General features: G+C 45.1%; 1 protein-coding gene across 3 annotated transcripts; it reads right to left on the bottom strand.

The window, feature by feature from the left end:
• Positions 1-12,355: 12,355 nt before the first annotated feature.
• Positions 12,356-49,321, bottom strand: LOC146058377 (cytochrome P450 3A24-like). Of its 3 annotated transcripts, XM_083170664.1 has the most exons (13): positions 49,105-49,321; positions 38,244-38,337; positions 35,876-35,928; positions 33,876-33,975; positions 27,846-27,959; positions 27,140-27,228; positions 24,810-24,958; positions 24,558-24,685; positions 22,345-22,432; positions 21,677-21,837; positions 19,277-19,503; positions 17,409-17,571; positions 12,356-12,755 (listed from the first exon to the last, which is right to left on the bottom strand). In XM_083170664.1, exons 1-13 carry the CDS (start codon positions 49,173-49,175, stop codon positions 12,660-12,662), a joined length of 1,533 nt encoding a protein of 510 aa, XP_083026790.1. In that variant the 5' UTR covers positions 49,176-49,321; the 3' UTR covers positions 12,356-12,659. The 3 variants fall into 3 exon arrangements, with proteins under 3 accessions (XP_083026790.1, XP_083026797.1, XP_083026794.1); XM_083170671.1 differs by lacking the exon at positions 35,876-35,928 and having other exon boundaries at positions 49,105-49,299; XM_083170668.1 differs by lacking the exons at positions 33,876-33,975; positions 35,876-35,928.
• Positions 49,322-72,089: the final 22,768 nt, after the last annotated feature.

The raw sequence follows: 72,089 nt of genomic DNA, 5'->3' as shown, positions 1-72,089 counted from the left end.
ATCTCTCAGAGACAGGACATAAAGTATCAAAGGATAAGCTACAATTATGTCAGACCAGGGTTAAGTATCTGGGCCACTGCCTTACCCAAGTGCTGAGACACCTCACTGATATCCGAATCCAAGCGATTCAAAACACCAGATCCGTACGTTCCTAGGCATGTGTGGATACTGTCGCAATTGGATCCCAGGATTCTCTATTCTGGCATTACCACTACAAGATATGGTTTCCTCAACTAAGCCAGACCGGGTCTCTCATACTGAGGAATCTGAGCTGGCTTTCGAGGAATTAAAGGTGAGCCTAACAAAGGCCCCAGCACTGGGAATGCCAGATTACGGGAAACCCTTTGAACTGTACGGAACAGAATCAGCTGGGTGTGCGGCAGGAGTACTTGTCCAAAAACATGGTGATGCCAACCGACCAGTAGCGTACTACAGTGGCCAGCTGGACACAGTAGCACGCTCACTCCCAACTTGCTTACGAAGTGTAGCTGCGATAGCACAACTAGTAAACAAGAGTGAGGATGTGGTGTTAGGACACGATTTAACTGTTCATGCTCCCCATGCTGTCTCTGCCCTCCTAAATTCTGCCCAAACACGACATGTGTCCTCAGCACGGTTCACCAAGTGGGAACTGGCGCTGATGGCCCCAGTAAATATTACCATCAAAAGATGCAACACTCTAAACCCAGCCACATTCCTACCTCATGTGCCCTCCAAGGCACAAAGGGTGGAGGGTGATGGGAATGTTGCTGAATATGGTAAGGCAGAGTTTAGTGAAGGTGAGGACAAACATGATTGCATGACCTACCTGAATCAGACCTTTACAGCACGTCCTGACATAAGCGACAGCCCATTAAGTGAGGTAGACATAACCTTATTCACTGATGGCAGCTGCCATAGACAAACGGAGACGGGAGAGCTGTGCACAGGCTACGCGGTAGTAGATGGAGAAGGTATTGTGGAAACTGAACCCTTGGGACCACCTCACTCAGCACAAGTAGCGGAACTGGTGGCACTGACCAGAGCATGTGAACTGGCCAAAGGAAAATCAGTTAACATATATACCGACTCCAGATATGCTTTCAGAGTAGTACATGATTTTGGAGCCCTATGGCGCCTCAGAAATTTCATGACGGCGGCTGGCACACCAGTGGCGCATGCGACATATATCAGGAAACTTCTGGGAGCAATCCAGCTTCCAGACAGAGTGGCTGTTATTAAGTGCAAAGCTCACACATCAGAGAAGGACCCGGTGTCCCTTGGTAACAGCCGCGCTGATGAGGCAGCGAAAAGGGCCGCATGCCCTGTAAATATTTCCACCCATCCTTCAAACCTCTGGTATCCACATCCAAACTGATAGACATGCAGAATTTGTGTTCCCCACAGGAGAGAGCAGTATGGAAGTCGAAGGGATGTGGCCAAGAGTCCACCGGACTTTGGAGAGATGGACACGGGAAACCAGTGGCCCCCAGGGCATACCTTCCTAGTCTAGCCGAGGCGGCCCATGGGCTGACACATCTTGGGAAGGAAGGTATGTGCAAACTGGTAAAGGCCTACTGGTGTGCACCAGGGTTCGCTTCTCAAGCAGGTAGAGTGGCAATGTCATGCCTCACCTGTTTGAGGAAGAACATTGGAAAAGCCATCCCAACAGAGCCATCCCACATCCCTCCTACAGAAGGCCCTTTCCAGGTAATACAAATCGACTTCATACAGTTACCACCCTGTAGAAATTTGAAGTATGTATAAGTATGTGTTGACATGTTTTCCAGCTGGGTGGAGGCTTTCCCCGCTGCCTCCAACACTGCTACCTTTACAGCAAAGAAAATATGTCAAGAGTTTGTCTGTAGATATGGTATCCCAAAGGTCATCGAGAGTGACAGAGGCACTCATTTCACAGGAGAGGTCTTCCAAATCATGTGTAAACTCCTGGGAATTAATAGTAAACTTCATACTCCATATTGACCCCAGGCGAGCGCCAAAGTTGAGAGAATGAATGGTACTATTAAGAACAAATTGGGTAAAGTTATGGCTGAAACAGGGGTGTTATGGCCAGAGGCACTGCCTATTGTGCTGTATAGCATTAGGACCACTCCCAGAGCTCCGCTCAACTTGTCCCCCTTCGAGATATTGTTTGGTCGGCAGCCACACGTCATGATAGACCCACAGGATGATCTCAAGTGTAACAATGAGCTAACTGTGGAGTATATCCTAAATCTAAACAAACAGCTGAGGAAACAACAAAAGGAGCTGAATTTATTGACACCTGACATGCCTATTGAGAACTGTCATAATCTTAAACCAGGAGAATTTGTTATGATCCGAAATTTTTTACGCTCAGGTTGTTTGATAGACCGTTGGGAAGGACCGTACCAAGTTTTGTTGACCAGCACTACATCAATTAAAGTCGCAGAGAGAGAGACTTGGATACATTCGTCCCACTGCAAGAAAGCCAGTAACCCAGAGTTCCCGTGTGCAGAGAGCGAAAGAGAAGAAGTATCGCTAGAAGCATTGTTCCGGGAAGACTGAAAGGCAGCCAAGGTCAAGCAACCTGAACGAGCAAAAGTCAAAGAGCAGAGCAAATAAAAGTCCCCTGGTAGAGATGATGGAAGGACTCCAAGCAACAGGTTCACAGTTATATATCTATTTCTTTGTTTTCTTCCTGTTTCCTCTTCTTCATTCAAGGATACTCAGTGGCTGCCACACTCTAGATCGATCGGAGCGGAGTTCTGTACTAATGGACCCAGATATGGGTGAAGTAGAATCCCTTAACAAGCTTGATACTTTACCCATAACAGGAGAGGGTAAGAGGTATGAGGAAAACGTAGTTCAAGGGCAATGTGATGAGTTATTGTCTGGTGAGTACTGTGTCTGTAGATATTGTCAGCCAAAAATGGAAGAAGAATGCATCCAGCGATGTCAGTCGATGGGTAAGGCAACTACGAGCCGACATCCCTTGAGTGATTACCACTCACTAGTGGGTAAGGTCTTAAACCAAACAGAATGCTGAGTGTGTTCACAAGTACTACATAAAAGAAGTAGTGTAGGCCTAGTCCCATACCCGCTAAATATCTCTGAGATAAGCGTCTTAAATAAAGGGAGGCCACTGGATAAGAGATACCTGTATACCAGGTCCCCTAGTCTTAGATTACACCCATACCAAGTGGATAAGTCCCTGGTATGTATGAACTTCTCTAGTTCCAGAAAGATTGGTACTTGGGAAGTGACATGGCACAACCAGACAATAACTTACTCCCAGCGTCCAGGTGGAGAGCCTATTGATAAGGAATTATTGTTAAAGATCCGCACCAGTGGGAGACACTATAAATATGTCTACACTGTGAAGAAAAATAAAATGATGGTCGGCAGAGTATCCGCCGGTTATTGTAATATGACCCTACAGCCAGAAATCTGTGAGGAACAAGTCAGGGAGCAGGGGACGGGAATGTTCTTATGGATAGTGTGTGACAAGATCATGAAATACTCTGTCCCTTATTTTCTCCCTGACGATGTTTATTATATTTGTGGTAGAAGGGCGTACAAATGGCTCTCCATGAACTACGTTGGAATTTGTTATTTAGGTAGAGTGTTACCCGAAGTAATGACCCTTACGCATGATGAAATGATAAGCATACCTCCTCCTTACACTCATACCCATTATGACCAAATTCATAAAAGGGATTTAACAATCAAGAAGGAACCCCTAGCTTCTGAATTGATACACAAATCATTCGGTATCCAACTCCTCATTGCATTAGATATCACCCATACCGCCAGGGGAGTCATAAATTTTAAGTATATCCAAGCCTTAGCAAGCTTGGTAGATAACATCACTGAGATTTATGATGACACCTTTAGATACACTGGGAGAGAGTTACAAGCATATAAAAGAGAGCTAGTTCAACATCGGATGGTGTTGAATTATATGACAGCCATGACAGGAGGATATTGTGTAACCCTCTCCACACAGTTTGGGGTGAAATGCTGTACATACATCACCAACAATACTGAAGACCCAGAAGAAATCATCGATCATCGGATGGATGAGATTCTTCAGCTTAAATAGGATTTAGAATTTAGAAGGGAACACAATATCAGCCTGGCAGAAATAGGTAATAAGGTCAGCGAATGGACCTCCTGGTTGAACCCAATGCACTGGTTCTCTGGTTTAGGAGAATGGGCGCAAGGAATCATAGCTAACATCGGAAAACTCCTTCTCTGTATCGGTGGTGCCATCATAGTCTTTGTGTTATTGTTTAAATGTATAAAAATGGTGACCTGGGGAAAGACAAAACGTACTGAAATCATGAGTGTAAGAACGAGAGATGCAGAGGAAGACCAGGGTTTGGTATATGACCCTAGAATTGAAACCACCACCCACTAGAAGATACCATATTTGTGAAAGCGTATATGTTGTAACCTCCCTTGTTTTTATTTTTATCCCAAAAAATTGTACATTATCCTTCGTCACCCTGAGTAGATTGTTCGATAAATGCGGCCCATCTTTTATCCATGATCCTGGATCGGCCAAAGAGCAGATGGTTTACTCCCCTTATATGTTTAATTCACTGATCCCAATTTCTCTGTTAGGATTATGAATTTCTGTATTGTTATGAAAAATGTTTGTACTGTGACAGTTTTATATTTACTGTCAAAGGGTGGACTGTTAAAGTCGAGTTGCACACACGCCATTTTAGGATAGTATGGCCGCCATTTTGGTTCGTAGAGTTGCGCAAATAAAGTATCCATACCTGAGTCTGTGTGACAAAGTGGACCAGAAGCGCAGCCATACTATTACACATAAATTCATAATACCATATTCACACTAAATAAAATATAGTTAAAGGTTTAGAGCACTACACATAGTTTATTCAGCAATACATACTTCCGTCTGTATAATGTTTAGTACCGTTACATTCCGTTTCTCATGCGCAGTATTCCGGTCATTGCGAATAAGTCGCAAGTCATACGGTCCGATAATTATGGACAAAATCCATAATTCAAGGACTATTTCTGTTTAAATGTGTGTGACAAAAGAATCCAGTTATAACCGGTTCTTACTGCTATTTACGACCCCTGATGACGATGCCAACAAACAAAGGACTCCAAAGTTCACTCCCCCCCTGCACCTTTGCAAACCAGTTGTATTACTTTGCCCCAATCACTGAAGACTGGACATTCGAACCCTGACCAATAGGAACGGCCTTTGACCTCCCCCTTCTGACCCTATAAGTTAGGTGACCCAGGGCGGCCTCGGTCACTTCGACACAGCTTCTTTTCCCTGACCATTGACCGGGCTATAGTTCAACCTGAATATAGCGAGCTCTGACCGGACTGCGCTGCGCTATTTTCCCTGACGGTAAACATTTGTATTCCCATTATTTGTAATGTGGCTGATTATGATTGTATCTGTTTCTGCATCTTTGTAAGTGTTTTTAAGGTACTTATTATTGTTAGAGAATTGCATCACGTGTTACCCTGTGTTTTTCCTATTTCTGTAACCCCCTTTTGTCCATTAGGGACTAAATACACTATTTACGGAGTTCCTATCTCCTCACCCTTATACTGTGGTCTTGTATCCATATTCCCAAGACTGTTTCTGTTAAAATGTGTATTACAAAAGAATCTAGTTATAACAGGTTCTTACTGCTATTTACGACCCCTGACAACGATGCCAACAGACAAAGGACTCCACAGTTCACTCCCCCTGCACCTATCCAAACCAGGTGCATTATTTTGCCCCAATCACAGAGGACTTGACATATGAACCCTGACCAATAGGAATGGCCTTTGACCTCCCCCTTCTGACCCTATAAGATAGGTGACCCAGGGCGGCCTCGGTCACTTCGGCACAGCTTCTTTTCCCTGACCATTGACCGGGCTATAGTTCAACCTGAACATAGCGAGCTCCGACCGGACTGCGCTGCGCATATTTGATGAGACGGTAAACGGTTGCATTCACTGTACTTACTTTTATTGTATTGTTGGCTGATTGTATCCTGTGTCTGTTTTCTTTCCCCTAGTAGAGCTTGATTATTGTACTCATTGTTAGACGATTGCATTATGTGTTATACTTGTGTTTTCCTATTACTGTAATCCCCTTTTGTCCATTAGGGACTAAATACATTATTTACAGAGTTTCTATCTCCTCACCTTTATACTGTGGTCTCGTCTGTTATTCGCATATAGCGATAAGGTATATCACGGACATTGTCCTTAAAGGTGTATTCGCAGATTAGAGACAAAGTACTGCGAAGGGATCTCTTATTAATGCATTGGTTCTACCGTGTATAATACACGACAAAGGTACGCTACGCTGTGCTACGTTTGTTCGCACATAGCTAGGAATAAAAGGTACGCAGGTTACGGACATAATACGTAACCTACGCTTTTCACTTGTTGTTCTTTGATCATATTAAATCGACATTGATAGCTTGATGGTAATGCCGCTTGGTTCCTGGGAGAGGATTGATTCTGGAGACTGGTCCGGTTTCAGGATGATGAGAATGTGAGGCATCTGTAAAGTAGGGGTGTCCCCCCTCCCCTTCCCCTTCACGTAGGTTAGAGTTAGGCTGCGGGCCGGGCCGGGTTAGTTAGGTTAAGGCACTAGCACGGGGTTAGGGTCAGGCTGCAGGAAGGGAGGGTTAGTGGGGTGCAGTGGAAGGGTAAGAATACTCATCTGACCCCTGTCAGTATTCCCTCATTCGGAATGCTGGCGTCGGTATTCTGACCGCTTATTATGGCATCTATCCTCTCTAGTGGTACATACATCTTAATGCACTCATAGGCCCCTCGTATTTTACATTGTATTCAATCATATTAATTACAGGTTGGTTTTACACACAATGACTAAACTGTGACAATTACGGCCAGCATGACGCGGAAGGCAAATACACTTTCAGGGATTATTGGCTTTAACAGATGAATCAGCAGCCATTTACTGTATTAGGCAATATCCAGCTGGATCTTTATTTATTTTAATTAATGAATTCATTATATAAAAAAGTTTTCCAATTTTTTGCCCTTCACTTTCCATTGAGAAATCCCTTACCGCTACTTGCCCAGTCATTTTGTTTTCTTTTAAATGACTATGCACCCCCCCCCCCCCCCCCTGTGGATGCATAATGCAGTCTGTATCTGGTTCATACTTGCTATTTTTGAAAACTAGTTTCAGGGAGATTATAGTTGGTAATATAATTTTGCAAAGGGCCCCGTGAGGGAGCGTGTCATGCTCCTCCCAATGGGCGTATCTAGTTCCATATATGGAGAGATTGTGAAAAGAAATTGTGAATGTGGCACCTAGAAGCGTGGCTGTGTACTGCTACATCTGAGAGGAATATTTTAAAATGACTTATATACAAATGTAGATGACCCCAAAGTAGTTAGTAAGAGATACCATACTTGGTAAAGAGCTAAGAAATGGCGCTGGTGATTCAATGTAAATGTATCTGTCTCGCTTTCCTTTTTTCCCAAAAAATGTAACAGTTTAATGTGGGCTGGGTGAAATTAGGGAGATTGCTAGACTAATGAGGAGAGAGGGAGATTGCTGCTATATCAGGGAGTCTCCTGCAGAATGCAGGAGGGTAGGCAACTATCATCTGGTTGATAGATCTAGTGTCTAGATAGTCGGTAGGTCGACAGCAAAAGGTTGACATGCAATAGGTCGACAGGGTCAAAAGGTTGATTTTTAAAAGTTTGACATGCAATATACTAGGATACTGCCAGGACACGTGGTGCACTCACGTGACCGGCTTTTCTCCCAGGCAGGGACGCCAGCAGCCAGCAGCGAGCGCACACAACTCAGCACAGCAGCACACTTCACTCCGGTACTCAGATACCACATCGGTGGGGTATCTCCAGGTAAACCACTGGGATTAACCAGTGGATCTTTTTCCCTTTTTTCTCTCTTCTACTATTGCTTATTTTCACTGCCTGCTGTACCGCTCATACCTATGATACATGCTCTTACTAGTAAGCATATTAGTAGTCATAAGACCACACTACACACTGCTGTATATGCTGCGAGACAAAAAACCTGGTTCAGGAAAAATCCTATGATTTAACACCTTCCCCACTTCAAACAGACCATAACCTGGTGCTAATTAGGGGATTAATGAGGATTTCAGTCGTCCTGAGCCTGACCAGGGTCTCTACATGATTCTAATATTTTTGCTACGCTTTTTTATATGATAATTTTTCTCCTGTACAGGGATCCATATATTTTAAAGCATACCTAATAAAAGCTATATTTTATTGTTGAACTAAACTTCTCTGATCTGTAATACCAGGGTGCCCCCACCCAGAGTTTTCTTTTTTCCTCCTCCTCCCTTGGCATTGTTTCATTACAATCATTACTCCGGGGTGCACCACTGACTGTCCCGCATAGAGGCACCACATGACTCACACTGTCTGAGTGCTCTGGGACCTATTGTTCCTTCCCAATAGGAACTTAGTCAGTTTATATTACAGATCTCCCATCACCCTCCTCATTAACTCCTAATAAATACCAGTGCGGATCTACTCCAATTCTCCTCCCCCTCCCCACTCCCCCGCCCCCCTCCCCCACATAATATCTCCATGCAATATATGTCGACAGGGTCAACATGTTGACAATCAAATGGTCGACAGGGCCAAAAATGTTTCGACTTTTTCATACTTCACCATCCATGTCAGCATTGAGGAAAATATAATAGTGTTCGGGCGTAGCACACCTGTAAGTACCATAAAAATGTATTGAAATATATATGACAAGTGACTTGAATGAGGTGAAACCCTTACATAAATGCTAATCTGAAGCAGCATAAAGGGCCCAATTCAGAGCTTGCCCTATTCTGCAAGTGGATGTGTACGCTTACACATCTGCTGGCACTAATGATTTTCCCCCTAATCGTTATGAACAGTAAGCCAGGACTTTCTGGACACTTTTGGCCGAATTGTCAGTGGACGCTGATGTCATGTGACATCATCCTTCTGGCCAGAGCAGGCAGGGCCTCTTCTCATTGCTGCTGGCCAGTATCGCCGGTGGGGATGAGGATCGCTGTGATGTCACAGATCTTGTCAATCTGCAGTGATAGATGATATATTGCAGGGAAAGGCGAACTTTTCATTTGCTGCACATTCGGAAATAGTTCACCTAATTACAAAAGTTTACACTTTAATGGGATACAACAGGGCACATCATATACACAACATTTATGAATATTTAATGAATACAGACAGACACAAAGCTGCCACAAACTGTAATGCCCATTCATAGAAGCAGGTGCCTACTACACGAATGACCTGAAAACAAATCAGTGCCTCTTCCATAAAGCAGTGCATGGCATGCAACATAACGTGCTGTGTGATTTCTCCTATATAACATGCACAATGTAGGCACTGCAGACAGAGGGCACTATTGTATCTGCTTATAATAAATACACTATAACAGCAGCACTATAAATACAGTGATTGGGCAGCGCTATCGTACAGAACGAGGCCTTAATGCCAGTCCTGACCCCGCCCCCTGTGTGTAGGATGCTGGGAAGTAATTCATTCGCATACTCCTCCTGAAGGCGGGGTTAAAGTATACATTTTAATAAATTAGCATACGCTTTCTGGCTGACATAACATGCCTCATTTATTGCAATCGCATGCGTTTGGGTCAGTGAGAGCGCACTACAGTACATAGCGCGGCACAATTCCAGCAGAAGAATTTCCAGTGACAGGTCGCCATTACCTAAAAGTACGCATATTTACCGAGACATAAAAGAAGGCGAGCTGGGACGTGATTGGTAGGCATTCTGAAGACCTGACGTCTAGGCCACTCACGGAGGACATTAGCCTAGGGGAAAGTCCCCGGACCTCGGGTAGAAAGTGCCGCGCGCTCTCGCAGTGCGCAATACTCCGGCCCCACCACCCGTATTACGTCCGCCGAGAAGCTCTCAGAGCCGAGCGGCCCGGGTGAGGGCGGGACCCTTTGTCAGTACCCACAGATACGCAGGTAGCGCGGCGCCGGCCACGCCAACACAACGGGGCTCATTCTCAGAATGCTCATTTTATTGTGTACAGCGGGCATTTCCGGGGTTTGCGTTTCACCTGACAGGCGGAAGTAATTTTGAGGGAGGAAGTGAGGTTGGTGGAAAACGGAGAGGGGCAGCTGGATCTAGGGATTCAAACTCGCAGGGAAGGAGAGGTGCTCCCAACTGTACACACCCCCCCCCCCATTTGCCTCCCGGCCCGGGCTTCCATATAACACCACCACTCTCATACATACATGCATGCATACACTGTTCCCATTCATCCCACCCCTCCCTCAGGCTACTACACACAAGGTAATCCTGTATTAAAACATACATCGCTCTCATACATACGTACATACACTGCCACTCTCATACATACACCAATCTCATACATATAACACTGTCTTACATACAACACCGCCACTCTCATACATGCATGCATTCACTGTTCCCGTTCATCCCACCCCTCCCTCAGGCTACTGCACACACCGTAATCCTGTATTAAAACATACATCGCTCTCATACACACTCCACCACTCTCATACATACATACATACACAGTTCTAATACATACACCGCCACTCTCATAAATACACCGATCTCATACATACACCAGTGTCTTACATACAACACCGCCACTCATACATACATACATGCATGCATACGCATATGTTCCCATTCATCCCACTACTCCCTCACGCTAGTGCACACACCAGACATCCACTTCTATGGACACCCAAAACCCTGACAATTATTATGTATCTTACTGCTGGCCCAGGGTTACGCTGCTGCTGATCCATGGTGCTCCTGGTAAGTAGGCGGTGGAGGAGGAGTGAGGAGCACTGCTGGAGGTGACACCGTCTCCCTGCTTAAGGAGCCGCTGGCAGTGGGGTGGATAGACGCAGGTGCTGGTGGCAGAGGAAATTGCTTCCTGTGAAAGCTGTAGGTCAGCTCCGCACTGTTGCTGGTGGGAGGGAGGGGCACATAATGCTGCTGCGCTGCTTGACCCATGGCCCACTGTCTTTGGCTTCTTTTGTGAACATTAGCTAGGCATCTTCTAGCAGCAAGAAGAAGACAGGCAGTTGCTGCACTGCCTTTCCACGCCATGAAAGCTGCCATGGGGGACCCATCTGCCAATGTTTGTGATTTGAACAGGGGTCTCTGGCATTGAGTCCACTGTGTCAAGGTTATTCCAGACATCAGTGTATGCAGCATGCATCGCGGTACTCCAGCCACGCCACTGACAGAACCGACCAGCAAGCAGTGGGTCGGTTCTCCCCCTAGGCTCCCAGCAGCCCGTTGCTTCAGAGAAGTCCAGCGACATGCTGAGTGATTGCACATTTCTTTGTGTGCCTAACATTTTAGCTCTGCTAATATATCGTTCATAAGGTTAAGTATGGTATTGCTTTCTCCCTCTGTCCCCTCTCCAGCCTTCCTGGTAAATAGCCTCTTATATTCTCATACCTCCCAACATTTGGTTGGCTGTTGGACCTCTGGGCGCTGTAGGTGTGTGGCCAGAATTTGGGGGCATGGCCTGGCGGTAAGGTGGCATGACCTACAGATCATGACGCTCCCTCTAGGTCATTGTTTCCCAACCCTGGTCCTCAACTACCCCCAACAGTGCACGTTTTCCAGGTCTCCACACAGGATCACAGGTGATGTAATTAGCTCCACCTGTGGATCTTTTAAAATGTGTCTGAATAAAATGCGCCTCTCCTGCCCTCACCCCAGTTTGATATCCCCCTGCTGTCTGTCTCTGCCGCCGCTTTTGAGGGGAGCGCTCAGTGCATCATAGGTATCTCCTTCCCCTCAATGTGTCCACTGTCCCTGGGCCGTGAGTCACTCAAACCTCTTGGGCTGGCCCCTGATTGGCTCGCAGGCCGGCAGCCAATCAAGAGCCAGCACGCAAGCTCTGATTGGCTGAAAGTCCAGTCACAGGGACAAGTTGAGGGGAAGGAGAGATGCGCTCTTCTCCCCTCTGAAGGGAAGCGGCGGCAGGGGGAGCTGGCGCCCTGGTAGTTTTAACAGTGGCAGACAAGCCGTGCAGCACCCCCCGTGGCTGCACGGCTTGTCTGCCTCTAGAAACGTCCCTGTGTCTGTGTTTCTCTGTCTCTCTCCTTCTTCTTTGGTTCCTTCAGCTCTCCTTGGACATGGTTTCCTAAGACTGGCTTGGGGAGGGGTATAGAGGGTGAGGAGCCGACACACTACTTAAAATTTTAAGTGCCAGCTCCCAGTTACTACACATTCTACATCTACAGTAAGGTCTATTTGTGTGTCCCATGTGGTATCCTGTTTTTTCTTACTTTTTACTGGCATTATGTAAAATTATTACCCAACATATGAGACAGGTAAAGCAATTGAATTAACCACATTTATTATCTCAGGAATATCAATAGTAATTCATTTGAAACACTGACATTTTATTTTTTAAAATTCTTTATAATCCAAAAATAGCTTTTTCATAGGATTATTTGACACTTACAAAGTAGTTTTTCAGGTTTAAATAACAACTGCTACTATTACTTTTGGATCATAAATTATATCATCAACTGCAATGTATGTGGTTTCCCTAAGGATTCAAAAATAATCCTAATTCTATTCCATACTGCAGATATCAGAGATGCTTCTGCACATGATGTCCGGCCACTGGTGACTTCCCCCCTACTCATCTGTCTTCTGGGTCTCTCTAGGCACTAGATTGAGTATGACAGGTTTTGTTGTCTTTGGGAAACCTGTTGAGTCAACTTCCAGTGGGATCTGTAAAATAAGAAGTAATATTTCACATAAATTGTGTTCAACCACTAAAATCAAACAGTCAGTTTGTGTGTTGGGTTTTAAAGCTTTGTTTAAATAGATTCTTCACCATAACCATTTTTCAATCTGTAGAAAAGTTCTCCCAGACGTCTAAGTTATTATTTTATTATTATGCCCTGTTCTGAGAGCACTGATAATTGATTGTTTCTAGTTTTACAAAGGTGACTAAAGCATATAGTACCACAGCATTCTTACAGGGTGGTAATGTATTTCCTACAGTCCTTTTCAAGTTGTCCGGATTATGTCCCTCCCTCTCTACCAATACTAATATCCAACAGTTATATTCAGTGCCGCATTATCTATAACTTATTAGAAGCTCTAGGGCTTTGGGGTTTTTTATTTACATTTTCACCCCACCCCAGTTCTCTGTATTTTGAGAAAATAACATTTAGGAAAAAAAGCAGAAAAGGGAATTCTGAGCGCAGATTGTGGGATTATGCACTGCAGCTGTCTCAATTTAAGGGGAATACCAAACCCCTTAGAGGTTAATGAAGACAGACAAAAAAGGAATAGAGGCAGCGCTGTGCAAAATCACTTTTACTTATTTATTAAAAAAGATTATAATAACACTTTAAAAATATTTTTGTAACTGTATGTCAACAATATTTGACAGCCATAAACAATCCTACAAGCATAATAAACACATATCACCCTTGGCTGATTAGTAAGACATAGGGTTAGCTGCATGCATGCAAGAATTTAAAAGAGGTTCTTTTCTCTTCTGTGATCACTTCATTATAATTGAATGGGTTAGTAGATTAGTATTAGCTCAGTCCAGTCCCACCTATGTGCACATGGTTTAGAATTTTATACTTATAGTTTTCCAGCTGCTGGGTGAGGGAAGTGGCTTCCAGACCCCGGTGTCACACTCCGACCACTGGTGCTTTCCAAATAATTGCGGTCATATCAAAGGTTCTCCACCGGCTCTATAGAAATGGCTGCCAAACAAATATCCCCGCTCTCCTCTACGCGTTTCTCCGCCTAAACGAATCTCAGCAGCTTCCTCAGGAGGTGTACACTTTATACAAATTTTATACTTATAGTTTTCCAGCTGCTGGGTTTAGGGAAGTGGCTTCCAGACCCTGGTGTCACACTCCGACCACTGGTGCTTTCCAAATAATTGCGGTCATATCAAAGGTTCTCCACCGGCTCTGTAGAAATGGCTGCCAAACAAATATTCCCGTTCTCCTCTACGCGTTTCTCTGCCTAAACGAATCTCAGAGGCTTCTTCAGGAGGTGTACACTTTATACAAATTTTATACTTATAGTTTTCCAGCTGCTGGGTGAGGGAAGTGGCTTCCAGACCCCGGTGTCACACTCCGACCACTGGTGCTTTCCAAATAATTGCGGTCATATCAAAGGTTCTCCACTGGCTCTGTAGAACACCTCCTGAGGAAGCCGCTGAGATTCGTTTAGGTGGAGAAACGCGTAGAGGAGAACGGGAATATTTGTTTGGCAGCCATTTCTACAGAGCCGGTGGAGAACCTTTGATATGACCGCAATTATTTGGAAAGCACCAGTGGTCGGAGTGTGACACCGGGGTCTGGAAGCCACTTCCCTCACCCAGCAGCTGGAAAACTATAAGTATAAAATTCTAAACCATGTGCACATAGGTGGGACAGGACTGAGCTAATACTAATCTACTAACCCATTCAATTATAATGAAGTCATCACAGAAGAGAAAAGAACCTCTTTTAAATTCTTGCATGCATGCAGCTAACCCTATGTCTTACTAATCAGCCAAGGGGGATATGTGTTTATTATGCTTGTAGGATTGTTTAAGGCTGTCAAATATTGTTGACATACAGTTACAAAAATATTTTTAAAGTGTTATTATAATCTTTTTTAATAAATAAGTAAAAGTGATTTTGCACAGCGCTGCCTCTATTCCTTTTTTGTCTGTCAACATTTATGAAAAGTGTGAGATACATCACTTACATAATGAAACACATAATGAAACAAAAACTATCAGGCGCGAAGGTATAGACTTTGTTCCAACAAAATAAAAGTAAATTACACTATAAAATAATATAATATAGGGCTGCTCCCAAATGCAATCCTGGAAATTGCTTTATAAAGAACTAGTAAATATTTTACAGTTACAGAGCAATTTAATCAAGTGTACATATATAGAGAGAGAGAGCTATGTAGTTGTAAAAGAGAGCACCACACAACTGGAAGAATTATAGTTAAAAAAATATATATATATTTATTTACTTGATGCAATCAATAGAAAATATGATTTATAAAACATCACTGTATACAGACTTAAACATGCATACATAACATAACAAATAAAAAACAAATAAAAAAAGCTCTTCAATATCTACTTTGAAAAAACAGATGATGTTAATCTGTTATAACCAGCTCCGGAGTGGTATTTAATAGAAATGAAAACTCATTGGGCGATAGAGTCTCTCCAGAAAGGGAGGGATTGGTATTGAAATGTGTTGGTTAACAAATTGGCAGTTCTCAAAGCCTTGGTTTGTTTAAACAGGATGGCGGAATTGGCCATTAGCGGTTCTAGATATGCCCACTTGAATATAATCAAAGGGTGGTTTATTGTAAACCCATATGCCGACAATACCTCAATACAAGAGTAGTTGTCTCCTTGCCACAGTCACACAATGATGGTATCAGGGATGCGGCTCAAGCTACTCCCGCTAACGTGGTCGGCAAAAGCCGGCTGGCCGCTGTGATGATTCGGCAGGGAGCGAGCCACAAACACAGGTGCTTAGGGTGTGGACTTACAGATTCCAGGCAATGATGGGCTGAGGCGTGTTTACCAATCTCCGATGGGAGGTATGAAGCGCCGGATGCTGCTGTGATAGCGGTGAGCAATAACGGGCTGGTATCGGGAGATGTTTGTAGAATCCAAATTTATTATCCTTCACGCGTTTCTCCGCTTTGCATAGGTTGCGGTTTCATCAGAAGGAAGTAAAAGGAACTTACATAGTAGGGATGGGCATTGATGATACCAAATCTTTGATAGTTTATTGCTGAGGGAGAATACTTTTTTCAGTGATGGGGAGAACCAAATAATTTCCCACCATTGATGGTACAAAACACCCAGTGGTTCATATTTGTTTTTCTTCAACATGGTGCTGGGATACAGACATAGCTCTGTCCCCTAACACCAATGAAGTCATGCCCCGAGGTGCTGACTGGACCTCGGGCCAGTCAGTGAAAGAACATGGGTGACCATCAGTTGCTGAAACCATTGCTTGTCATCCATCACTTAGTGTGCAACCATCGATGGTCAATTGACATCTTACAATGTATTGTAAACACATCGATGGCCGTACCCATTGCATAGAAGCAACTCCTTCCTGCTGCTGTATGGTCAGAGGAGCTTGTGCTGAACCTTGATTGGAGAAGCCCAGCACAGGCTTCTATGACTTGCAGGTGAGTGGGACCACACTGTCTTATTCAGTCCATGCTGTATGGAGGAGGAGGGAGCTGCTGCTGGAGGCTAAACATCAAGGTGCTGGGGTGAGACTACAGCAACACTTTTTTGCTTGCCCCACTCTGTATTTGTCTATATGTAACCCTCCCTCTATGTGTGTGTAATTCTGCCACCCTCCCTGAATATCTGCAGTGCCTTGGGGGTGTCACCGATTGCACCTTCTCCCCAATCTACCCTCCCTGACAACCACAGCTGCTCGGACCGTTCCTGAGTCTGAATGGAGGTTGTTCTTGCTGCGTGCTCTGTCTCTGCTGCAACTGTAATTACAATATGCTGGTGGCTCCTATGCAGCTATGGCAGGCAATAACTATAGTGGGCAATCAGGGTAGAATGGGTAATGGGGGAAAAAAAGGGAAATGACTGCGCTAGTATACTGTAAAAGAAATAAACATTGCCAGTACCTATTAAGGATCATTTAATATTGTTAATATATATTAAAAAGAAACACATGTAAACTCCACATTAATAAAGGCCAATAATGTGGCCACTAAAAATACCTTCAAAATAGGGAAAAGGGGGAAGGTAAAAATTTGTGTTGGTGGCTGAGAAAGTCCATACGGTACCGTATTGAGTGAACCAGCTGGTTTTTGAAGTTTTGGAGTGAAAAAAGGTTTGTCTCTTGTTGACCTCACTGATAGTGGTGCTGTAGTGACAAAGGCAGAGTACCCCAATGGCAGCTTTTTATGGAGGATGCATAGCCCCCTGCAGTGTTGTAGCCAAATGGATATTAAGGGCTACCTCTTAAGTCCAAGGAACAGAGTCCAGCACAGGTGATCATCAGAGGTTCAAATAGTTGTCCTGTAGTATGAAGGGTAACCGGATGGAGTTTGTTAAGTCAGCCACTGACTGTACAAAAAAGGTGGTTTACCAGTGGCTGACTGTACAAACTCCATCCGGTTACCCTTCATACTACAGGACAACTATTTGAACCTCTGAAGAAAACCTGTGCTGGACTCTATTCCTGGGACTTCCTTCTGCCCAGAGGTAGCCCTTAATATCCATTTGGCTACAACACTGCAGGGGGCTCTACATCCTCCATAAAAAGCTGCCATTGGGGTACTCTGCCATTGTCACTACAGCACCACTACTTTTCTGGTAAATGCAGAAAATGAGCTGCTGTGATTTCTTACCGGAGTGTCCTTACAAGTGCGGAAAGAGAAGTTCTGCAGTATTAGTGCGATGGCTGATTTCATGTTGATCAAGGCAAATCTCATCCCTATGCAGTTCCGTGGTCCAACTCCAAAAGGAAGGAAGGTATAGGAGTCTTGTACATCTCCATGCTCCTTACTGAATCTGTGTGCACAAGAGAAAACAATGAACCTTTCCTAATTCAACTAATAACTTGTCAACTCTGAGAACAGTGTTTTGCATAGTCATGGAGAGTGGTATCCGGATGCAGTACTGTAATATCTGGAAGTGAGCAATCATCTGGAACCTTGCATATAATTGAATCTGCTCCTTACCTGGCCCCAGTGAGTCTATGCTATATGCTGCACTTACAGCACCTCTGTACTTACAGATATTTGTTCATTAATCCGACAGTTGTAGCAGGAACCCCGGAGACAGTACACAGCCAGCGGCCAGACAAAGATGTACCCGAATCCCGAAGACCACACACTACTCCTTATTATAAGGACATGCATACCGCTCACTTCCACTCCTAAGTACTGTGGATATTTCAAACTGAGAGGGGGTACTCATAAATGAAAAGCCTAATCAAGGGGTACGGGAGAGAAAAAAGGTTGGGCACCGCTGTTCTAGAGCTTTGACAATCTGTCACACTTGTAATATTAACATTGTTATTACCAGACAGATGCAGTGTGGGTAAGCCATACTGTAGATCTGTTCAATTGGTTTTTTTGCTCACGATTTTCTGCTGAGTTATTTTTATACTGCATGTAAGAAACTTTAAGATTTATACACTTAAGCTGTGGACACACGGCTGCGATAGGGGCTGAAATTGCTGGGAATATGACCATATTGCCAGTGATGGGAGTGTGCCCCGGCGATAATCGCCAGGTGCGCGCTCCCGTTTTCAGCCCCGTTCTAATCACTGGTCGCAGGAGCTTGCTCCTATGACCAGCTGATTACCTCTGCGGCACCGCCGGCAGAGGTTCCCTTTAATCAGCGCCCATCTCTGGTCGCTGATGAAAAGTAGAAACTGAGCAATATATCTCCCCCGTGTGTACGCACCTTAATGAGGATAACATCTCACAAATGACCAGCAGAAGCCTAGGCAGGGCACTCTCTTAAGACCTATAAACGAGCAACTAAGCAATCTCTTTTGATCGTTTAGAAGTCAAGCTCACATCAACTTGTGGGTGTGCCCCATTGCAATGCACGGTCCCGTGTGTCACCATCGCCCGTTCAGATATTAAGCACTTGCAGTCATGATCTAGATCAGGGGTAGCCAACTCCAGTCCTCAAGAGCTACCAACAGTTCATGTTTTCCAGACCACCTAGCAGGTGCACAGGTGCACTCGTTACTGACTGACACATTACGAAAGCTCCACAGGTGGAGCTAATTACTTCACTTGTGATTCTGTGAGGAGACCTGGAAAATGTTAACTGTTGGTAGCTCTCGAGAACTGGAGTTGGCTACCCCTGATCTAGATACTGTAGATCTCCTGCATGTGCATAAAGAATAAATCAGAGCACAGATCGCTCATATTCACATCACTATGTGTATGGGCGGTCTAGCCAGCGATATGTGCTGAGCGATCTGTGCTAACTACCTTAGATTTCTCCGCAGCACAAGTTGCCCCCTGTGTACGGGGCTTTACTTCAACTATTTGTAGATATGTAGTTAGAGGTTTAAAAATAATATATTGCTTGGCATTCCTACTCAACAGGTAATATACACAGACTTAAGATCAATCTATCAGTTCTTGCATTAATATGGTGCTTTTCTGCATTTATACAGCTAATTACAGCTAACCTACAGTATTATCTTAAAGTCAGTACTCCTCTGAAATAAATGTCCTTCCAACTGTGATACCTTTCAGGCCTGAATTCGTCTGGATCTGGCCATATCTCCGGATCACGGTGCAGCACAAATATTGGGATCACTATCACTACCCCTGCTGGGATCGTTACTCCATTGATCTCATTTGTTTCCTTACAAACCCGCTCAACTCTCCCAGCTGCAGGGTAGAGGCGCAGGGTTTCAGATATCACCATATCAAGGTATTCCATCTGCATCAGAGCCTCGTAAGTTGGAGAAGCCTGTGGACAAAGAGCACAATTTCAGGTACATAGAACATGTTAAGCTGGCCATACAATTGGAGATTTATTGCGCAATCTGGCTGGTTGGAACAAAAATCTGGTAATTTATGGGAGCAAATGAGAGTTGACCATTTGCTTTGAAATGCTGGAAAACTGACAAAAACTGTCATTCAAATATTAACAGATTTTTGTTCCAACCAGCCAGATTGCGCAATAAATCTCCAAGTGTATGCCCAGTTTTACACACACTGGTAAATTTTCCATTAGGCACATGAGGCACGTGCCTGGGGGTGACACTTGGATGCTTGTGTTGGTACTGGAGTCCGAAATGTGCAAGTAACTGCAAGATATTTCCTATGTGTCTTGAATGGAGTGTAAATATGTAGGATGTGCACTGCACCTACTGCCACCGTATACTGTCTTAAGGGCCCCATACATCAGCAATTAATTGTGACAATTTTCAGATATGGAGATGACTGTCACAATTAATTTTAGATGTGTGGGCTCCCCCTTTTGGCAATCCCATTTCAAAATCGCCAATCGATTGCTTAATCAGGTTTTTAAACATGTTTAATAATCTGGTATTATCTGCAGATCTTTTTTATATGTGTGGGCATTCCCAATTCGTCTTCTTCATCTATTTACATTATGAACAGCTGAAATGACAATCGATTGGGCAATTTCCAGATATGGAGATGCAATCTTTAGATGGAAAAATCTGCCGATCACTGAAATAAATCTGTAATGTGTGGGCAAAGTCAGATAGATTGTAAAATCCATTTATCTGGCCAAAAAATCCCTGTATCTGGAAATCCATACATTGTGATTGCTGATGTATGGGGCCCATTACTTCGCAAATTTGTATACATAATTAAAAATAAGGTACTTATGTAATATCTGGACTCCCGTTTTTCTTATTAGGCCGTGTCCCCTCGCGGGGCTCGCTGCGCTCGCCACGCTTTGGGCACGGTGGCTCGCTGCGCTCGCCACACTATATAAAATCAACTCCATGCGTACTTGGATAGTAGGGGTATGAAAAAATGGGGTGCATTTAACATGGGAGTCCAGATAATACATAAGTACCAAAAATAATAATGAAAAAAAAAATGTCATTTATAGTGGTTTTTAATTTACTAAATTGGCTATCATCAAATGAGGGTTATAACCAATCGATAGGGGGTGCCTGTTACTGTTGTGACTAGGGCCGCCCCGGTTAATTATGTTCAATATGTGATGTATGGTACACAGTACTGGTATTTTTGTAAAAAAAAAAATCCTTAATGATTCACAGAAAATGTTCTGAACACTACTGATTTAAACTGTTCATCCTTCCCCTCATGAAATATAATTTGTCAGAATATTGAGATAAGACCCATACACACTAGGCCCAGCGGGGGTTTCTGTTATCGGCAAATGCATATACACTTGTAAATGTTGGCTCCGAGGTGAGCGAAGGCGGGGGGAGGGAGGGTCGGAAGTGATGGCCGCGCTGCCACAGCAGCATGACTGTCGTTAACGCGGACCTCCCTCCTCCAGACATGCTGGATGAGAGAGGGGTTGTTAACGATGCTTGGGGGCGTGCATCGTTAATGACATTACACACTAGAAGATAAAGTAAAATATATCTTTTAGAACGGGCTTCCTGAAAGATATCTTTCACTTTATGTTCTAGTGTTTATGGGGCCAAGCTATTGCTTGTTTTACAGTTTATTTTCCCACAAGAAATGAAGATCCTGTTATGTCCTTTGTTATGAGCTCAGCAGGCGAGAAGGCAGGAGCCAACACCCTTACTATAGGCAGCAAGTTTTAAGGTGCCCGCGCATGGCGAGTATTATCGCGTGTGATTTCAACTTTTTTAGTTTAAATCGCATCACATCTAGTTTTAAATCACACCGTGTTTATTTTGCCATGCGATGCGCGCTCCTGTGTAGTCCATATTGCAAGACAATAAAATATGCGCAGGCAGGTATTTTTAAACTAGATCGCATGTACCCTCTAATTGACTATTGTAGTGTATTCAAAAATCGAGCGTAGTTCAAATCACATGTATTATAAATCACACCCAGTGTGAGGTCCAAATTGTATGGCTCAAATTGCACCTAGCACACATCTCGCCGTGTGTGGGCACCATTACAGTAGAAGAGACCTACATAATAGGACATATTCTATTTACCTTGTTTGGGAGAACGGTATCAATTTCCTCCTGCAGTTTAGTTTGTACATCAGGGTGAGTGGCCAGAAGATAAGACAGGAACATCAGTGTAGAGCTGGTTGTGTCGTAGCCAGCCATGATGAAGATAAGTCCCTGAGCCATAATCTCCGTGTCTGTCAGCGCTGTGAAACAGAGCAAATATCTCCCTATTTGTATGTGATTTAAAGTAACATGAATGCTTTGGTTTTTTTTTTTAAATGGCATTGCAAAGACATCAATATGCCAGCATTTGTAATGTATAGTAATATAGGGATCAGACCAAGGGGCACAATGGCAAATAAGTAAAAACTAGGTTGTACATTGAAACTCTTTTTAGTCAAAGAAGGTTCAAGGACAAACAAGTCATAGCCAATGTATTGGAGAAACAGTTTCTTTGTTTAATCACTTTATTTTATTCTTTAACTACACAATAATGAATATTATTACAGTCATCGTTTTGGAATATTAGCTTCACGGCGGATCCTCAGGTGAAAGTAAGGGCCAGACCTCGCCGGGTAATAAATGTGAAAGCAGGTTACAAAGCTTATGCTGTGTTTCTAGTTACTTTCCCTAAAGATTGTTTTATACGTGTGTACAATAGCTGGAATACCCCTATTGCCCTGAACAGAATGTAGAATCAACCTTTATACCTTTATAGTTATGAGTCTCCTCCCCTGATGATGGATCTTGGTCTTTGGTTTGAGAATCCACCATAAGTTGTAGGAAATCTACCCGGTCCTAAAGTGGCAAATTGGTGAGGTGAGCAGAGATACAGTATACAGAAAGACTGTGGTGTTACTTCGGAAGGCCAACAAGTACTGTGGCCACAGTGGATGCAAGAAACCTTCACAACTTACCAGTCTAAAGACTGAAAAACCTAATGAAGCCTACACACGTAGCGATGTCAGGCCATATCCTGAGCGATGTTACTTAATTCAACTACATCGCTCAGAAAATGCCCCTACATCACTCCGGTGATTAATATCCAGCATGCTGGATATTAATCTCTAATCGCCGGGCAGGGCCAGTGTTCTCAGCGGAGGCCCCGACAGATCGCTCAGCACACTATGTATTGTCGCTGTGGGGATTATTCTGATTCACTCGGAAAGGCACAATCACTCTAATGGACAAAACCATATGCACTGCAGGTGGGGCTAATGTAACATGTGCAAAGAGAGTAAGATTTGGGTGGGGGGTGTACTTCAAACTGATATGTATATTGCAGTGTAAAAATAAAGCAACCAGTATTTACCCTGCACAGAAACAATAAAGCACCCAAATCTTATGCCCCTTTCCCACTGCAGCCTTAAAACGGTATTTTGCCGATTTTTTAGGGCAAAATACCGTTTAAGGCTGCAGTGGGAAAGCGCCAGAGTTGAAATACCGTTTAAAGTTAAACGGTATTTCAACCCGTTTTCAGAGCAGGGTTTTAGCCGGTAATCTACCGTTTAAGAGGCAATGGGAATGCCTCTTAAACGGTTTTACCAGCAGATGCAGCGAGGATGGCTCATATTTGAGCCATCATCGCTGAATCTGTATACAGCAGCCGGGCTGAAAGATGCGCGGCTTTCAGTCCAGCTGTCTGCTCCCTCCCTTGCCACCCCCCCTCCCCGCCCGCAGCGTCATATACTCACCGCTGCTCACCGGCGCCGTCCCGCTGTCGCTCACCGGCGCCGCCCCGCTGTCGCTCACCGGCGCCGTCCCGCTGTCAATCACCGCCCGGCAGTCCTGCTCCCCCGCCCGGCCACACAAGCTCGGCGCTCCGCCCCTCCCGGCCTGCTCGCCACACCCCCCGCCACGGAGACCTGCTCGCCCCGCCCCCCCCGCTGAACACGGAGCAACTGAGTAACGGAGTATCAGCCAGTAATATATACATTGCTGGCACAGGCCAGCAATGTATATATTATTGGTGCCACTGCACACCAATGATTATTTATCAGCCAGTAATATATACATTGCTGGCACAGGCCAGCAATGTATATATTATTGGTGCCACTGCACACCAATGATTATTTATCAGCCAGTAATATATACATTGCTGGCACAGGCCAGCAATGTATATATTATTGGTACCACTGCACACCAATGATTATTTATCAGCCAGTAATATATACATTGCTGGCACAGGCCAGCAATGTATATATTACTAGCACCACTGCACACCAATGATTATTTATCAGCCAGTAATATATACATTGCTGGCACAGGCCAGCAATGTATATATTACTAGCACCACTGCACACCAATGCTGTAAAAACGTTTTGAAGAGCTAAAACGTTTTACCTGCAATGGGAATGGGACTTAAATGGCATTTCAAACTGTAATCTGCTGCAGTGGGAATGCTAAATACCGTTTAAGATTACCTGTAACTTAAAACGGTTCTGCAGTGGGAAAGCAGCATAACTCTCTGCACGTTACATCAGCCCCACCTGCAGTGCACATGGTTTTGTCCATTAGAGAGTGATTGTGCCTTTCCGAGTGAATCAGAATAACCCCCTGTGTGTGTAGGCCCCTTAGGCGCCTGAGGTAATTTATTTGCTTCATAATTAAAATATATGATAAAAGTGTATTTTACACCAATGGCAGATAGCCAGATGTGTTTCCCCTATATACTGTAGTAAATATGGTAATTTAGGTCTCAGCATTTCAAGATTGCTGTGATGGACATAGGTTGTATAGTCCTATACATTTGTTTGAGTATAAGTGTCTCTAGTTTCAGCTCTTAAGCTTTTGTATTGTATCCATTTTTTTAAATTGTTGTAGGATGGGGCTGACAAAGTATTGCAGCATTGGGGACCTTGCATGTCTCGTTCCACCACCAGCCATCTTCAAACCAAATATTTCCCAATAAGCGGTCACTTACTGTGTGAATTCCTTTCCGCCGGCTTTCCTTAATGCGTTTTATGGCATCTTGGAAAAAGTTGAGAACACTCGCAGAAAAAAAACTAAAATTCAGTCTGTCCAGGAGGGGAATAAGGAACGGACACAGGACTGCAAGAGAAACATTCAGAATTGTAGTGAACAAGTAAAAAATCATCTTCTACAGTGAAATTGTAAACTCCGAATGCAGATCCCAGTAGAGAAACATGTGTGAGTAGCTCAGTCAGTAACCTACGTGTCAATAAGAACAGAGGATTGAAATAAGAGAAATTGAAAAGGTTCCTGGCATTGGTCACAAATGGATCGTTAGGATTGTTCAGTGAATCCACATTTACACTGAACGAAGTGCTCAGAACAATGTCCATGCTGTAGCTGCCAAAGATGCTGAGAAGATAAAATTAAAAAATAGCAATAAATAAATTGAAACATCCAAAACGGCTCATTGAAAATCACTGATCATTTTCAACATCCTCTCCATCAAAATTGGCTTCGGTTTATAGTGGTGATGTCATACAAATTCCCTCAGCCAATCAAAAGCTCAATTTAATGGAATCTTGCAGATACAGTGCATACTGGATTCAGTATTGAATCCCGGCGGTCGGGATCCCGGCGTTCAGAATCCCGACGCCGAAATCCCGACCGCCGAAATGCCGACAAGGGGGGGACGTGGATCGCCACGCAGCGGGCCCGGTGCCTCGCTACGCTCGGCACACTAATTTATTCTCCCTCCAGGGGTGTCGTGGACACCCACGGAGGGAGAAAGTGTCGGCATTTAGGCGGTCGGGATCCCGACCGCCGGGATTGTAACTGCATCCCGTGCGTACTATGATTACTAACAACCCAGTTTCCCAAATATACATAATTTAGTGTGAATATTAAAGAAACTATTTGTTTATTCATCCATAAGGATGTTCAAAACACAGTCTACTATGGGTGCAGAGCGATTGTGCACTCGGATTGCATAAGAATAGCGCACGGGTGACATATATTTTTTCAGATTTATTTAAAATTATTTTTTAGACCTTTATAATTCCATAGAAATGCTAATACATTTGTGTATACGTTAATAGTGATAATCTCATTCACAAACTCACACCCGCTATCCTGTGCCCTAAGGAACATCAGATCTGTTTGAAACAAACTAGTCCCCACCCATGGCCATTTCATCTCCAAGTCCCTGCACCTCCTAGCCATTACTGAAACCTAGGTTACCCCCCTCTGACATCACTTCTCCTGCTGCTCTCTCTGATGGTGGCCTCACATTCTCACACTCACCCTGACCGGATAGACGGCATAGGGGTGGTTTGGGGGTCCTTTTACCCCCTAGCTACTTCTATCAATTCATGCCCCAAAATCATCCCTCACATTCTCTACTGAGGTCCATGCTATACACTTCATTCAACCTGTTCATCCTCCTCCACTACCACTCTCCTCCACTACCTCTCTCCTCCACTACCTCTCTCCTCCTGCCTGTTTCCTCATTCCCTCCCTCTCATCAGACATTGGGGCAGATGTATTAAGTCTTAACTAGAAATAAATGCAAGGGTGATAAGGAAAGATAAACATTCAGCCAATCAGCTCTTTACTGACTTTTTTCAAACACAGCCTGTAACATGGCAGTTAGCAGGTGATTGGCTGGATGTTTATCTCTCCTTATCACCCTCGCGTTTATCTCTTGTTAAATCTGCCCAAAGTCTCCTCTGTGTTCAAGCATGCACTCAGATCCCCTATAGGTCTACACATATGAAGTTGGCCACCAGTTTTGCAATTTCCGTTGCTTTCAGCTCAAAAGCCGCCCAGTGTGTACGGCCGGCGATGAGCAGTGAGCGCTGATGCATGCTCCCGCATCATCGCCAGGCGCCGCCGTTCATCTACTGGTATTACCAGCAGATGAGTGAAGAAGTGGATGGGGTTCCATAGTATCCTGCTATGAAAATCATCACTGCATGCATGATGTATATATGCACCTTAAGCATAGCTGTGATCATGTTTATTTACATTCAGGGGAGATTCTGATTTGCGAACTCCCTTGGATGGAGAGTTCGGTGTTGAAGATTTGCGCATGCACATAAGCGACTATAAGCATGTGCTGGTCTGGACCCGTCGAGTGTGTGTGTGTGGGGGGGGGGGGGGCGCAGTGGTGGAGTAGGCTTCCAGGTGGCTTTCACATGCAAATGTCATCATTTCCAAAAACGCTGGGCGTCCCCATGCAAATGAGGCCTTTCATGTTCTCGGTGGAGGATGTCGCTAATCTAAGTCACCACAGACTGACTTAGGTTAGCGAGTGCTACAGAAATCATTTACTGGTGGGTGACCATCGAATGATTTCAGGCCCGCACGCAGGCCTGCGTATGGATGTTTATGCAAAACATCCATTCGCAGTGCCGCAGGGACATTCAGCGTTTAGCAGGGGCGGACATTTACAACGCCTGGTGGGTGGCGTTACATGGCTCACAAAGCAGCGAACTACCACTGCTTTGCAAACCAATCAGAAATAAGCCCCAGTGTAACTACACTACAATCTGAATAAGGTCAATAGAAAATGTGTATAGGCCGCATACTTACTGCTTCATGTCTATAGACTCTTTGTTACCCACTTTCTTAAACAGATTCTTCACTAAAAGTTGTCCATAATTTTGTATTATTGGGAACATCTGTAAGAATAAGTACATTAAATGACGAGGTCCTAAAGGTGCACATACACTAGTAAGATTTATCTTCAGATCTGGATGGTTGGAACAAAAACATGGTTATGGATGAGTGACAGTTTGTCAGTTTTCCAGCATTTCCCAGCAAATGGTCAACTGTCATTTGCGCTCATCCATAACCAGGTTTTTGTTCCAACCAGACAGATCTGAAGATAAATCTGCGTGTGTATGGCCACCTTAAGTCTTTGCGAGAGCAGCAAGCCACCAAGCCCGAAGTGTGGCAAGCACAGTGAGCCCCGCGAGGGGACGCATCCCCTCGCTGGGCTCGCTGTGCTCCCCACGCTTCAGGCTTGGTGGCTCGCTGCGCTCGCCACACTTTATAAAATCGACTCCACGCCGATGTGGATACTGGGGGTATGATGTGGATAGTGGGGATATTAAGCATTATGTATTTTCAGGGCTCCAGAGCCACTTACGTAAATTACCTAGCCAGCATAGTGTTAATGTGCTGGCTACGTAATTTACGTATTTATGTTTTACAGTTTTCTTACAACGCCTGTCCCACATATATGTGAGATATATTATATATATATATATATATATATACAGTATATATATATTACCTGCTTTAATTTTCCACTGGTGAATGTGGGGGACAGGACTGTTCGTATCCTCTTCCACTGCTCATCCTTAGCAGTTGACACAGCAAGCTTGAGGGGTCCATTTAGGCCAAAATCCTAATAAAAGCCAAAAGTACAAATCAGCAAAGACTGAATCTAGGCTGCACAGGCAATTTGTAAATACTAAATATATGGGAAAAAGTAACCAGTGAGGGTAACGAAACGCGTCAGGATACCCACTAATATCTTGGACTCTTGAGCTATATTGCGGGACACTCCCTATACCATCACTTGCCTGGTATCAACCTCCAATTTTTCATCCTAGCTGATTTCTACACTGGAAGAAAAAACTTTTGGGACACCACCACCATCTCAATATTGGGAAAGCCTACCACCAGCCTGTGGATACCTGTCATTCCATCTACAGAGACAGCAATTCCTAAAAACACAGTGGCAACAATATCCCAGCATGGTTCATGGACACCCATACTAATAACTTCCAATGAATAAGGAGGACAGGTCGATCCAGCTATTGGGCATAAGGGAGAACGCTATAAGTATATGGCTCAGTCCTATTTCTTTTATAATTTATCACCATATTTGTGCTGTTTTTAATCATTATTTGTGATTAAGTGTATCATTATCACTTATTCATTTTTTATCAGTGTCTTAATAAATGTATAGGAATTGTGATACCCAATTGACCTTTTAGTTATTTTGAATTATAATTCATAATTTCAACCCACCAATAACTACCTCCAAGCGCTCCACAACCCCCTTTTTTCTCTTCTACATATATTTCCAGGAATTGACATTCCTGGTGTGAGCTGCTGGAATCACACACACCCCATTTTTGGCGCCCACTTCTTGCCTTTTGGTAAGAAACCCCCCCTTTTTCCCCATTGTCAGAGAAAGCTGTGAAAGTGATCACTTCATTGCGAAGCTCTTAAAAGGTATTGCCTGTTATAGGAGCTTATGTCCTGGACAGTGATTTTCTATTAAAATGTTAAAAGTGATTATACTTAATAATAATAACTAACCCTTAAAATGGATTCAAATCAAGGAGATTACAAAGTATTGCAGCACTTTCCTTATAGAATGTATAACATCTTAACTAGGAAGGCCAATCCCAGCAGAGCCGGCCCAAACCAGTTTGATGTCGTAGGCAAAATTTTGGCTGGTGCACCCTAGCAATGCAACCAGTTCCGCTTCTGCCCCAGCACCCATCTCCCAACAGAGCACCCATCAACCAGCAGCACAGATCACACCATCGGCCACCAACACCAATCACCACTCACCCATAGTTATCCTCAGCCAGAGACCTTTAGCTAGACATCAAGGGCATCGGCACCCCCATTCCCCATATTTTAAATAGGGATGTTGTGTTGCTTGGAAGTGGAGTGGCAACCTTATACACATTACATTACACCAGCGGTTCTCAAACTGCGAGTCCTGACCTTCTCAGCACGGGGTCGCGACTCAATGTTGCTGACCATCAGGCTGATGACTTTTCTAATCTCAGTCAGTGATTCAAAGAGTCTGAAAGATCTGTTGAGTTGTCTGTTCTGTGCCTCCACAATGCTGCCATGCATGTGCTGTCTACATATGTGACGTGATCTGCATGAACTTGCTGGGGGTCATTATTTTTATTGTGTTATGGGGTCCCAGAGCAAAATAGTTTGAGGACCCCTGCATTACACCATAGTGTGCCATAGTCACATTACATCACACAGTAGTGTCTGTCATTACCATTACTCCACATCATATTGCTCTTTCTATACATTACACTAAACCACACAGTAGTGCCCTTTCTACAGGTTGCGCTACATAGTAGTGCACCTTTTACATATAATGCCACACAGTAAAAAACCTACACATTATTGCACACATTAGTAATGCCTTTATACATATAATACACATGTTCCACATATTATTACACCTCTACTCTCTGGCTATAAAGAACTATAACTATGGTGTTTAAAACAGTTTTTACCATTTCAATAACAATACAATCAAAACATGTTGACAACAGTATCACAATTTATGCCCCATTCTCACTGCAGGTCTTAAACGGTATATTGCTGATTTTTTCCCCTTTCTAAACGTTTAAGGCTGCAGTGGGAAAGCGCCAGAGTTGATTTACCGGTTAAAGATAACCGGTATTTCAACCCATTTCCAAAGCAGAGTCCTACATGTTTCAGAGCCGTTTTTTTATGCAGTGAGAATGGTTCTGAAACGGTATTTAAGATCCTACACTAGTCTTTCCCACTCCCCTGGCCCCCTCCTGCCCCCCCTGCCCCCCCTCCCCTGGTACCTTGCAGCTGGTACCTTGCATCCGGGCAGCGTGGCAGCATGGTAGGCAGGGTAGGCAGCGGGCATTCAAGGGCTCCTAGTCGACAGGTCCCCCTCCCCTGGTACCTTGCAGCTGGTACCTTGCATCCAGGCAGCAGGATAGGCAGCGGGCATTGATTCAACGGCTCCTAGTCGGCAGGTCTCAGACTGATTGCTGAAAGCATCATGCAGGAGGAGGCTGGTGCACAGACAGCGGGGGCACTGGGGATCTGGGCAGCGCGGTCCGTGCTCAGGAGGAGGAAGCGGAGGAAGGTCCATTAGGAGATTGTCATTTCATTGGCGGGGGTCCCTGCCACGAATGGGAAATAGCGGAGCCGTTCATTAAATATGTGCATATTTAATTAGCGGCTAATTAGATATGCGCATATGTAATTTTCAGGCCTGCTATTTCCCATTCGCGGCAGGGACCCCCACCGATGAAATGACAATCTCCTAATGGACCTTCCTCCGCTTCCTCCTCCTGAACACGGACCGCGATGCCCGGATCCCCAGTGCCCCCGCTGTCTGTGCACCAGCCTCCTTCTGTATGATGCTTTCAGCAATCAGTCTGGGACCTGCCGACTAGGAGCCCTTGAATGCCCGCTTCCTACCATGCTGCCCAGCTGCCCGGATGCAAGGTACCAGCTGCAAGGTACCAGGGGAGGGGGGGGGAGCAAGGTACCAGGGCAGGGGGGGAGGGGGGTACCAGGTACCAGGGCAGGGGTGAAGGGGGGTACCAGGGCAGGGGGGGGAGCGAGGGTACCATCTGGCAGGTACGGGGGGAGGGGGGGCAGGACAGGTACAAGGGGACACAAGGGGATTAAACGGTTTACTGCAATGTGAATTGTACTTAAATGGTATTTAAAACGGTAATCTACTGCAATGTGAAAGCTAATACCGTTTTAAATACCATTTAAAAATACCGGTTCTTTAAATGACTTGGCAGTGGGAAAGCAGCATAATTGTACTAGAACTTTGTGAAGACTGTTTGAATAAATACTTAAAGCATTTTCCAATGTAACAATCACGGTAACACTCCTGCAACATAGTATATGAACACATTTTAACATTACAATTTTGTCTCATAACACTTTCTCAGGAGAATACAGTTTTAATTCTCTGTGTCTATGTGCAACAGAACATAATGCACATACTGTACCTCAGCACATTAGTATTCATAAGAAAGTAGGGTCTGATTAGCAGGGGTGCCGGAAGACTCTTCGACAGTGGAGATCCCGACTCACAGGGGCTATTCTCCCTTGTGGGGGTCCACAACCCACATAGAGGGTGAATGTAACCTGTGGTGAGCGTAGATAACGCAGCAAGCCCGCAAGGGGCTTCTTTGCGTTCGCACCCCTGTCGGAGCACCGGCAGTCGGGATCCCTGACTGACTGTCGGGATCCCCACTGTCGGATCCCCATACCACACCCATTAACAGTAGATGGATTTGCAAAACAGCAAATCCATCAAAAGAAAATGCAAATGCAGAAAGAGGTGTCAAACGCCTCCTCACTGCATGTGCAACCCCAGTGCTGTGGCTGAGGTTGCAGCCTGGGTTGAAAGTCATGATGTTTCCTGCAGATAGCCATTTGAGTAAGCATTCTAATCACTGGACAATTATTATTGGGATGCAGTTAGTATCCAGGTGTTCAGGATGACAGCATCCCGACTGCCGGCACTGCAACCTCAACAAGATCAGGATGCCGATGTTGGAATCCCAACAAATATAAATATAATGTTAAAGTTATATAAAGTTATCATGCATCCGGGGAAGGGGGGGGGGGGGTAGGTTTAGGCACTAGTGGGACAATTTAGGGATAGGCTGCAGCTGGGTATATTTAAGATTATGATTTGGTTAAAGGGACGGGGTTAGGTAGATTTAGGCACCTACAATGGTGGGGTTACGCTGCGGGGCAGGTGGGTTAGGTTTCGGAACCAGCTGTGAGATTTAGGGTCAGACTGGTTGGGGGAGAGGGTTAGGGTCAGACTGCTAGAAGGGAGGGTTGGGGGGGGGCAGGTGGTATAAGTATACTTACCTGACCCTGTTGGGATTACATCCTTTGGGATGCCGAGATCTGTATTCTGGCTGCTGCCATCCTGACTGCCCGTTACCAGCTTTACAAAATTCTATTCAGTGAGTCAATAATCCGCCTTGTCCAAAGTGTGGGGTGCGGTGATTGCAACAATTCAGCAGGGAAAGAGATTGCTGTTAAGGGGCATACACATGGGGGGGGGGGATTCAGCCCCAGATCGCTCAGTGTGTACACCCCCAGGGATGGTGAAGTGCGGCCTCGTATGCATGAGCTGTCTTCCCTGCTAAGATTGCTGCGTTTTGCCTATTAACATAGGAAAAATGCTGCTCCGCACGGATTGCTCAGCACACATTGCGGCTGCATTGCGGGTGTGCAGCAATGAGTGCTGAGCGATCCATGCTTAAGCATGTCGCTCAGCACCGTCTCCTCTGCTGTGAGTATAAGGATTTAGTGAGAGGGAATGTTAACTATGTAAATAGTGTAGAGTCAGGAACCTTCTTGTCCACCTTGGAAATATTTCTGTGCACTGATTGCAGAGCTTTCTGTGCAGATTTACAGTTTCAGTCTACAGTAAATTATGTTTGGTAAGGCTAAAGCTGTGGGCACACGGTGCACTGTACTAGATAGTCAAAATGACCTAACAAATTAGCCAGGATGCATGTGTACAGGCCTTTTCCCCTGCGGATGATAGCGATGCATGGCCCCATCGCATCCATATCACCCGCCAAAAAAGACTGTGCAGGCAAGGCAATTTTGACTAAGAAGTGTATTCGGCTTCTTGGACAAATCGGCCTTAGTCAAAAACGCCCATGGGCTGAGCCAAAATTGGCTTATTCAAAATCGGCCTGCCCTCACACCATCTGTACACACCTTAACAGGGCTTGGAAGATCTGCAACTTGTAAGTGCATGTAACACTCACCTTTTCTGCTTCTGTGGAACCTCCCTGCATCCCCCGGCCACATGGAGCACCACCTGGGAGGAGCTGCATGCTGCATGTGACCTGGCTGTCACTCTCTCTAGGACAGGGATGTTGTTGAACTACACATTCCAGCATGCCCTGCTACAGTTTGTCTATTTGGGCCTGCTAAAACTGTTGCAAGGAATGCTGGGATATAGTTCAACAACAGCTGGAGGGCAGAAGGTTCACCATCCTTGCTCTAGGAGGTAGGAAGCTGCCAGCAGCCACAGACTGCGGTTGTCCATTGGAACGTGTGTGAGGGGGGGGGATTAAAAACCGTTGCAGAAGCCAGCTAGTGTCCCTCCTCTACTGGCCCTGCCCTATGCAATTGCCTATATTGCCTAAGCCTAGGGCCGGCTCTGAATCCCAGGATGTGATTTTGGCACAAAATTTCCGAGATTGAAGCCTTCAATCTTGGCATTTTTGGATTAATTTGCAGATTCACGGTTTAGTTATTTATGCCAGACAGTGCTGAGAACACTGTCCGGCTTCCATACGCTGCGCTGCAAAGCCATTGCCCCCACCACCCTTCAGCTGCTCCTGCCCGCTTAGGGACTGCAGGACAGCAGTACCCAGCCGAGTGACGATAGAGCCTGGAGTGCCAATACCGGGAATCCCAGGATTGAGAGATTTCAATCCTAACTCCTGGGCCCAAGATTGTCCTCCCTAATCTAAACATTGCGGGGTTGGGCTGAGGTCCTGTCACTTACCCTTCTGTTTGTGAATAAGCTGTAGCATTCCTTAACTAGAATGACTTTAATAATAACTGGATCCATAATGGCAAGAACTGGCTGTCGGCCATCATAGAACCTAAAGAAGAAAATAAAAATCGTATTACAAGTAACACCACTATTGGGGCACATATGACCTACTGTAAGTCAAAAACATATAAACTGCTTTTATTTCACATAGCAAAATGCACAACATGTACAATAAGTTGAAAAGTAAGACATTACTAAGTAATACGATCATTTATCTACACACTTATTGCTCGGTAAGGACATTCAGATTTCGTTATGGCACTGCATTATATCTGTACAGCACTGAACTGATTTTAAGGGCATTCATCACCTACTGTACACACAGTCCTGGGCCTCGACAGTTTGTCTAGTTGGGGGGGGGGGGTGCAAAATTTCTAGTTACACCACTGGGTACAGTAGTACTTCTGCAGCTCCAGGCATCCAACGGCAGCAACCAACTTAACCATGACGTATAGCCTGTATCGCCTTCCCTACAATCTACCAATTCACTGCATGCTTTTATTCTTTCAGTGCAAGTTTCAATACAGTATGTTTGAAGACTAAAGACTGTGCATTAAAAGTTACAAAGAATCATCTGTATATAAAAGTGGGGCACAATTAGAACCTTACAATGTAACATATTAATCCATTAACACCAACTTTGCTTTCATTCTTTCATTGTACTGACTTGATGGTCCATACACACTGGGCGACTATGCCCAGCATGTATGGACAGCGATGATCGCAATCATCGCCGAGGGGGAAAGCCGCTCAGTGCATACACACTGAGTGGCTTTACCCCTGCCCGGCGCTGACAGCTGGGGGAGCCATCCTCAAAGCCGCTCATCTGCTGGTATAACCAGCAGATGAACGACTTTCCCGGCGGTGATGCTGGAGCGCGCAGCAGCTCTCACCGCTCATCGCTGGGGCATACACACTGGGCGGCTTTGAGATGAAAGCCGCTCAAACTGGGTGTTTTGAGCGGCTTTCAGCTCAAAGTCTCCCAGTGTGTATGGGCCTAATATCAGTCCCTCACTTTATATAGACATTAATAAATATGTAATGTATTTCAAACGCCAAATTTCTTCAACTTATTTCAGTCGCACATAGTGAAGTCAGCAAACATCCACCTTTACATTTTCTATGTAACCTAATCAAATAAATGATATACCATTGCTAAATACCATTACGTAGAGATTTATTGCATCTCAACATATAGCTTTTTTCTGCATACTTAACATTTATGTTGCAGCTATGAGTCATAATTACATTTTACTGTACAAAAGGAATACAATTTTAATATATTTGATTATCGTAGGAGAGAAGATAATAGAGGAGACAGTGGAAGAAAGGAAGGTAAATGGGTGGGCTGGGGTAATTGTCATGTGTGTGTCTCTTTTCATTATTGTCAAAAGAACTCTTTGGGGCATACATACGGGGTTATTTTTAGCCCTATTTCTAAGCGATCTCTCTACAGTAGATCGCTTAGAAATATGAATGGATCACTCAGTACGTATGCCCCCGAGCGATGTCGAGATGAGGTCCCGTGTGTCGTCATCGTCTGACTAGATCTTGACTACAACGTACAATATTGACTACAATGTGCGTATGGGCGATCTAGCTGCCAGGAAGCACAGGGGCGATTTCCCCAGCCTGCATCACTCAGCATGCAGGCTAGAAGAAATTGCCCCCGTGAGGGCACTGGATGGAGCATTTGATTAATAACATAAATTTCTCCCCTGCATTAGTTGATTGATAGATAGATAGATAGATAGATAGATAGATAGATAGATAGATAGATAGATAGAACATTACACTTCATTAACATACAACATATCAAGAGAGTGGTGAACATCACATAAGATGAAAGAAAACAAACATTGGAGATTTATTTCTCCATATCACATTAATCTTTTACCTTTGACAGTTACTCTTAAATTGGTAAACCACTAAACAAAAAAGGAGCTTACCCCCAAACTTTTCCATATTTTTTGAAACATTTCATGTCAAATTCAAACATACCCTGAAGAAAACAAAATTTTTGGGCACATTATTAGGTAAATACATATTTAGAGCATTATCTCCGGTATATACTGTTTTGTTTTAATGGTTTCTTGTATCAGCTTTTATATTGAAACCTTTTTACTCCTGCACATTGTCAAAGAGTTTGAAGAGACACAAATTAATTTCTTTAATCTTCCTCTATTATTGAAAGTATAACATACAAAATATGGGGGTGTGGCCTTGACATTTAGGGGTGTGGCCTTACCACATTGTAAACATTGTTCTGGTGCAAGATTGAGAAACGTTGTCCTCATATAAAGGGAGTTGGTCCTATGGGACCCTAACCTATATTAATTTAATTAGAGGTATACATTTACTAAGATGGGAGTTTTATTGAAGATGGGATGTTGCCCAATATATTGGGGGTTAGTCTAATTTATTTGGGCACCGTGCGTTCGTTCAGTGTAGTGCCCTTAAATGTTAACCCCTCTTTTGGAATATACAGAGACAACTCATTCCAATACAGGTTGAGTATCCCCTCTCCGAAATGCTCGGGACCACGAGCATTCCGGATAGGGGAATTTTCCGGTTTTTGGAATAAATTGTTTTAGCCATACTTACCTGTCACCTGATGGTGTCCGGTGGTCCCTCGGCGTCCACGCAGTCCCCGGGCATCCACAGCAGGCCTCCGACATCTTCTCCGGGTCTCCAGCGGTCCCAGGAATGCATTGCGCGAGTGTGCGCGCGCACCGGTGACGTCACCGGCGCGCGCGCACACACTCACGCAATGCATTCCTGGGACCGCTGGAGACCCTGGAGAAGATGCCGAAGGCCTGCTGTGGACGCCCTGGGACTTGGTAAGTATGAAAAGAGGGTTAGGGGGGTTAAAAAAAAAAATTGAATGATTCCAAAAACCACGGTTTTTGGAATAATTCGGATAAGAGATGCACGGATACGGGATACTCAACCTGTAACACAGTGATTTTCAACCTTTTTACATTGCGGCACACAGGGCAAAACACATTGGCCCCCATAAGGAAAAAAAAAAACTTATTGGCCCCATATAAAAAACAATCACACTGGTTCCCACATGTAACAAAACAAAATGCTGAAAAAACGTCAGAGAGAAGCAAAAAAAAAAAGGATGTAATGGCCCTGACCAAATATATGTCATTATATGTTTATTGTTGTATTGCAATATTTGTTATTTTTAATTTCATTATAATGTGGGCTACAGGGTAGGGTGTTGATTTTTCAAATACTCATTAGCAGGGCCATCTTAACAGCAGTGTGGGCCCCTGGGTAAAGCAATGCACTGGGGCCCTTACCCATTCTCCCCTCCTAGAGGTGGCGGGTGCTATCAGCAGCAGCTTTGATGTCCCACGGGTGGCAGGGGGTGCTCTATCTCTCATTCAACATGTAGGACCTGGAGCAGTAACTTCTGCTAATTACTCCTTTACTGCACAGGTGGTGGGAGGGTGAACGCTAACATGTGGGAGGGGGCACTGAGCTGAATGAAGGGTCCAGGGAGGTAGGGGGTGTGTTATACGAAGAAGAGGGTTGGAAAATGGAGTTGGCCTAATATTCATCATTTTCCGGTGGAAGGGCAGCTTGTTTGACTGCAGATATCGCCATTATCTGGAAATAGATTTCTTAGCCTTCAATAGTATAAAAAGCCTAGAGTCCCAACTTTCAGGAGGTGCTGGGGACTTGGGGATCAGGAGCCAGAGCAATCCATTGACAAAAATATAGAACTGTGCACCAGACGTTTGGAGCTGGAGCAGGGACCGGCTGCTGGAAGGCTGATATCTCTGGTTCTGGGCATTATAGAGACAAGCCGCTAGTGTCGACAGAAAGGGGAGAATCCCAGCTTTTGGAATATACTCTCAGAAAGTCAGAGAGAACCTGAGAAATATGACTGGGAATTTCAATTAACAGGTTGGATGTGGACTGCTGTTTTGAAGTTGGATATTTCCAGTTCCCCAGGGCCGATTGTAAAAATTCTGGTATCCCTGGAAAAAGGGGATCCTCAGCTATCAGAATAGGATATACACCTGGGGCCTGGGGCCCCTGGGCAAGTGTCCATTAAGCCCATACGAAAAGACGGCCCTGCTCATTAGTAATAATAACAAATAATAACAGGTACAGTATGGTTTATTTATCGACGTTTAGGATATCAGCTTACAGAATGTCGATATATGAATATCAAAATGGTCTGAATGTTGATATTTAGAATTGCAATAGCATCTCAATGTCGACATTCATAATGTTGACAATGTTATAAATACGACGTGTTCAACATTTCAACATAATGATGATGTTCTGTTTACTTACATTTCTGTTTTCCAGGAAGGTCCCAATAAATGGCAGCGGCTTAGGACCGGGTATTCCATGCTTTAGGAACACTCTGTAAGGTATCACGGCATAGCTGGGAAAGAGCAGAAAGCCATTGAGCTGTATATGTGATGCTGTTTATGTGTTATATTTACGCATAACTGTTAAAGATGTGTGACATTGTTTTACATAGCAATGTTACCAGTAATCAGGAAGCTCTCACTATTATATTTAATGTACATAAAGCATAAAATGAAATATTAACACGTTCAATTATTAGTAATTTCACATAGTAGTTTAAATGTGTATTTGTGTTTATAGCTAATATTTGTTTCTGAGGTATATAGACTCAGTCCAATACTGCCCACACACTGTGCAACTTTCATTTACCAAATGTCCAATATAATAACTAGAGAACACAAAGTAAACGGCGCTGAAGGACTATAACACGTGTATTTTAATAAAATAAAATATTTATTTAGACAATTAAAAATGTATTTATATTACCACCGGCCGGTGAGACAAATTAATACAACATTAGCTTAATATAACATTGTGCATTAAAGCTTTGGTAAATAATTAAAAACTCTATTTGCCTCAAGCATACAGCATAGTTATAAAAGAAAACTGGGTGGGGGCATAGGCTGAGTTATGGGCCCTATACATCAGCAATCACAATTAATGGTTTTCCAGATCTAGTGATTTTTTGGGCCAGATAAATGGTTTCTACAATCTATCTGACTTGCCCATACATTACAGATTTATTTCAGTGATCTGCAGATTTTTCCCATCTAAAGATTGCATCTTCATATCTGGAAATTGCCCATACATCACCTCAATCGATTGTCATTTCAGCTGTTCATAACTGAAATAGAAGAAGACGAATTGGGAATGCGCACACATATAAAAAAGATCCGCAGATAATACCAGATTATTAAACATGTTTAAAAATCTGATTAAGCAATCGATTGGCGATCCCTATTAATTTTTGATTGGGATTGCCAAAAGGGAGAGCCCACACATTAAAGATTAATTGTGGCAATCATCTCCAGATCTGAGGATTGTCACAATTAATTGCTGATGTATGGGGCCCACTAGACATCCATTCTGAGTGCATTTGTTGCTGGGACTAGCACAAAAGCTGCTGAGAAAGTGTGTGGTTGTATTAACCTATTACTGACTGAACCAAAGTTATTAACTACTGTGTGCAATCAGAATGGATGTCTAACTCAGCCTATGCCCTCACCCAGTTTTCTTTTATAATTATGCTGTACGCTTGAGGCAAATAGAGTTTTTAATTATTTACTAAAGCTTTAATGCACAATGTTATAACCTGTGTTTATAGAGTCAGACACAGGATTGTATGTGTGTGGAGTAGGAATTATGCCTCTGTTATACTGTTATACTGTTAAAAATTGTCTAAAGCAGGGTTGCCGACTTTAACATTCTCCTCTCCGGGAGAAGCCCGGAGAGGAGAGTTTCAGCAGCCGCTCAGGGGGCGGGGCTTACGAGTGACATCACTAAGCCCCGCCCCCATACTGTTAAAAGCAGCGCATTCAGGGATCTCCATGGAGGGGGCGGGGCTAAAATGACGCGATTGTGCCGTTTTAGCTCCGCCCCCTCCCCTGAGACCCGAGGATTGCGGCATTTTAATGCCGCGATCCGGGGGTCAGCGGGGGTCCCCCCTGAATCCGGGAGGGTTGCCCACCCTTCCGGGGGCCGGGAGGGGGTACCCGATTTTCGGGAGACTCCCGGAAATTCCGGGAGGGTCGGCAACCCTGGTCTAAAGCTTATACTATGTGACCCACCCTGTACAAACATTATCTAAATACTAAGGGCGCCTAGCTTGTTCTCATACCAGCAGGTGGCAGCATTATACTGCACACTGCAACTAGAGAACAACCAGTGGATGCCAGAGTAAAAGTAGCATTTTTACCAACTTAGTCACATTGTAATATATTACGCTTCAGTGTCACAAACTAATAATACACTGTCTCAATACAGTGCATGTAATATAACAATAGACATTACCAATCTGTGGAATACTAAAACCTGTATTGAATTAATTATACAAGTTGAACTGCCGAACCAGGATAGAGATTATTACCCTTCCTGTACAAATTATGCCAGCATAGATCATATGTGTAATAAAATCAACACATTAATTATCACCTCATAGGAGAAATCCTATTTATGTCTGAGGTGACAGATAATATCCACAGATTTGCATAGAACCTGCAGCAACCTATTACAATAAGGGTGTAATAAAGGTCCAGTATAGATACACTAACATTTGAGTATGATTGGCCAATAGAGGCAATCCCTAAATATTTGATACCCATTAAGGGCCAAATCATACCATTTTGTGTATCTGGGTGATAAAACCCAAGCTTATAAACAGGCACCACACCATACAATCCGGTCTACCTATATTTTAAAAACTATTGTACACTTATTCTTATCTTTTTCACTAAATGTATGTACTTGTTGTATGTCACAAATTTTAACCTCTTGATTTCGCAAAATCACAGTGGGTACATCCTGAATCCCAAACCACAATAAAGATTAAAAGGATTCCCCACTTAAGTTATAAAACCCCCACAAACGACTCATTTAAGACTAATAGGGGTATTCAATGCTCTGGCGAGCGCAAGGTAGCGAATCCTGTTTTGGATTCGCTGTGCGCTCGCCAGGAAATATCGCTGCTCTTTAATTCGTGAGCCTCCCCCAGCCCACACTATTCAATGCGTCAGGGGCTCGCTGCCCCTGACGTCGAATGTAAGCGAATATGTCTAGTGGCGAATCCCCGTGTCCCCCCCCCCCCGCACAGCCCGCAGCAGCAGTCCTCCGTCTCCGGCAGCCCCAGCGCTGACATCACCGTGCTGTGGCTGCCGGAGCTAAAGGCCTGCTGCTGCGTCCCTGTTCTGAGGCTGTGCGGGGGGCTCCCTGCGACATCAGTGATCCCCCCGCTGGAGAATCTCAGCAGCAGGGGGGGAAAGTGCCATGGCGGAGGGGGCGGGCGAATGTGGCATGGCGGAGGGCGGGAGAGCACTACAGTACGCACAGCTCCCCCGCCTCTGCTCACTGAAAGCAGCAGTGGCTGCTATCTGCAAAAGATTTGGGCTGCTGCTGCTGCTGGTCCTTGTCCCCCGCATATCTTTCCCCCCTCCCGTCCTGTCCCCTCACCTCCCTCCCCTCACCTCACCCCCAGGGCTGCAGGGTGCTGCTGGGGTCGGAGCCGCTGCACTCACTGGTCCCGATCATCGGGATCAGAGTGCAGTGAATATATGAATATTAATGAGCGGCTCCGGCTCCCGGCCCCCTGCTGGCGAATGTGTAAAAAAAAAAAAAAAATATTGTTTAAAAAAAAAAATATATATATTAAAAATATATTCATGTGCTGCACGTATATGAATAAAAATAGCATGCCCCTTCATAGGAAAAATATTCTGATTTTCGAACACAAAAAAAAAAATTTTAAACGCTTTAATTTAAAAGATCACATTACAGTTCACCTAAAAAAGCTGCCGAATGCTAAACGGAGAATCATGGCGAAAATCAGTGGAGAAAGCAGTTCTCCATTTGAGCATTGAATACACTGTCGGCGAATTCCACTAAAAACCCCATTGAAAATCACAGGCGAATTGTGGAGAATAATTTACGGCGAATCGGCAGACATTCGCTGTTCATTTGTGGCGAATTGCCTCCATTGAATAGGGAGAATTGTTTTTTCTAACAGAAAATTCGCCGTAAACCCAGCGAATTGCCAGATTCACTGAAAAAAACCGGCGAATCTGAGGCATTGAATACTGGCCTAAAACTATCTCAAATGTATGTGGTGTGCATCCGCTACGACTACTTTTCTTTCTCTTTCTAGTTGTACCCATTCAAAGACAGTCAGGAATTCATCACACTAGCAGACCTGACCTCTACAAGACTAACAAGAGGAGAGACCCAATTGATAGAATCCAAAAAAAAGAAATTTATTAGAGACAGATTCACAGTACAACCAAAAAGGAAAAACCCTTGCATCAAAAACACTCAAAAACAGGCTAGAATCATACAAGACAAGTCAAAATCAAAATCCAGCCCAGTCTACAAGAGACTCAACCTTACGTACCAACAGTACATGATATCCCTCCACAACCAGAACAACCGAACAACAAAAGTTGCAGCAGAAGTAAACACAACACTTGATGAGACAATAAATTCACTCTCATCTGAGCCCTCATTTTCCATACATGAAGTAGAATCTGAGACGGAAGACAACCTCCAATATAGCAATCTAGCAAGACTGTCATTAAAACAAGGGTGGGACTCCAGCAGTAGATACTCAATACTAGAGACAGAGACAACCACAAATCAGGGCACCCCAAATAAACAACCCAATCAAGAACCCATTAGCGATCAAGACACCCTAGAGACCAACAAGGACTTTGTGACAGACACATCAGACAACCAACAAACCCCACCTAGCGACAAAACAAACACACAAACATGTGCCACCCTAGCACCTCTTATTTTAGGGGTAAAACACAGGAAAACAAAAACACCCCTGCTGATAAGAACACTAGCAAGAAAGAGAAACACAAAAAACTAGGAGAGGATGTAAGGGGGGGGGGGGGGGAGCAACAAAGAAAAGGGCAAGACAGACCAAACAGAAATAGGTAAGGGAATCTTTAACCTCAGCAAACACACATTGACCATTGAACACAAACAACTTCTAGACAAAGGACTGAAATTTGCTCCAACCAAACAGTTGGACAAATTCCAGACCTATTTAGACCTACACAATTTCTCTAGAAAAATGACCCTAAAAAAATGATTTTCTAATACAATTCCAGCACCACTAAGAAACACAGACCCAGGAGATCAACACATACATACAAACCTGAAACCGCAATCCACCTTCTTTCCGAGTCACATGAAAGGCTCACAACTCAACAGTTTTATCAAAATGGTGGAGAGAGATCTAGAACAACTTGACATTAAGACACAGGGAAACAATCTAACTAGGAAGGAAATTGAAGCTCTTCAGGATCTACAAAACAACCACTCCCTGATAATTAAACCTGCGGACAAGGGGGGAGGGATTGTAGTCCTAGACAAAACTGACTACCTAAAGGAGTCACATAGAATCTTGGCAGACACTAACACATATGTTAAATTGAAACAGGACCCTACAACAAAATTTAAACAAGAACTCGACTTACACATACAGAAAGGATTCACAGCAGGCATACTGAACCAACAAGAACAACAATTTTTACAAACACCCCACCCAGTGACACCAGTCTTTTACTATTTGCCAAAAATTCATAAAAATCCATCAAACCCACCAGGCCGCCCCATAATCTCAGGGATAAACTCATTAACATCTAACCTATCCTAATACATAGACACTCTGCTACAACCATACGTTCACAAACAGAAATCATTTTTGCGAGACACTACACACATTCTGGACAAATTACAAAATATCAAATGGTATAATGAACTTTGGCTAGTCACATCAGATGTCACAGCACTCTACACAGTAATAGATCACGACCAGGGTTTAAGGAGCACAACATACCATCTAGCACAGGACACACAACTCACTTCTGAACAGATCAATTTTACCATAAGCAGTATAGAATTCATACTCAAACACAATTATGTCTGGTTCGAGAACGACTACTACCTACAAACCACGGGGACTGCAATGGGCACGAGATTCGCCCCCAGCTACGCAAACCTCTTTATGAGCTGGTGGGAAGATCAATACATCTGGGGGAGGTGCGAGCTGGAGGCGAATCTCGTGCTATGGACCAGATACATAGATGACCTATTCTTCATCTGGAGGGGAGATGAAACATCACTTACAACCTTCATATCACAGCTGAACATTAATAAAAATAACCTAGCATTTACCACAAACTACAGTAAAGAAACAGTCAATTTTTTAGACCTGTGCATTCACATAGAGGACCATCAAATACATACAAAAACTTACAAAAAAAAGGTGGACGTTAATAGTTATATTTTATCAACAAGCTGGCACCACCCAAGCTGGCTGAACTCAGTACCAAAAAGCCAGTTTACCCGGCTAAGACGTAATTGTTCAAAAATGTCAGATTACCTAGAACAAGGGGCACAATTGACCAAACAGTTTAAGGACAAACAATATAGGGACAAGACTATCGACACAGCATTCCACCAGATGAGACAAACAGACCGAAGCGACCTACTCAAGTACAAAAATAAAAATAAAGACACAATGATGCAAGAAATACCCTTTATAACACAATATTCAAACCAATCAGTCCAATTAAGAAAAATTTGAAATAAACACTGGCCGTTATTATTAGAAGACGAGATTTTAGCCGACCACTTACCCCCAAGACCAAAAATAACATTCAGAAAAGCCCCAGACCTGAAACAAAAACTAACCAGCAACCACATTCCACCAAGATCAAAAATTCAAACCACAATAGATGGAAACCCAAGGGGTAAAGGTTTTTATCACTGCGGACACTGTGTAGGATGCAAAAATCAGAAACAGAAATCAACAAAATCAATCCCCACTTTCAAATCTCAAGCTAAATACGAGGTCCACAAAATCAAACAGACTATCGCCTGTAACAGCAAGGGGGTTATATACCTCCTAGAATGTGCATGCCATAAACAATATGTGGGCCGTACCACGAGACCGTTAAAAGACCGCATATACGAGCACATTAGAAATATAAAACAAGGATATGAGTGTTACAAGCTGCAGTCACAGCTTGTTCCTGTTTGTTGGTTGATACCCCCATTCCAGGGTTTGGTATTCTCCATGTAGTGGAGAACCTGGTATTGGGGTCCCTTGACCCCTCTTCAAGGGGGGGTACTGTTAGGATCCGCCTCCAGCGGATTTGTGTTATGCGCAGATTCACATATTCTGTGTGTAGTTTCATGTTCTCCCTGGATTCTGCTCCCTGGGTTTATCCCAGCCTGTGTGTGTGTGTTTACTCGCTGGTGGCATCCAGTGGTCAGCCTGGGCCATTGCAGCTCACTTTCAGTGCTGTGTGTTCTGGACTCAGGTGTCTTGATTAGGCTCCTAGCCTGCAGTGCACACCTTTAGGCAATGTGTAATCAGCACCACATTGTGCTCTCTATATAAACCCTCTGGTTGTTCAGTCCCATGCCGGTTATAGCTTTTGTACCTCAGGGTCTCAAGTGTTCCTGGTTCCCAGTCTTCCGTTATTCCTGGTTCCTGTTCCCTGTCATCCTGCATCCTGTCGTTGGTTCCCAGCTGTGTCCTCCGTTCAGTCTCCTGTCCTCCCGGTGTCCGTGTGTCGTCCTTTATCCGTCTCCGGGTCCCTGCAGCTCCTGTTGGTCTTTGTGGGATCCCTTCTCCAGCGTGGTGCTTCCTTCGGCTGGTTCCCTGCCTTGTCCGCAGCATCTTAGCTCCAGCTAAGTTGATATCCCTCGGTGTTCAGATAAGGTGGGAGATTCCCCCTCTTTGTCTCCTTACTTATCATTTGCTTATTGTGTCAGCGTATAGTGTATTGTTACACCTGTCAGCAGTACTCATTGTGTCAGCGTATCGTGTATTGTTACACCTGTCAGCAGTACTTATTGTGTCAGCATATAGTGTATTGTTACACCCGTCAGCAGTTCTTAGTGTGTCAGCATATCGTGTATTGTTACACCCGTCAGCAGTTCTTAGTGTGTCAGCATATCGTGTATTGTTACACCCGTCAGCAGTTCTTAGTGTGTCAGCATACTGTGTATGGTTACACCTGTTAAGCATTAGCACAGCGGGTTCCTGCTTAGAGTGCTATCCACTGGCACCCCTTTCCGCAGGACAGGGTGGTCCTCGCCTCTTTGTTTGTAGATAGGTTTCCCCTTGTTCATCACTGGCCTTGGCGTGTGTGTTGTCCTTAACATAAGACCAGGTGGCATCGAGGTGGGAGCCTGACTAACGGGCTCCCACGAACGCGGCTATTATTGGTGAAGCCTAGCACCCCGCACACACACGTCAACTCCATCTGAGTACAACGGAGTCAGGTTGGCGAGGCTGCCCTGGTCCTGTCACTATCTCCTTCCAGCCAGTGTCACGTGGTGTCTCGCCAGACAGCGTGGCACAGGAGATCCTAACAATGAGGACCATAACCTTTCTACCCACTTTCGAACACATCACAACAGTAACCCACAATCCCTGAGATTTATAGGGATAGAATTAGTGCAGCCTAACTGGAGAGGAGGAGACTATGTACATAAGATCAATAAATCCGAATTAAAATGGATGTACGATCTAAAAACATTTGCACCAAGAGGGCTAAATCTGGACAATGAGGTAAAAGCCATCATTGGGAAAAAATAAAAAATAAAAAATGGAAAGGTAAAAACTAGACACCTTGACAAATTGCTGCACCTCATTTAAAATCCCCAATTTGACACTGTAAATCCAATTAAAAAGTTTTACTGCTTACCAGCAATAAAGCTGGAATCACCATAGTAATACAGAGATGTTATGACTACAGACTATATCGCATTAACAAGACTGCATTTACAAGAATGTAGCCTTTTAATTTGAAAAGCTACAAGGCACATCTGAAATCAAGCAACTAATGAAGATTGACAGCTACTTGAGCCAATGAACAATCAGACACACGGACCAATGAAATGCAAAAGAGGGACATTTAAACCCACAATGCACCAGACGGAAATAACCTCCTTGAAGAAGGCTCTAAAGAGCAGAAACACGTTGAGGAAATTACACACCCTGAGAAGCGCTTTAGGACGATCACCCCGGGCTGCACACCATCCATTCCCCCGGCAGCAGAGACTGAGGAGTCAGCGTGACATCATGATGTCTTACTTTGCACTGTATATATATGTTATCACCGAGTAAGTTACCTAAACTCTACCATTGTGTTCCATTTAAATACGCATAGGGACCAAGCGCAACACAAAAATCCTTTTTCTATGTACCATTTAACAGGAAGGCACAGTCAGACCTTCAAGTGTTTTGCAGCAAGTCCACAACAGAAACACTTGGTGCGCAGGTATACCACAACCTTTACACCATGTTACAGGCTTGGTTTGAAAAATAACATGTAGGAGCTGATTGGCTGGTTGTTTATCACTCTACATGTAATCACTTTTTGGAGCTTGATACATCTAAAGCCCCTACAGTACACTCGGTGCGATAGATTTTCTATTCAATACTGATTCGATCGGGATTGAATATAGATCGATTGGATTTTGACTAAATCCAATGGAGAGTTACACAAAATTGTGTACAGGACTTGAGTGTCAGTGCTTTATTCACTTGCAAGGAACAGATGTCGGTCATCCCCATAGACCAGGGATGGGGAACCTTCAGCCCTCCAGCTGTTGTTGAACTACATATCCCAGCATGCCCTGCAACAGTTTTAGCCAAATAGTAAAACTGTAGCAGGGAATCCTGGAATGGCAAGTTCAACAACAGCTGGAGGGCTGAAGGTTCCCCATCCCTACCATAAACTGTGGCTGTGCTGGCAAATGCCAGTAAATGTTTGCCCAAGAAAATGTTCCCTAATTTATAGTTTTACTATACTGTGCAGTCACACTAGCCCTGTTCTCTATGAGTATTCAGGAACTGTTCTAATTCTGCCACTTACATACCCTCCAACATCTGAAGGACAGAAACCGCTACACATTCGGAAAGGGGGCGTGGCCACATGCAAAGGGAGGCGTAGACACACCCCCTTTCCGAATGTGTACTAGCCATTTTTTTCCCATATATGTATTTAACTTAACAAATCTACCCTACAATAGCTATTTATCCCAATCTACTGCCCGTGCCCTCCCTGTATTTATAATACCCCCACATGGCTCTGCAGCAGCAATTATGTACCCCATCTGCTGATATTACCCCCACATGATTCTGCGGCACCAATAATGTACCCCATGACTACTTAGTACCCCATCACACACTGCGCCATCTACTGATAACACCTATCTACTGATAACACCAACACTGCAACACATGGAGTCCAGCTTTACTATGGACTCCGGCACAAGGACCATGCGTTCCCAGCCTAAGTCCGCGCAGTGCGTTATGCCCTCCCCAGGCGATTATACCCCTGTTACCTGTGCTGCCGATGCCCCCGTTTCCATTACATGAGAGCCTGTACTGCCGCTGATGCTTGATTCAAATTCAAACTGCCGCGTCCCAGCCCGCTACGCTGTGATTGGTTGCGGTGCAAGCCTCTGCAGCCAGCCCCTGTTCTTCCGGCGCTGCCTTCAGTGACACCTCCGCTTACCTCCGAGACTCGTCTGTTTACCTCCGAGACCGCTGCGTGATTGGCGGATGCGTTCTCTGCCACCAATTGGTGCTGTCACGCAGGGGAGCTGCGTCCTAACAGGGGTCTGATCGTCAAAAACCGGTACATTCGGTAGACTTTTATTTAGCCGGTACAGACCATACAAAAACGGTACTGTCCCGGCTAAATCGGTATAGTTGGAGGGTATGCACATATAAGATATTTTACGTAACAAGTACAGAAGCCACTAGAATTCTGTTTCAGAAAACTGAGGGAAAAGCTCACCTCAGCCACAATGATGTGCAATTACATGCAAACAATGAATGTATCACATACTGTATCTATGTCAGCATTCTGCCAGTGTTCCCTATGTGTTCCCAGCCCAAGCACAACCCACAGCTAGGTAAACTCCCATCCCAGGTGACATGTGAATATGTAATTACTGTGCTACTACAGTGGAAAATACAACTGTTATTGTACTGAGGTAAATGTCTGCAATCTGTATAGAAAAAGTATAAAGTCATAAATCAGTGGTAGACATAAGTCAGACGTGCAATAGTGGATTAGGTGCCAGGTGCACTTACTAAGTGAATAGTGCCAGTAACAGGGCTAGCAGAATCCATGTTTCCTTAGAGAAATCCGGTAGCAAATACATTTTAGCTTCCTTGGTGGTTGTAGTCTTTCTTTCTCTCTTTATATCCCAGGTGTTTCCCTTCTTCTATTCTTCCTGCACTTCTGTCCTCTAGTAGTCTGGAAGCTGCATTTATTTTGTTTCCTTCCTTCCCTCTAGTGACATGTTCTGTGGGTGGGATCATAAGGACAACAGGGCGGAGAGTGGAGACCAGAAGCATACAGCTTATCATTATGTGTGGAGAGCGGTTACTTTGTTATCTCTCTCTGCTACAAGTCACACTGGCAAGATTACTGCTATCGATCCCTTTATAGCTACAATGACAAACTGCAACTGGAGCAGATACTGCATTAACCATTTAGGCCTTATTCTGAGTTGCACATAATGCAAATGCCATTCTGGATGCCCACTGCAGATGGAAAGCGATTGGATTGAGAACCAGTAATTTAGTTACACATTCAGAGGCGTATGTACTGTATATGTATACGACTGCACCTCATCACACTTCAATCTGTGAGAGTAGCTGTCGTTATGATCATAGGCACTTACACCTACGCTACCACATGCTACAGTGCTACAGTGATGCAGGAGAACTCCCGAAATGTATGTGCACAACACAGGATAGCAAGTAACTCTGACCCACAACAAAACACAACGGGATTGACGTGGTATGTGGTGGTCAGAAAGCCCCGCTGCTTATGCCTGACTGTTCCCCATTAGTGTCTAACCACCCTCAGCTTGTTAACCCTTCCGTTTAATGCCAAACCCCCTCCGCCCCACAGCCTAACTGTACCCCCTTATTGCCTAATCCTGACTGTCCCTTTTATAGAGCACTCCCAACCTAATCCTTAACCCCCCCTCTGCAGCCTAACACTAACCTCACCTATACTGACTAAACCTAACTCTCCCCCCAGGGCCTGACCCTAGCCATCCCCAGCATACTTATGTTCGAGATGCTGCCAGTCGAGATTCTGTCGCCAACATTGTGAGCGGTGTCCGAGTTCTGGAGCCGGTCTTCTCACCAGTGTCAGATGCTGAACAGATCCCCACCACAGCGGGTATGGATCAAAGGATAGTCTACATGTAAGCCAGCTACACCGTTCTTCAGAGCGGTGTGCCGGATGTAATTTTTTACGTGGCACTACAAGTACCAGAATGACCTGGCACTGCGCTATGCTAGCGCTGCAACCCCCAGCAGCCACCTAGACCTCATGTTGAGCAATCTTGGGAACCTTCCTTAACCCCTGGGGCACACTATGAAATCTGCACCCCCAATGCACCGGCTGTCTGCATGTAGACACGCACCACATCTTTATAGCGGGTTGTGGTACTATATTGTTTCTGTCTAACCCTGGACATCACCTGTCTAGATGCAGAAGGTGCACATAAAAAAAAAAGCCCATACAAATGAATAGGCAGCCACTGATTGGCTGAGACCTCTCTCAGCCAATAGCTGATTGGCTAAGAGAGGTCTTAGCCAACCAGTGGCTGCCTATTCATTTGTATGGGCTTTTTTTGCCCGACTTCCCCTGCCCGGCTCCCTGGTCCCCTCGCCGGCTGCTCCTTCCGCCTGCAGCTCCTTGCATGCTATTTACCTGCTTGCGATTACCACATGACGTGTCTAATTGCGTGTGACCCCTCCTGGGGAACTGCCAGGACAATCAGGTCCGACTTGTCCTTAGGACAAGTCAGACTAATGTATGGGGGCCTTAAATCCTTCTGGTTGATCGCATACAGGTTGAGTATCCCTTATCCAAAATGCTCGGGTCCAGAAGAATTTTGGACAACGGATTATTTCATATTTCAGAAAAAAAAATTATATTTCAATTATGTATCTTGAGGTATCTTGCATTTATGTTGTACAAACACATGAAATACACACAAATATATTTTATTTGTGCCTAAAACAAGGTTTCAAAACATGAAACAAAGTTTGTGTACTATCTCAGTTACTGAATTTGAATGCCAAGCAATCATTTTCTTGCATATACTGTACAGTCTTTAGTGCCAGGGCCACGCATCAGGATCAAATTTAAATCAAATGCATTCGATTTTGCTTATATAAGAAAAATCGAATAGAAAAATAGACCACATCAAACCATGTGTATGGGGCATAAGCCGTCATGTTGATGAGCTTTTAACTAGCATTTAATGTCTAACTCTCACAATACAAACGTTCACAAATTAAGGGGGCGCAGCCCCTTACGACGGTGTGAAGAGCGCCCGTAGGACACGATGAATCACCTAGTGATTTATATTTCACTACCTTGATTTACTTAAAAGTGTGTGTACGAGTGTTGCTGGCAGCAGCGGTCTGCCGCGTACTTTCTAGCGGCGTTACACGCTGCATCAGTCAGCCACCTGGCCACTGGGCCTTATTCTAGTTCACTCTTTCTGACAAAATCCTTCTTAGATGGACAAAACCATGTGCACTGCAGGGGGGCAGATGTAAAATGTGCAGAGAGAATTAGATTTGGGTGAGTTATTTTGTTTCTGTGCAGGGTAAATACTGTCTGTTTTATTTTTACACTGCAATATAGATCTCACTTTGAAGTAAAACCCCACCCAAATCGAATTATCTCTGCACAACTGAAGTAGAATAAACCCCACTGACCGTGGTGCTGCATAAAACTTAGCAACACTAGGATCTCTCTGGTCACCTAGAATATGAGTATCAATACTCCCCAGGGCCAATTTAGAAGTTGAATCTAGAAGCCGAGCCTTGTGTGACTAACTAATTAGCGGGGTGAAAAGGAGTGGCCAGGACGCTGCCCGCATCCGATTCCCTGCAAATATAGAAATCATTTGAAATTGTTTGATATAATTTGTCACATATATAGGGACATGGTTCCCATGCTGTCAGGGCACGGCTTCTTTACTGTCACATTGCCTTGAGAGAACGTTGCGAACGAATACTGTGTCAGTTTACAGAATCACTGTTTGCTACAATTGCATCAATTATCTCACAGTTAATACACCGTATTGAAAATGAAATGAAATATAACTCAACCTAAGCAATATTTTATCGTATCAGCCGCCAGGGCTTACGATACTGTTATGTTGTTCTATCATTTTGTCGTGCTGGGAACTAGTATGGGTGCAAAAAACCCAGACAGTTGGGATCCACGACCCCCATAGAGGAAGAATAGAATAGGTGGCAAGTGCATCGAGCCACTGAGCCCGCAAGGGGCTTCGTTGCGCTAGCCTCGCTGTCTGAGTCCCGGCAGTCGGGATTCCGATGTCGGGCTAATGACTGTCGGAATCCTCACTGTCGGTGTGTTATACCACACCCAGTTGTATATAGGGTTGGTATGGATAACATAGCAATAGTCTTGGTAGTACTGTTTAACAGCCTGTGGGTGTCAGTATTGCCAAATATGAATTTACCTCCCACCATATTATGCCCCTTTCAGACCGCACTTTGGAAACGGTATATTGCCGTTTTTTTACCGTTTTAAAATGGTAATATGTGCGGTTTGAAAGGTGCAGATCCAATTAACCGGTTTGAAAATACCGTTTTTTCAAACCGGTTAAAATGCAGGGTCCTACCCGTTTCAGACCCGGTATTTTGGGATCAAAATCGGGTCTGAAACGGTATTTAGGACCCAGCCAATGAGCTGGGTCCTAAATTCAGCGCAGTGAATATTTAATGAGCGCTCATTAAATATTCACAGCACTGGACCCACCCCCGGCGCGTGTCGACCCCCCCCCCCCGCGTGTTGAACCACCCCCCGCGCGTGTTGACCCACCCCCGTGCAGCCGGTACCTCCGTTGTGGATCCCGGCAGTGCAGTATGGTCGGAAGCACTCGTAAAAAAAAGTGTCTTTCAGAAAATGGCTGCCCCATAGGAAAACCCGTTTAAAAAAACTGTCTTTCGTATGGGGGCAGTCATTTTCCAAAAGTCACTTTTCTTATAAGATTAATGACTTTCGGAAAATGGCTGCCCCCATACGAAAGACAGTTTTTTAAAACTGATTTTCCTATGGGGCAGCCATTTTCTGAAAGTCATTAATCTTATAAGAAAAGTTTTTTTTTCATAAGTGCTTCCCCGACCAACTGCAGTGCCGGATCACGCAACGGAGGTACCGGCTGCACAGGGGGGGGGGGGGTGTTAGCCCTGGGGTGGGGGGGATTTGGGGGTGTTAACCCCCGGGGGAGGGGGGGCGGGGGCGGCGCGCGCTGAAGACTGGCTTTGACCCTGTTTTTGGAAAGTTTCCAAAAACGGGTCTGCCAGTGTAAAAAAAACCGCACTTAAACGGTAATATACCGTTTAAGAGATGCGGTGTGAAAGGGGTTTTACCTGGCAGACCCGTTTTTGGAAACGTTTCCAAATACAGGGTCAAAGCCAGTTTTGCGGTCTGAAAGCAGCATTACTGTATTATATAAATGCAATAGATTTAACCAAATCTGTATTGCAGAAGATCAGTTTCCAATTAAATTTTCATGACAGTTCTTCCTTAAACAAATTCTTTATAATCCAAATCTATATTTTTCATAGATGTGAGCAGAATTCTAATTTGAGGCTTGCAAAGCAGTTTTTGAGGCTTAATTGACCAATAACAACTGCTACTGTTATTTTTGTCTCATAAGTGATACTATGAACTGCAATATATTTGCTTTCCCCAAGGAATGTCCAGCAGATATCAGAAAGTGTTGGTCTGAGTCACATGATATCCGACCAATGGAGACCTCCCATTTAGTCATCTGATGTCGGGGCGTCTCTGGGCACCAGATTGAGCATAACAGGTTTTGTTGTCTTTAGGTAACCTCGTGTGTCAATTTCCAGTGGGATCTGTTAAATAAATAATAATGTTAATATTTCCCATAAGTTGGATTCAACCACTCAAAGCATACAATCATTTTATATAGTTGATTTAATGCTTTGTTTAAATACATTAGTTTGCATGACCTGTTCTAACATGGATAATTCATTAAGAAGAGGTGTAGGGAGAGATTATGGGTGACATGTAATATCATGAGAGATTCAGAAAGTGAGAGATTTGGTAAGAAATCGCCAGTTTTTTTGAAAGCGGCAGACATTTATACTGCAAAACCAGTTTGATTCTGCAGTATAAATGATTGTAGCTTTTATAAAAAAAACCTGGAGATTTCTTACCAAGGGCCAAATGTAATAGTATGAGAGATTCAGAAAGTGAGAGATTTTGGGAGAGTTTTCCCCTTTTTTTAAAAGCAGCAATCAATTACACTGCAAAACCAGGTTGATTTTGCCATGTAATTGATTGCTGCTTTAAAAAACATGGGAAAACTCTCCCAAAATCTCTCACTTTCTGAATCTCTCATCCTATTACATTTCACCCCAGGGCCGGCGCCACCACTAGGCAAATCTAGGCATTTGCCTAGGGCGCCAGCCACTGGAGGGCGGCACTTCGCCCCTCGCCTCTCGCATGGAGGCTGCAGGAGTGTCCGTGCCGGGTACCTGCGGTGCTGTGTGATCTGGCGGCGGGGTCCCTGCAGTGATGCGCGCTATCCGGCAGCCAGGCGGCAGCACGGGAAGCGCTGCTGGGTTTGAAAACATTCCGCATGCTGATCAGCGTGCGGCGAGTTTTCAAACCCATCAGCGCTTCCCGCGCCTCCTGGCTGCCGGATAGCGCGCATCACTGCAGGGACCCCGCCGCCAGATCAACCGCGCCACAGGTACCACTACGCCCCCCCCCCCCGCAGGCACCGGGGCGCCCCAGCCCCCCCTCGCCTGGGGCGGGCCGGTGCCTTGCACTGGCCCTGAGGCCACCCGCCCGCTTTGCTGAGGCTGACAGTGCTGGGGGGAATGCAGTGCCTTTGCCCTCCGACGGCGTTCTCCAGGCCATGGCTGGGGGCTCTGGAGGGAGGCGCTCGGCCGCTGCTGCGCCTGCGGCTGTGGCTCCGGCGCCGTCTGTCTCCGTGCCCCGGGCAGGTCGTGGTAGGACAGTGCTGCATGGCGGGCATTCGTCCACTGGACACGCCCGTCATGAGGTAGTGGCTGGCACCTTGGTTCCCCCTCAGGCGGCGGCCGACGCTGCTCGCGGGCCGGCGCTGGCTGGCGCTAGTGTGGGGCGTCAGGGTAGAGGCCGCGCTGCTGCGGCGGTGTCCCAGCGGCTGCCTGATGACACGGCGGTCCCGCCGCTCGGCCGGCAGTCAGTGCGCGGTCGGGGTGCGTCACGTGGGGGGCGCCGGTCCTCTGACGGCGCCTGCCGCGAGACCCCATGGGGAGAGCCGAAGGGAGGATGATCCTGCCTTAGATGCCACGGCCGGCAGACAAGGCCATGCGCGGCGGCCATTAGGCGCCGCCGTTAACAGGCCTAAGATGGTGGCCGGGTCCAGCCGCACTGGGGAGCGGCGGGGCCCCGGTCCTAGAGATCCAGCAAGGGATCCTCATAATAGGAGTAGCGTGAGGGGGGGTGAAGTTCTACACTCCCCTGACCCAGAGACCCTTCATTATGGGTATAGGCCGTCATGGGAGAGGCAGGACAGGAGGTTTGAGGAGGATATTGTGGAGCCAGGGAGGCCAACAAGCAGTGGGAGACGCGGGGGTCGGGCCCCATCCCGCAGTAGTCGCCGGGGGGGGCCACTGCAGGCCCTGGGACGGATGGCGGACAAGGGGTTGCTGCACCTGCGTTTGACCCTGCTCTTTTGTCTGCGGCCCTATCCTCCATGGCAGGGGCATTAGCTCCATTGGTTCAGGAAGATCCCGGCACGAGTGCTGGTGCCCGCAGACGTAGCTTATCAGCTAGTGGGCAATATATTCCAGGTTGTACTGAATTTGCTAGGGCCTTTTGGGGTTTGAGCTCCCCTGCGCCAGGGGGCAGGGGTGCATCCCAAGAGGTTAATGCTAATGTGACAGCCAGGGGGCGCAAACCAGCTCGGGGCGGGCACGAATGGCCCGCCAGGCCTTTGTCTATTGTTTCCTCAGATGCAGATGACACTAGTGTCGACCCAGTAGATGGCGGGGATGCGGGTGATGACGACGATACAGACGAGGATGACGATACCTGGGCTGCACAGTCCGAAGCCACAGGTGAGGACACTACTGATGGGGGGGCCGATTCAGTGGCTTACTCCTCCACTGTAGGGTCAGGCTCTAGCCGTGATTCCTCCACATTCTCTTCCTCATCAGCGGGTGGCTCTGAGGTGGGTAGCACCAAGAAAGCACGTAAGCGAGTGGCTAGATATACTAAAAAGGAAGCAGGCCATCAAGCGCGCTGCAGTAAGCGTAAGCGCACTGCGACCCTATCCAGGAGAGCGTAAACACAGGAACCTTCCTGGGGTGGTTCACTGCGACTACACGGCAGTATAAAGAGGCCTTCGTGAAAGTTGTAGAGCCAAGATCCAAAAAAGGCGAATTTGTGGACCTGTTCAGCCTAACTGATGAGTCCAAAAAGGCTTATAAAACTGCAAAAGCTAAAGGGGGCGGAGGTGCTGAAGTTTTTCGTTCCTACGATAACTGGCTAGCAGGTTATTGTGTCTTTGCCGCTTGCTACTTAGAAGATAGGCCAGATGAACATATGAATATAATTCGCTATATTCACATGGTTCACGACATGTACAGAACCTATGGGGGTGTCGCTTGGAGGACATATGACAAGCAGTTCCAGCGTAAGCAGGACTGCTTGCATATAATGGATTTTGGATGTAAGGACGTGGAAGTGTGGATGGGGCTGACCACGTTGAAGCGGCTGAGGCTTCCCGTCCAGTAGCCACGGTTGCTCTCCCGCCCATAAAGCAGCAGCGGCTGACTGGGGATCTTGTCCCTCATAAGCGTTTCCCACCAGGGGGTCGTCTTTCACCCCAGATGCAGCAAAAGGGAAATGCTACGCTTTTAATAATTCCTTTTGTACCCAAGGACAGCGTTGCTGTTACAAACACATATGCATTAACTGCTCAGGAAACCACCCTGCATCACACTGCTTTCGGGGTGGCCGCCCCTCCCGAGGGGCGGTTGCCTCCTCGGCACCCAAGCCCTCTACGTCCGGCAACACTCGATAGAGCAGCAACTCCGGTACAGATCAGAGCCATGATTCCTTGGCTCGATCAGTACCTGGATAGGGAGGCAGCTGCTTTCCTTACGGAGGGTTTCACTCAAGGTTTTCGTCTCCCTATTTTAGGAGAGGTTTTGGGGGGATCATTTAGGAACCTACAGTCAGCCCGCTCGTTGGCATCTGTGTTAAAGGACAAAGTTGACAGGGAGCTGCGTTTGGGGCGCATGGCCGGGCCTTTCCCGGCTCCCCCCCTGCCAAGTATGGTGATTTCACCGGTGGGGGTGGTGCAGAAAAAGAATCCTGGTAAGTTCAGACTTATACAGCACTTTTCGTATCCTGTGGGTTTCTCAGTAAATGACGCCATACCTGCTGAATGTTGCTCGGTAGTCTATCAGTCATTTGATGAAGCGCTGGCGATGGTCCGGGCATATGGAGCCGGAGCACTGATGGCTAAAATTGATGTGGAGTCGGCCTTCCGGCTCTTACCGCTGCACCCTGATGCGTTTAGGTTCATGGGCTTCCGCATTGGTGAGGAGTACTTCGTCGACAAATGTTTGCCGATGGGGTGCTCTGTATCCTGTGCATTTTTTGAGAGGTTCAGTACCTTCCTGCATTGGTGTGTGGAGAAGTCTGCCGGAGTGAGCGGGATCGCTCACTACCTGGATGACTTCCTATGCGTGGGCGCGGCCGGCTCCAACCAGTGCTCTGACTTATTAGAGGCGACCCGTTCTGTCTTTCAGCATTTTGGCGTGCCTATAGCGGAAGACAAAACGGAGGGTCTGGTCACTTCCCTGTCATTTCTAGGGATACAGATCGACGCCATATTGGGTCATTGCTGTCTACCTCAGGATAAGATTGCCAAGCTGAAGGAGGTGATAGACAATTGTTGCGCAGCTCGCAAGATTACTTTGCGCCAAGCACAGTCGCTACTCGGCCAGCTCAATTTTGCATGCAGAGTCATCCCGATGGGCCGTCTGTTTTGTCGCAAACTGGATAGGGCAACCACCGGGGTATCTCGATCGCACCATTTCCTGCGCTTGTCAGCTGAAATTAGGCGCGACCTGTTAGTCTGGTCGACTTTTCTGGAAGAGTTTAATGGCATTCGCATTTGGCTGACCCCGGTGCTTGACAACTCCAGGCTGCAACTTTATACTGGCGCTGCTGGCTCAACCGGATTTGGGTGTTTTCTGGACGGCAGCTGGTGCGCGCAGGCCTGGCCCACATCATGGTTTGCTAAGGGACTTACAAAAGACATGTTGCTGTTCGAGCTATTCCCAATTATGGTTGCGATGGAGGTTTGGTGCGAGCGCTTAGCAAATCACAGCGTGCTTCACTGGTCGGATAATTTTAGTACCGTCCATGCCATTAACAATCAGAAGGCAAAGTCTCTGCTGGTATTGCGAGTTTTGGCTCAGCTTTTTCTGCAATGTCTGCGCTGCAAAATTTTGTTTAAGGCCAAGCATGTGCCGGGCACACAAAACGAGGTAGCTGATGCATTGTCACGCTTTCACTGGGAACGTTTTAGAGAACTAGCCCCAAGTGCTGATGCTGTTGGGGTCTCGTGCCCACTTTATGTTTGGCAGGTCATCAGGCCGGACTGGAGGGGCTAGCAGAGCTAGCCGTGGCACCAGCTACCCTCAGAATATATCGGCAAGCGTGGTCGGAGTGGGAAGCTTTTTCTGGAGGCTCGGCGCAGCCAAGAAGGCGTGGTCAAAAGCTATTGCTTTCCTTTGTCTGGAAACTCTACAACGCAGGCAAATCAAGAGCGGTGGTGGCACGTTACCTCGCAGGAATAACCTTCTTTGCGCAGCTCAAAGGGTTTAATGATTTCACCAAATGCTTCCTGGTACGCAGGGCCATGAAGGGCTGGTCACGCTTAGCGCCAGTCGCTCCTGACTATAGGCGCCCCATCGATTTCTCCCTATTGTTGTCTCTTTTAAGTAAGGTTAATTTGTTTGCAGAGTCCGCATTTGAGACATTGCTGTTCAGTTTAGCCTTCTCTATGGCGTTTCATGGGGCTTTTCGTGTGTTGGAGTTAGTTGCGCTTTCAAAACATAGAGTGGCGGCGCTTCTTTTTTCAGATATACGCATAGAACAGGAGTCGCTTTGGTGCAGGGTTAGACGATCCAAAACTGACCAGACAGCTAAAGGGACGTGGGTGAACTTGGGCCCTGTGTTACCGGTTTCAGCATGCCCTGTGGCGCTGGCTGAGCGCTACGCTCTGGTACGGCCCAGTGTAGGTGACTCATGGCTTGTGCACTACGATGGGTCTCCGCTAACAAGATATCAATTTAGCTGGATGCTGCGCAAATGCCTGGACGAACTGGGTTTGTCAACCGGGGAGTTTGGCACCCACTCCTTTAGAATTGGCGCCGCAACTACAGCTGCTAGCGCTGGATGGTCAGTTATGGACATAGGAAGCTAGGGCGTTGGCGCTCCGCGATTTATAAGAAGTATATCCGCCCTAACCTCCTGATCTAATGTCTGTGCGTGTATGGTTTCCAGTTGATTGGTTGTACTCCTATGTTACCCCTACCCTACAGTTACCTACTCCGGGGTTAGCTACGCTCTGTTGTTGGGCCAGCGTCCGTAGTTTTCACGCATTTTTACCTGACCTGAATTCGGCTAATCCTAATTCGGCACCAATTAAGAGTCCCTCAGCAGGTCCAGACGTTTTTTCTCCGGCCGAGTAATCCCCTGTTTTCCTATACCTTATCCATTACCCTTTACCTACCTTAGTTTGTCTTTTACCCTTTGTGTCTAGGAGTGACTTTAATTGTGATTGAAGTGGTTCTACTGCACCAAATTTGTGCACCAATCCAAAAATTTATTTTTCTTTTGGCAGACCCTCCTAAACTATTTAATACCTGTCCATAAATTAAGAAACACCTTCTAATTCCTTTTAAACATTTTTCCCTATAGGTGTGGGCTACGATAGTCTCAAGATGTGGATAGTAGGCCACTCCTTTGTGCATTGGGCGTCCAGGCTTGTGGCTTCGGGTGACGGGCCTATCTCTGTGTGCTCCAACATGATACGGTGGTTATGCGTGAGAGGTATGTCCTGGCGCGAGCTAAGGACCTTCCTTATGTTGAAAGTGAGACTTTTTGGATTGCCTGAAATACTGGTTATCCATCTTGGTGGAAATGATCTTGGAAAAATGTCCCAGTTGGAGCTGAGGTCCTTGATCCTGAGTGACCTGGCCGCTATTAAAGCTGCATGGCCCACGTGCATTATAATTTGGTCATTCGTGGTTCCTCGCTTATGCTGGAGAGGTGCGAGGGATTGCAGAGCTATTGATGAGGCCAGAAAAAAGTTGAACTCAGCAGTTGCTCGATGGGTGCTGGGGGCAGGTGGTGCCATAGTCCCGCATGATCGAATCAGGTTCCGGTACCACCAGCTTTTTAGGCCTGACGGAATTCATCTGGTGAAGGAGGGTCTGTTTTTGTTTATTGAGGATCTGCTAGCAGTGATAGATTCAGTGATCTAGTTGGTGGCGGGGCGGGGCCACCGGGACCGGAGTCCCCACGTTGGCGGGAAAGAACGGCAAGTTTATAGGTTTTAGGGCGTTTATTGAGTTATGTTTATTGCGTATTTGGTGTCTTTCGGGGCGCTTGCCCCTCATTGGCTTAGGCCTTCGCTAGATTACCCGGGTTAGCGAGCCCACCCGGCTGGGTGGGCAGCCAATGCTGTGGGTTGAGTGGATACCGCTTCCTGTTTTTAGGACAAATTATGTATGCTGGTTTGGGGGTGGAGCTTAGTAATAGCCGTTCTTTCTTGGCCACCATTTAAAAATAAAAATAAAAACAAAATTAGCTTAAAAATTATTTCAAAATAAATTCAGCTAACAAATTTCTGCCAAACCTAAGTCTCCGTGTCTTTATTTCTTGAGTAGAGTTTAAGATTACATTTGTCAACTGTATCATGCAAAGAGGTCACACATCTGCTATTGCAATGTTTAGAACAACGCAGTGGCTGGAATAGACATGGAGTGACTTAAACATAATAGCTGGGTGTGGCCTAGTTGAGCATGTGACATGGAGAGCCTATGGCTGTGGGAACTTGGCTTGTTAGCTTAAGGATAATACCTCAGGAGAAGGGAGGAGTCTCCCTCTCTTCCTGAAAAATTCCCCACCCTCCCGTCCCCCTGTTATTAGGTGGTTAGGATAGTGGGTTAATCGCGTTAGCTGATAGCCGGGAAAGAACAGCAAGTTTATAGGTTTTAGGGCGTTTATTGAGTTATGTTTATTGCGTATTTGGTGTCTTTCGGTGCACTTGCCCCTCATTGGCTTAGGCCTTCGCTAGATTACCCGCCCGGGGATAGCGAGCCCACCCGGCTGGGTGGGCAGCCAATGCTGTGGGTTGAGTGGATACCGCTTCCTGTTTTTAGGCCAAATTACGTATGCTGGTTTGGGGGTGGAGCTTAGTAACAGCCGTTCTTTCTTGGCCACCATTTAAAAATAAAAATAAAAACAAAATTAGCTTAAAAATTATTTCAAAATAAATTCATCTAACAAATTTCTGCCAAACCTAATTCTCTGTGTCTTTATTTCTTGAGTAGAGTTTAAGATTACATTTGTCAACTGTATCATGCAAAGAGGTCACGCATCTGCTATTGCAATGTTTACAGAGGGGAGTGCCCCATTATCATTAGTAAATGAACACCATAATGTACACATAGTTTACAGTATATATTATCTATGCTCTGAGGCTTTGAAAGTGCCGACATTACAGTCTGATAAGGTACAATGTAGGTGTCACAGTGACTTGGCATATTTCACTATCCTAGGTGAAGGTCCTTTGTGTATGTATGTATGTATATATATATAGATATATATCTATATCTATATATATATATAGGTATAGATATATCTATGTATGTATATATATATATATATATATATATATATATATATATATATATAAATATATATATATATGACTTGCTGGCTGGACTCCAAAGAGCACGCACACATTACTGTAGGACAAAGACAAGAACATTTCCATTTGTTGGTTCTTATTCAAATTATATATAAATCTGAAGAACTATCTTAAACTTTGGACTGAAGGTTTAATGTTGTTTAAAGTATATAGGAGGTGGATCAAATATACACCCCATTGAAATTATAATCAGGGTGAACCACCCCCCGTAAGCGGGATTTCCGTTATCTAATAACATTAAGGTCAGGATTCTATTGTATACATTTTTTTTTATGATTTTAACATGAAATTAGTTTTTAATGTTAGTCAACACGAAATTGTATTTTTAGATTTAAATATTTATAATAAAGAAGGAAAAATCATTACAAAAACTCACAGAAAGCCAACAGATTCAAACTGCTATATCGATAATACTAGCCAACATCATAGAAGATGGCTAGATGGGATTCCTTATGGGCAGTTTACCCATGTGAAAAGGAACTGCACAGAAGAAACAATGGGCAGTATTCAATGAGTAAAATTTGCCATGTTTCATGGTGAATTTGTGCTTTTTTCACTTTGGAAGGTGATTTTTTGTGTCAGAAAGTGAATCACCCTATTCAACGTGCACTTTTCGCCGACGGTGAACAGTGAATGAGGGACAATTCACCGTCTGATACTCTCCGCAACTCGCTGTGGTTTTTCAATGGGTTTTTCAATGTGATTCGCCATGAGTGTATTCAATGAGAAGATGGCGAATTGCTCTCGACGTGTGTCATCGTGTAGCAATCGCCATCTTTTCATGGTGAAGTGGATTGTGAACTTTTAAAATAATGTTGTTGTTTTTTTAAATTTGGTGTAAAAAAATCAGGAATTTTATTCTGAGAAGGGGCATGCTATTTTTATTCATGTGCTTACATGAATATATATTTAATTTTAAAAAATATATATATTTTTTACACATTATTATTTATTTATTTATTAGCAGTTTCTTATATAGCGCACACAGATTCCGCAGCGCTTTACAGAGAATATTTGACCATTCACATCAGTCCCTGCCCCAGTGGAGCTTACAATCTATATTCCCTACCACATGCACACACAGACATTCTAGGGTTAATTTTGTTGGGAGCCAATTAACCTACCACTATATTTTTGGATTGTGGGAGGAAACCGGAGTACCCGGAGGAAACCCACGCAAGTACGGGGAGAATATACAAACTCTGCACAGTTAGGGCCATGGTGGGTATTGAACCCGTGACCTCAGTGCTGTGAGGCGGTAATGCTAACCATTACACCATCCGTACTGCCCACACATAGCATCCAGCAGGGGGCCGGGAGCCGAGAGCCGCTCATTAGATATTCATATATTCACTGCTCCCGATCATTACATATGCACGATCGGGTGCAGTGAATACCCAGTCCCCTGCTGGCTCACCCGGGGGGCAGCCTGTGCTGCCTGGCTCCCGGGGAGCCCACCTCCCCCCAACATACGTTCTGGGGCAGGCAGGGAGACTTCCATCTCCCTGCCTGCCACTGTCCTCAGGCTCCCTGCGGCGTCTGCCGCAGGGGTTCACATTCGCCGCCTGGGGCAGCGAGCCCCTGCCTCATTGAATAGTGTGTAAGGGAGGGCTTGCAGCTAGGGCTCCAGCCCTCCGGAACATGGTGAATGTGCAGCGAATCGTAAACAGGATTCACTGCACATTGCGATTAGGGACATTGAATACTGCCCAATATGTGAAGAACAAATACAAGAAATGGCTGTTTGTTTAAACAAAAGGGATACAGTTCCGATAAAGGGATATAGTTCTCTTCTTATCCTCCTACTCTACTACCTCTCTTCTTGATCCTATACCTGCACAAGTCATTAAAACTATGTCTCCTGTTCTTATCCCAACCTTAACTAATATCTGCAATCTCTCTCTTGCTACTGGTACTTTTCCTTTGCTCAAACATGCACTGATTACTCCGATTCTGAAAAAAACACAATTCTGACCCTAACTCTCTCTCTAACTATTATCCTATCTCTCAGCTCCCATGCCTCTCCAACCTCCTGGAGAGACTTGTCTACTCTCGCCTCACACACTTTCTTAACTCTCACACCCTATTAAACCCACTTCAGTCAGGCTTTCATTCCCAACACTCCACTGAGACAGCACTGACTGAAGTGGGGAATGATCTGGTAACTTCCAAGTTTAAAGGCCATTACTCACTACTTATACTGCTTTCAGACCGCACTGTGAACACGGGTTATTGCCGTGTTCGCGGGGCTTAAACACGGGTGAAGGTGCGGTATGAAAGCGCCACACTCAGAAAACCCATGTTGAGCAACACGGCTTTTCAACCTTGGTATTCACCAGGGTTGAACACGGCTCTAACACGTGTTTGTGTGCGGTCAGAAAGGCCCCAACCGTGTCATCCGACACTACTGTTTCTGAAATGCCGCGATTGGTGGATTCCTGTGAGGTCAGCAGTCTGACCCCGGAAACCAACAAGCAGCGCGCTGGAGCTGCGGACCACGGGACATAGGCACCATCCCAGCCTGCACTCCGCACTTTAACAGCCTGCTGTTCCCCACTTTGGAAGCCTATTGCTCCACACTGCTACAGCCTGCAATCCACACTTGTCCAGTGTGTATTCCACACTTCTACAGCCTGCAATCCAGTGTGTATTCCACACTTCTACAGCCTGCTTTACAGCAATATGTCCTCTCTCTGGACAGATGAGGAGGTGAGGGAATTGCTTAACATTAGGGGTGAGGAGGAGATCCGCAGACAAATCCTTGTTCCTCTCTGCCCAAAACTGTGCACTTTTCCTCAGCATGAAATAAGTGTACAGCATGTTGCATAGTGTGACACTATACTGCATGCTAACACCTGAATCACACAGAATCAAAGCACAAACATCCATGAGGTCAGAGAAGTCTGCCATGCTGCTGCTGCAATGCTGTGAACAATCTCCGCCCCTCACTTTTATTTCCTTTGTGACATCATTATTGTGAGCCATGAAAAAAGTCAATTTTTAATGACACACATAGGTTTTGCAGGCCGGACACGGGTTCAGTGTGTAAGCACCAATCCGAAGAAAACCCGGGTTGAAGTGCAGTGTGAAAGGGGTATTTTAAGAGTCTGACACGGCTCTTCACAAGGACAAACCTGTGTTCAAATTGTAGGGTTGGACACGGGTTTGCGGTCTGAAAGTAGTATTATTCTTCTAGATCTTTTTTCTGCGTTTGACACTGTTGATCATACTCTTCTCATACAAACACTACACTCCCTAAATCTTAATAATAAAGCCCTTTCCTGGTTCACATCTTTTCTATCTGAACGCACTTTCAGTATTAGCTTCTCTGACTCTACTTAATCTTCACTACCTCTGTCAGTCGGAGTTCCGCAAGGCTCAGTCTTAGGTCCTCTGCTTTTCTCAATCTATAGCTCATCTCTTGGCAAACTTATCAGCTCTTTTGGATTGCAGTATCATTTATATGCAGATGATACTCAAATCTAACTATCAACCCCAGAGTTGTCATCAGTGGTTTTGGGCCGAGTCTCTGGATGCCTCTCTGCCATCTTATCTTGGATGTCTTCTTGCCACCTCAAACTCAATATTTCCAAAACGGAATTACTTATATTCCCACCTGCTAAGAACAGTTACCATCCTGATATCTCCATCGCTGTTGACAACTTGATAATCCCACAAGCTTGTTGACTAGGGTCATTCTTGACTCTGAACTGTCCTTTGTTCCCCACATTCAATCTGTCACCAAATCATGTTACATGCATCTAAAAAACATATAAAAAATACGACCCTATCTCACACTACTATATCTCTTATCCATGCACTCATTATATCCTGCATTGATTACTGCAATAGTCTCCTAACTGATCTTCCCAAGAACAGACTCTCGCCACTTCTAAATGATGCTGCTAGGCTGATCTTCCTAGCAAGATGCTCATCATCTGCTGATAGGCTCTGCCAGTCCCTCCATTGGTTACCTGTGTTTTACTGTATTCAATATAAAACCCTTCTGCTAGCATATAAAACTATTAACCCTACTGCAACAGCTTATATCTCTTTATTTATCTCAAAATATCTCCCATCTCAACCACTCTGCTCTGCACCAGATCTGGGTCTCTCTTCTGCACGGATCACCAGCTCCCATTCACTATAACAGGACTTTCATCGGGCTGCTCCCACCCTATGGAATGCCCTTCCACACACAATAAGACTCTCCACTAGCCTCCAAACTTTCAAGCGTTCCTTGAAAACTCACCTGTTCAGGCAAGCCTATCATATTTAAGTTCCTTACGCATAACCCTCTGAGGCACTTATGTATTATATAGCTTCCCTTCTGGGCCTACAAGCTATGCTATTACTGGTGCCTGTCCTTGTGTTTCCCTCCTATATCATTATAGATTGTAAGCTTGCAGCAGGGCCTTCTTACCTCCAAGTCTGTCTATTGTTACCCAGTTTGTTTTATCTCTTTTTACAATTGTAAAGCGCAACGGAATCTGCTGCGCTATATAAGAAACTGTAAATAAATAATAAATAAATAATAAGATTAAAGAGGCTGAAAATAGAGTGAAGCAGATGGAACGCTCCACATTATTAAAAGACAAAATTAATGACAGTAAAAACAGTAAAAACTATTAATCCATTGAGTGAGCATTTATGTCCAATTTTAATGCACAAACGAGACAAATTGAATCGGTTTTTAAGAAGAATTGGCACATTTTACAAAAATACCCTATTTTAAAAGAGGTTTTACCTGACCATTCAAGTTTTATCTGCAGACGAGCCCCTTCTTTAAAAGATAAGCTTGTTCGGGGGTTTCCAGGGGGGGGGGCGTGGCCACGGCGAGGCGGGAGTGAAGGAGTGAGTGGTGTGAGCTCCCTGGACTACCATCCGATAATATGCCGTAAGCCGCCGTAAGAATGGCGATCCCCCGCCCCTTGAGCTCCATAAAAACTTAATACCTGCCGTTGGACGTGGAGCTGGTTGTGGCATCGTTCGCTGACATCTTGTGTGGGACGGCTGTGCGTGTGACGGAGTGAGACGGAGACCAGCGCACCCAGGCGCGGGAGAGTGACGGAGGTGTGACGCGGTGGTCGCATGTCGGGGGTGTGTGGCGCAGCAAGCCGGCAGCGTCTCCCTGGCGTCCTCTCGGCAGAAGTAAGGAGGGTGATTATATGCGGCGGGCTCCCTTTCAATAGCCCGGTCTCCCCTCCGCAACTAGGCTTACATCCCTCCAAGTACCTGTAAGGAAGGTGTGTCGTGCTGCAAGCCGGCAGTGTCTCCCCGGCGTTCTCCCGGCAGCAGGAAGGAGGGGGATTGCACGTGGCGGGCTCTTTTCTAATAGCCCGGTCTCCCCCTCTGCAGCTGGGCTTACACCCCCCCAAGCACCCGCAAGGAAAAGCGTGGAGGCGCATACAGCCTGCAGAAGGGGCTTCTCTCTACCCCATAAAGACTGGGCAAAGGGGTTACAAGCCGGCACAAACGGGGTGTGAGTAGCTGCAGTGAAGAAAACCGCAAGTTAAGGCACCAGCTGAACCCCCCTCCTGAAAAGATTCACACAATCAAGTACAGCATCTGGTGGCAGTGTGTGATTAGGAGGTGCACCATAAAGCCTGCAGTAATTGGGGTATGCCTCTGGGATAGTCTGCAGATACTACTGAGAAGCCGAAAAACACACCTGGAAAAGGTAAAGCAAACTATTTTACTCTTACTCCGCTGACTGCCGTGTAACATTATTTGAAGATATAGAAAAGACGGGTGATACCAATTGTTTGCCTGTAAAACCCCAGCTTTGGTAGAAGGTTATATCAGGTGGGCGTCCAAAGCTCCTGCAAGAGCCCTATACCCCAATACATCATAAATAAAGCTATAAAGATACTGTCGAAACCCCAAGAAAAGTTTTTAGGCATGGGGAAAACGGGGAATACAGCGGCTGCAGCAGCCACAGCTCGGTTAGAAAGATACGCCCGGCTGCAAGTAAACAACAGTACGCAGTCTCCCGCAGCGACACCCCAGAATACTCCTACAAAAGAAAAAAGTCCCCAGAACCCTCCTGAAATCACATTACAGCAATTGCTGGAAGCCATTAATGGCAGCGAGCAGCGCCTGAAAGAAAAAATAGGGGACATTCAGACAGACATAAGCGCTATGAAGCAAGATATGAAGGAGGTCAAAGTCCAAATTAAAGAGGCTGAGACGCGGGTCTCTAATCTGGAGGACTGTAATAACATTTTGTCGGCAAAAAGTTAACATGTTGTCAGACCAGGTGCGGGACATTAAACATAAAATGTCTGACATGGAGGGGAGACTACGAAGAAACAATGTAAGACTTGTAGGACTCCCTGAGCGTGAAGAGGGCGCAGACGTAGTCCTATTTATGGAAAATTGGATAAAGGAGAAACTAGGTAGTGACTCTTTCTCAAAGGTCTTCGTGATTGAAAGAGCCCACAGAGTCCCTTCCAGACCTTTCCCCCCGGGAGCCCCACCACATACAATAATCATAAAGTTTCTAAACTTTCAGGATCGGGACACAGTACTTCGTCTAGCTAGGCTGAAAGGCCCGCTAGACCATAATGGTGCAAGAATTTCATTGTTCCCGGACCTTGCCATAGAGATGCAGAAAGACAGAGCCAAGTTCATTGAGGTTAAGAAAAGGCTCCGGGAGAAAGGGGTCAAGTACTCAATGATGTTCCCGGCTAAATTGAGAATCATGGCAGAGGGGGAAACTATCTTTTTCCAGACTGCCAACGAGGCAGCGGCATGGATTGATAAATGGGAGCCGGGGGTCCATCAACTGGCGGCTAGTAAAGCATAAATATTCTAAAAATGTATTAGAAATAGTTCAGGGGGCTCACCACTTTATAGTGAGCCAAAAAAGAGTAAAAGCCCCAAGTAAGGGGGGAGGGGGTGTGTTTTCTGTTTTTGGGGATCCATAGGTATGCCTGGGGGGGTAAGGTATACAGGGCGGGGGGAGGGGGGTTTATGTATTTTGTATTTATGTACTATATGTGGTTGTCATTTGGTAAATGTTTTTTGTGTACTATGCGGTAACTATATATGTCGGACAGCGATGCACCTAGAAGTAACTGTAGCCAGAATTGTGCGCTACCAGGAGCATGGTATGTGGCAAATTTCTCTCTTGATAAATATACAGGTTGAATGGTTCGTATTCTAGCTTGGAACGTAAGGGGCATGAACGACAAGATAAAGCGTTCACTTGTTATGCGCCAGATTGGGCACTATAGAGGGGACATAGTATGCTTGATGGAAACTCACCTTGTTGGGTCTAAACTCCAGGCTATTAAAAAGGCCTGGGTTGGCCAGGCATACCATGCTCCCTTCACGTCATCGGCTCGAGGTGTGTCTGTTTTAATTAACAGAACAGTTACTTTTGAATGCTTAAGGGTAAAGATAGACCCGGGAGGGTGCTTTGTTTTCCAAGAATGTATTATGAATGCATTGCATGTATGTCTGTTGGCTGTGTATATACCTCCGCCCTTTACCTTTGACACCCTGGTCAAAGCGGCGGATTTTATGTCGCAGTCTCCAGACATCCCTGTAGTGATTATAGGTGACTTTAATAATGTACTTAATCATCGATTAGATAGATGGCATAAAAATTTGGTTAATGAGGATAGAAGAAGTAAGAGCAATCAGGGGTTTGGCCAGTTCATAAAGGACATGGGCTTGATAGACCCATGGAGGGATAGAAACCCAGACCTCATGCAATACTCTTGCTTTTCGGCATCTCATGTGGCATTTTCCAGAATAGACCTGGCGCTAGTTTCTAATGGGCTGGTGCCACAGGTCTCTGAAGTGTCATACAAAACCAGGGGAATTTCTGATCACTCCCCATTGGTATTAGTACTTAAGGAGTCATCCGCAAAGGGATGTATTTTCTGGAAATGTAATGCCTCATGGCTGTCAAAAATGGGGACCGGGGCAGATTTAGTAGAACAATGGGTAGAATTCTGGCTAATTAATAGAGGATCAGCCTCAGGGACTATTACTTGGGAGGCGTTTAAAGCATTTGTGAGGGGCACTCTTAAGAAAAGGGTTGGAGAGATTAAAAGAGCTAGTAGGCAGGAGGCGGCAGAATTGGAAAACAAATCGAATGAAAGCGAAGCAGCTTATTTGGTGGTTAAAACAACAGAGGCCAAGGAGGCATGGGAGAATGCCAAAGGGAAATGGCTAGATTATGTTAAAACAACAAATATTTTAAGTATGAAACAGAGGTCAAAACACATCTATGCCAACTCAGATAGACCAGGTAGATGCTTGGCATATTTGGCTCAAGCGGAAAAACCTATGAACACAATATCCAAGATTCTTGATAAGAACGGAAAGCTTTTAACTGAGGCAGTAGATATAGGGTTAGTGTTCAGGGATTATTTTTCTGAACTTTACGAGTCTAGACTAAATTGTAATCAACTTCAAATACAGGAGTTTCTAGGTGGGATAAAACTCCCCTCACTAACGACAGTGGATAGCTGTGCGTTAGAAGTCCCCATAACCTTGGAAGAGATTCAGAATGCCATAAAAGCCCTACCAGGGGGTAAGGCCCCAGGTTTAGACGGCATCCCCATTGATCTTTATAAGCAATATATGGATCATTTCGCCCCCTTGTTGCTAGAACTGTTCCTGCTATGTTTTGAGGCCGGCGTGTGCCCACCCTCCATGTTGGAGGCAAAGATTATTCTTTTATTAAAACCAGATAAGGATCCGGCGGACCCTGGGGCATACAGGCCAATTTCATTGTTGCCAGCAGAGGCCAAGATACTGGCAAAAATACTGGCGACAAGGCTGAATAAATATTTGGAAAAAATTATCCACCCTAATCAAACGGGGTTTCTCCCCTATAAGTCAACCTCTATTAATATTAGAAAAGTTTTTAGGCACCTCCAGATATCAGAAAATAAGACCGTTAACTCAGCAATAATGTCGCTGGACGCCAATAAAGCCTTCGACGCAGTCGAGTGGGCATATCTATGGGCGGCATTGCGTGCATTTGGATTTGGCCCCAAGTATATCAGGTGGGTTCAGTTGTTATACGCAAATCCAACAGCGCGCATGTCCGTAAATGGTTGGACATCCGATGCCTTCTCTCTATCTAGGGGTACAAGGCAAGGCTGCCCATTGTCGTCAAGTTTATTCTCACTGGCCATTGAACCATTGGCATGTGCCATAAGAAATCATCTGGAAATCGTTGGCTTTAGTGTGGGGCAGCAATACGATACAGTTGCCCTATACACAGACGACTTACTGATCTTTATGTCTGATTATGTAAAATCTGCCCCATTGTACTACAGTCAATTAAAATGCATGGTAGCTTCTCTGGATTTGAGGTAAATGTTAAAAAATCTAGTATATTGGCCCTAAAACCACAGACGGCCTCTTATCCCCATATCGCATATCAGTGAGGTGGTCGGAGACATTTAAATACCTGGGGATCCATATGTCCAGGAACCCCCTTGATTTTATACAACTGAATGTCCAGCCCCTGTTGGTTTTTATGGTGTCAAAATTTAAATCATGGAATCACCTGCCCCTCACTGCTATAGGGCGTGTTAACTTAATAAAAATGATCATTTTGCCTAAATTGTTGTACGTCCTACAGCAGTCGCCAGTATAGTTGCCAATTTCTTTATTCTCAAAAATTAATAGCCTAATATCTACTTTCATATGGAACAACAAGCGGGCGAAGATCCAGATTAGCACACTGATGAGAAAAAAGGAGCAGGGTGGTGTTGCACTCCCTAACTTTAGATACTATTATCTGGCTGGGCAGTTACTGCAGCTACGCGATTGGGTACAGGAAGAAGTGGACAGCGGTATAGTTAAACTATTGGTAGCACAAGGTAACCTAAGCTTCACCCCATTGCAACGACTGCTGTCGGGTGGGGTAACCCGAAACGACCCACCGTTGGTAAGGCAGGCAGTTAAGATCTGGAGGGAAGCAAATAAAATAGCCAAATTTACGGATATAGAGGTGAAACACCCCCTGGCAGATTATAAATTCCTGAAGGAGCTAAA

The sequence above is a fragment of the Crinia signifera genome, chromosome 1 (genome assembly GCF_055691185.1).
Source record: "Crinia signifera chromosome 1, ASM5569118v1, whole genome shotgun sequence".
In the NCBI taxonomy this organism is placed as follows: domain Eukaryota; kingdom Metazoa; phylum Chordata; class Amphibia; order Anura; family Myobatrachidae; genus Crinia; species Crinia signifera.
The sequence above is the reverse complement of the archived record's forward strand: the minus strand, read 5'-3'. Positions and strand labels throughout refer to the sequence as shown.

Bases quoted from the DNA above. Each gene is read 5' to 3' on its own strand.
- LOC146058377 (XM_083170664.1), bottom strand. From the start codon at position 49,175: ATGTATTTGCTACCGGATTTCTCTAAGGAAACATGGATTCTGCTAGCC. The intron at 24,959-27,139 runs GTAAGTATGCGG...TTATCTTCTCAG, and splicing joins GAGTCTATAGACATGAAGCA to CATCTTTGGCAGCTACAGCA. The intron at 17,572-19,276 runs GTATCACAGTTG...TTGTGCACACAG, and splicing joins GACGAATTCAGGCCTGAAAG to ATTCAGTAAGGAGCATGGAG.